The sequence below is a fragment of the Uloborus diversus genome, chromosome 10, assembly GCF_026930045.1.
Source record: "Uloborus diversus isolate 005 chromosome 10, Udiv.v.3.1, whole genome shotgun sequence".
Lineage (NCBI taxonomy): Eukaryota > Metazoa > Arthropoda > Arachnida > Araneae > Uloboridae > Uloborus > Uloborus diversus.
This window is the reverse complement of record NC_072740.1, coordinates 62987350-63056562: the sequence shown is the minus strand read 5'-3', so window position 1 is coordinate 63056562 and position 69213 is coordinate 62987350. Positions and strand designations below refer to the sequence as shown.

Here is a 69213-nt window from a genome sequence, read left to right as displayed (position 1 = left end):
ACACCTTATATTTATATTTTATGCATGCTATGCTTTGTAAATATTACTTGGTGGCTGTTTTCATAGATTGGAAAAAATATTTAATAACCGTAGTTCCAGACTTGGTGTATCTGAAATAGGTTTCAGAACTATAAGAAATAGATTTTAATTACACATTATTCGCAGTAATTAAATGAACATTCAGAAAACAAGATGTGAAATGTTTCATTGGTGTTGAAACCAAGGGGGACAAAAATAGAATTTTTAAGGATGTATGATCTTAAGCAAACATTTCTAAGAAATTCTTATCCTCAACTAATTGTATCATAATACAGGGTGTAAATAGTAAGATTCTCATCAGTTTATTTCCTTAAATTATTACCCCATTGTGGTTTTCTGCTGTGCATCGGCAAGTGGTAGTATCTGCAATAAAAAGACTTTCAGTTATTTGAAGAAACATGTTTTGGATTTCGCACAAACACTAGTACAATTTTGGAATTTGAAGTTATTTTCATGCTTTATTTTCAGCAAAAATCGAATAAGTTCTTTCTGCAATTTAACTGAAGTAAAATACATAACATAATTGCAAAAAAAAAAGTTTGCAGATACTGCCGTTTATCTGCCCAGGGCAGTATTAATTTGAAGAACTAAATTCAGGTGTGCATTGGGCAATCTCATGCCTGTTTGGGAAGAATAAGTCAATTACCATGGGTTGCCTGTGTAGACACTGAAATGGTTTTCAATGGATTTCTGCTGTGCTTGAAAATTACTTCATGTATAAAGTTCTCCACTTTTTAAGAAATTCCTTTTGTAACTCGATGCTCGAAGTGCAGATTGGCTTTCTCAGCATTATGATGTTGATCTGCTTCTTTAGAGAAATGGCAAACCAAGTTTTTTCACTATACATAATAGCAGTTCATGACACTATAGAGAAAACAACCTCTCATTGCATTTTTTGTTGTGTGGAAGTTCCCTCTTTAGTGAACACTATTACACCTACCATCAGTTGTGATACATGTATGTATAACATATAGTAGCACAAAAATATTAAATTCTTCTCTTATTAAACTTTCATGTGAAACAAATCTTAAAGTAATCTATTTATATTTCTGTTTTTGGGTTGTGTTTTTTAACTATATGTTTTCCCTCAAAACAAAAACAGTAACTGGAAAGTAATAAGACAATAACCAATTCATTTAAGTATACTTTCACTGTATTTCTTACAGAAAGTAATTTTAGTTTTTGAGTGTTAATAAGATCAAAATGAAAACAGTTACCATGAAAGTAATATCTTCATATGTGTTATATTCCTGTATGTTACCCATTTGTGAAAAATGCACAACATCAAACTGTGCGTTGAATATAATTTGTTTCTATATTTTTTGCTTCAAACAGCATTAGAATTTCAATTTTTTTCAATTAGTGTTGAAAGTTAAAATTGTGTTTGGAATACTGTTAAATATGAAATATTATAAAAACACTTAAAATTTATGAAAACCATTTGATAATTACACATTACTACATTAAAGATAAAGTCCTGTTTCTCAAAGTGAAAAGAAAAGGTATAGATGAAATGTACTGTATTTATATACGACAGGTGTGTCTGTGTAGACAATTTTAGTTAGATAAGAATTTTGAGAATTTGAAGTGCAATGCCACAACATTTTATGTATCTTACATTTTTAAATATTTAGCATTTCACTATGATAAAACTGTATCTTTTTCACTTTAATGGTACAGTTATTTGTATTATGATTTAAGTCATTGGATATGTGTAATATTTAAAATGTGATAGCATATTTTATTGTAGTTAGTATGTTATGAGGAATATATTTTTCTATTTAAATAATATAACTGACTTGAAGTAAACATAGGGGGAAGCATTTATAGTTGCTACTATAGTTGAAACTATTTTATACTAAAACTATGGCAGTTTTATGCTTTAAATAAGTTTCCATGATCAGGTATTTGTACTTGAATAGACTTCCCTGAAATTAAAAAAATAATCTGTGCAATATTTAATCTACAAAATTTATGCATTTTTGAAAAGTTTAGGTCAGTCTTTTTTTTTTTTTTTTAAGTTCATTTTAATGATTTTGTTGTGACTTTTAGTTATATTTTATAAAATTTTGAAGGATTTTCTTTTGAAAAGCTAGGGCTAAGTATATTTTTATTAAGAAATATTTTAAATCCAGAGCACGAACGATTGTTTACTTGCTCAAATTATTTTATTGCAAACATTTCATTTAGCTGTTTTCTGCATAGACAGTTTTCTGCATGACCAACTTCTTTGGAGTGACTACTCTTTGTTCCTGCAGAGAATGGTCATTAATGAAGGTTGATCTCTCTTCTAGGTCGTTTTCAAATATGCAAGACGCAGTGAGAGCCCAATAGAAATCATTTATATTCTACTTACTGTACATAAAAAAAGAACATTATGATAAGAATATATTTAAAGTAATGAACTAACATTTCTCATTTTGAATCGAATACGAAATAAAATCCAACATTGTTTTCCCTAATCAGAAAAATTCTCAAGACCATCCCAATTTTTTTTTTTTTTTAAACTACTGTGAAACATTTTTGTAAAACTTCTAATGAACTTATAAAATTTCCAAAAAGGATTTGGCAAGAACAGAAAATTTCCTTTTACAGCATATTAAAATTCTGCTCACAACATCGCCGTTTTGAAAAAAATCAGCAAAACACTCTGTTTAAACTGGGCAAAATTTGAAAAGTTTTAACCTATTTAAATTATTTTCTGCAAAAAATAAGAAAACTATCATTCAAACATCATTTTTGAATATTAAGTAGGTTTTATTGATGGTGGGGGGAAAAATATTTTTGTAGTGAAAAAAACAATTGTTATGGATTTTATGTTTTTTTTTTTCACTATAGCATTTTTTTTTTTTTTGCTAAATAGAGATAGCAATCTGAATCCCAAATATGGTAATTTCATAGCATATTTTATTATAACTCCTTGGATTCGTACAGCCTTGAAAATCAGCTCTAAAATTTTTCATTATTTGTGATACTTGAAGTGAGATTACTCTAAAAACCTGTTTTTTTAAACTCTGAAAATTAGCTTATTTGAACACCACAATATCATTCAGATGATTTTAATGTTGAATAAGTTGACATCCACCAAATTGTGTGTTTTTGCTTAAATGTTCTATGATTGTTAAAAGACCTTATCAACATGATGTGCATGTAAAATGATTTTTTGTTTCTAATTTCATTAACTCAACTTCTGACCTAATAGTTACAACAATAGTGTACTATATCAGTAACAGTTAATGTGCCCTTTTTTTTTTTCTGTATTAGTTTATTTTGCTTTATTTCATCTCCAAAGTTATGCATTCACTGTTACGTGGATGCTGCAATGAATCAAAAATGCTGTCTCTCAATTGCAACATGCATTACAATTACGTGATTTTTTTTCGTTATATAACTGAAAAATGCCGCCAAAACATTTTTCAAATAACAGGTTTGAATTAACATTAAAAATTCTACTGGAGCCATAGTAACACAACTGATAAACTTCCTTCGATAAACATCGTGTAGAGCTCAGAAATTTGAAGCCATTAATTTGAACATTGGTTATGTTGCATGTGTTTGTGTTTCCTTCTTTGTTATCATTTTAATCTGTACAATTCTGCATAGAGAGGTTTTTTTTTTTTTTTTTGTCTAATAAGTGAAAATTGTTTTCGTCTGCTTTTTTGTTCCCTTTATGCATAAAAAAGGCTTTTTTTTCCTCGAAACACTGACTCTTATGTGCTTCCACTCTTTCTACATGTAATATTTTATGCAATATGATAGTTCATATAAAGCTTTTGGTGGTTCAAAACAAAAAAGGGGGAGTTTCTAAATGTATATAAATCACACATTTCTGCTCTAAAGTTTTGCAGTTACAATAGTTTCTTTTTTTTTTAATATGAATTATTTTTCAATGCATTATTCACATTGATCAAAGTTCTCCTCAATGTCAGGCTAACTTTGAGCCCAGTCAATAAATTACTTTAAATATTTTTAATAATGATTATTTCTTAAATTTAGATAACTTCACAGTACTGTAGAAGTTTTTCTTTTGTTTTATGCCAATACATGTGACAATGCTATTAAAATAGGCGTGGAGGTAGTTAAAAGTAGAGAAAATGTGGAGTAAAGTTACCCTGAATGACTGTATAGGTCCCTATTTGTTTGGAAAAAATAATTTGAATTTGTAAAATACTTTTGAAATGAGGTCCATTTTAAATCCACTTTGGCTATTTTTTTTTTCCAAAATAGATGCTTTTATGCAGAATTAAATACACTGTAACTGGAGGGGGGGATTTGTAGCAGATTCCTTTTGGGTTGTTTTATAAGTCCTTTAGTTGTTACTCTATTTTTTTCAAAAAAAAATCTCGTCATGTGCCATGCCCTCTCTGATTTGAAATGAAATGGCTCTTAATAGAAACTTATTCTAAATGCATCAATTGTTTCTTGCTTTAATGCATCTTATGAACACTGTAATGAACTAAAAATATAATTTAGTTCAAGGGTCAATTCAATTTTGTGTAAATGATTGTAGAGGGCCTTGCTTTGCTGATTGTGTTCCCCTTTAGTTTTAAATTGTTATTTAAATGAATTTTAAAAATTTACTTTTATTCAACCTTTTTGATGTTATTCAATTTCTTGTTTTTCAATCATGCTATTTTTTGTTGTATTCAAAATAACATATCTATTTCTCAAATTATACTTTCACTATTAATTTACAGGATATCTAAAAAGTCCTTACCACATTTTAAAAATTCATAGAAAAGCATTAAATTGTCGTATGAATGTTCAGTTTGTGGTATAATACTTCACAAGTTCATAAATTTATTTATTATCATTTGTGTCAAATTGTGTAGCATTGCACACATTCAACTCTTTTTGTGAAAAGTATTGCTTTATGTTTAATAGAGTAATTAAATGTCTCACATTACGTTGTGTTTTTTTTTTTTTACTGTGAGGGTACACCTTTAAACACAATTTAGAAGGGTTTTTTTTTTTTTTTTTTTTTTGCCATGTCATAAAAAATGCATGAACCTTTGAAGTATTCTTCTGCAAACCGCATATTCATACAATAATTCGTTGATTTTCTATGAATTTTCTAAATGTGTCGAGGACTTTTTGGACACTGTGTATATTGTTTATAGAATATATTTTTCAAACTTTTATCATATTTATAGAAATACTTTAATTACATATATAATACAATTAATTTGTTCTCTTCTCATGTGAAACAAAATTATGAAGATTAATTTCAAACTAATGCATGGAAAATTTTTGCTATATTTAGACAAAAAAAAAATCGTTTAATAGCATTTTCTTTAGCCAGTAGCGAATGCCTTAGCAAAAGAAGCAAGACATTTGAACACCATCAGAGTTACTCATGGCACTCTCAGCAATATCAATTTTTTGGCTAGGGCAAGACTTAAAAGATAGAGAAATCAAAATCAAACACCAAATTCCAGAAATCAGTACCAATAGAACCCTCACCAGTACATTAACAAGACTCAGGATAGGACACCTCAGGGGGATGAAGATACATAAAGATGGGACAAGGACATACTGTAACTGCAGAAATTGCCCAGGCACAGAACTAATCCTTGAACACCTTTTCAACTGTCCCGCTCTCCAGGCTAAATTATAGCAAATAAGTGACAATTCGTGGGCGGACTTATACAAAGAGAAATTTCTTTGCATCACTGATACTATACACTAGACCTACGGTCCTATTTAATTTTTATCCATGACACAAAACCAATCAACCAACCATCTAATAGCATTTTCAAAATTTATTTTCAATTCAATTGTTGAATGAAGCTCATTACAATAATCTAATAATGGAAAAACAAAACATGTATGAGATATTTTACAAGGAAAATTTTCTAGATTTTTATAATGAGTGCAAATATCTACAATTTTACTTTTTGCATTGTTTTAAAACAATGTTTTTTTTTTACTATTATTGCATTGCAAATGTAGTATAATGCAATACTATATGTTCTTGAGTTGAATACTGTATGCACTGGCAGTAAACACAATCCCAACAACAACAAAAAATGTCAAACAAATGAAATTTATACATAGTGTTTGCATAGTATTTATTTTATGAAGGTTTCAACGTCACCCTGTATGCTGGTCAATCTCACGCCATGTCGACTAAAGAGGGGTAATACAGTTAATTTCACTGTGTGTAAAGTTCAGTAAGTGTAACGTTTATTATTTTTATGCATGGGAAATGGAATATGTAACACAAACTAAGAATTTATTTTCAAATATTTCCTATATTTGCATTAATATTTACTCCATTAATGAACTGGAATATATCATATTAAAATGTATATAATTGTTGTTCAGATTGCTGATAAAACGTAAAAACTAGACTGATATTTTGAATCTACAAATTATAAAATTTTAATTTTTGAAACTACAATTAATTTTAAATGAAAATTAAACACACACTACTTACGCGCGTGCAGACAAACATACCAAATTTATTTCGTAGTTTTAAGTTTTTACCTCTGTTGGCAGTCCCATGACTGCCTATTTTTTTATTATTTTTTTTTTTCAAGGGAAGGGAGTACTTTGTTAGAATTGTATAATGCATATTTAAATTTTTTTCTTTATGGGAGGTGGGAGGAGATTTTTATTTATTTTTTTTAATCTATTTATTTTTCATTTCACATGCATATTTTTGTTTTATTTTTTTCTTTGGAGAAAAGAAGGGGGGGGGGGGTTAAATTCGGTTTTTTCCCCAGCTGTAATACATATTTTAATTAAATTAATTTTTTTCCCGGATCTTGTTTCTTCGAATATTGATAAGCTGTTGCATCTCTGTTTGTCTGGTGTTAAGAATTATTGATTAGTACTGAAAATTGCTAAGATTGCTACTGAAAACTTTAATATGAGAGTGTCACCTCTGCTCCCTAATCTGTATCTCTTATTCAGTGGTGGCGATTCAGTGTGGCAGAGGGGGGCAGCCTCCCCTCCCCCACTTTTTTCGTTAATTTATTTATTTTATTTTCCAATTTACTACCAAAACTAGAAATTCTAAAAAAAGCAGAAACGTCAAAATTTTCAGATCATAATTACAGTGAAACCTCAATAAGTAGTCGACCGGTTAAGTGGTCACTCCGTTTAAGTGGTCGTTTTTCTTCGCTCCCGACGAGGTCTCATTCACAGTAATGTAAAATGACCCTCCTTTACTGGTCACGAAATTTAATTGTACCCGCTTAACTAGTCACTCAAAAGTTGTTTTCTAAAATTCCTTTTCCTTATCAGATCTTAGAAAATAGTGTCAGACTTAGTTAAAAGGCTGTTTAATATTTATTTTCCTTGAAATCTCGATCCTCGGTTCTGGTCATTCAAAGCATAATTCTTGCTGTGACTCTGCCAATGTGCCGAGAATATGAATCTAACTCCTTCCAGCAAGACAGACAAAATCTAATACCTGGAGAAGGTTAGTCAGTATTTAACATCCGTTCACAAGGAACAAAAAACACAAAATTTAAAGCTTGATGTACCTTAGAAGAGATAGTTCTTTTCCGTAAGCAACAACTTCATCAGTCAACATTGAAGGATTGTATTAATGTAAAGTGACTACATTAAAATAAGTTGTTGTTATTAAGTAATGTATAAGTAAGAGAAAACAAAACAAAGTAACTATCATTAGTATTTTTCCTAATTTTTAAAATTTCCATTAATTAATTTTAGAGACATTTCTTACATGAGCTATTGTTTTTCTCACAGAATTCTACTGCTATTCATAAATATTTGTAAGGCTTTTTTTTTTCTTCCTTAATTTCCCACTCCACATAAATAGTCACTCCGCATAAGTGGTCAAAAATTTTTGGTCCCTTGAGTGACGACTTAACGAGGTTTTACTGTACTTGTTTTACTTTGTATATCTGTTTACAAAACATTATTTACCACAAAAAGTAACTTTTAGTTTATGTATTCATTGATTAGGTCTTAGTAAATCAACTGTTTTACTTAAAAGCAACCCATACATGTTAAATGAAATATTACCAAGTGTTTGTGACATCTCAAGATATTTTGGGGTTAAATTATGTAAGTCTAGTTCATGTCTCAGTGTTTCTTCAGTGAAAGTTATTGTGTACAAAATTCATCAAAATCTTAATAAAAATGTGAATTAAGTTACTATATTTACATCTATTACCACTCATCTGCTCTCAAAACCAGCCCTTGCAAAATTTTGTGCTTCTCTCTCTCTCTCTCTCTCTTTTTCTTTCATTCTTTTGCTGCTGCTAAAAATCCTATGGCTTTTAGTTGTCGTTTTTTTTTATTATTTTTTTTTTTTGCCTCCCCCCCCCCCCATCTACTTTTCTGTCAAATACCGCCTCTGCTCTTATTGCAGGTCCATTGTATTTGCATTCCAGAAGTTAGTCTCCAAACCCGTAAAATTCTATTTTGGCAATATCCTAACCAAAATATAGCCCTCCTGGTACAGGACAGAAACAGCTCTTGGAACCCATCTCTATCACGTGTATTAGCTCTTCTCACTGTTTCCTAACAAGTTTTAGCGTGACACCACTGAAGTCACAGACAACAATGTCTCGAAATTAATTTATGATGCAGCTGGCAGTATGACGTGCTGTGGCCACTCTGTGAATATTTATGTCCGTCCTCTCAGTAGTGGCCTGTTCAGGCCAAACTCTGGTCTTCAGACAGCCCTTTCCCATGACTTACTAGCAGTCATGCATTTTCTTTTTTTTTTTTTTCTTGCTTTATATCAAAAGAAAACCAACTTTCTTGTGGCTATATTCGGTGTCTTATTCAAACATAAAAAGCTGCTGATACTGCCTTTCTCAAAAAAAGTTTTGCAAAATTATAAAATCATCTGTGTATCAGGCGATTCATACAATGCTTTGTGTTAAAACATTAAGTTTTACAAATAGATTTAAACCTGTTGAAATGAATTATTTAGAAAAAGATTTTTCAACAGAGAGAGATGATGTACTTTTATAGGCTCTTAATAAATTGGAGGGCGATAATGCTTGAAATTATGTTAAGGGAAATGAAAGTGGGTGAATTAAAATATTTGCTGAAGTTGAACTAGATTGAGTTTTAGGTTCATTTTTGAGTTTATTAAGATTTGTCTATAAACAAACTGATAAGTATTTCACTAATTATCACCATGAAATTCTAAACAGATGTAAAATAAAAGAATAAGTTGCTCTTAATTTAGATGCATTATCTTTTTACAGATAAATTTAATTACACCATTATGTGAGTTTATAAAATTAACACTTTAAAAGATTTGATTTTAATAGCTTGTTACATAAAATTTTGCCATTTTAAACATTTGTTCAATTTTATTGCTTTAATTTGCTCAAAACTAGTTGATAAGACGTTATTCAAATAATGAGATGTACTTCATTCTTTGATGTAAAAAATTACATTAAGTGCAAAAATTGGTATTAAGTGCAATATATGTGTTGAAAATTCATTTCTGAACTTTTTGATTGGAAAATATATTTACATCATTTTCATCAATACTGTGTAACTTAGTCATATGATCGAAAAGTTATACAAGTTTTAAGCAAAATATTGGTAAAGGAATATTAAGGTAATATTTTCAATTTTTTGTTGACATTTCAAGAATTTTCAGTTCTGTTATTGATTAAATTAATGCTACTGTAAATATCTCTCTACAAAAAAGAAGAAAAACAAATGTGATCTCATAATTTTGTGTGCCATTTTATGTACTAACCATTTTATATTGTTAATAAATGTGAAAGGTAGCAGCTGTGCTACTATTATTGTTAAACGCGGATGTATCCTGTGATAAAAAGCGATATAATTTTCAGATTGTGCCAATATGGTATAAATAAAATATTGCTTATTTTTTTGGTATTTCTTCAATTAATTTCTGCCAGAAGGATGAGAAATTACAATCATATAAAGTATGACATTTTCGTATAATTTTATCTTGAGTCACATTTTGTTTATAAGCTATCAAATATAACTGCAGCCCCTCCCCCACACACAAGATAGTTTAAAATTTTCGTTTTAGAATTTTAATTTCGACTAATGCTCTCTGGGAAACCCTTAACCCCTCCACTCTTTTAGCGTCATCGAAGTGTCTAAAATTTCGTGTTTTGAACTTCTAAGAAATTTCTTTACAAATTCCTAGGCAGAGTTTTCGAACCTCATCCCTTCCCTTCATCATCAAAGAAGGCCTTCAACTGCATATTTGGAACATCAATTGCCAAATCATTCTGAGGAAGCACCTCCGATCACCCTTTCCCGTATTATAAAAGATATTTAAAATTTCATCATTAAGACAAATTTCAAAAAATAGAATCTGAACCCTAAATTTTCCATTTTGCGTATTTTGAATTCTTAATTTCTAAACATTTCCCGGGAAGAATCTCGAATCTCATTCCTTCCATTACCTTTATCAAAGTTGCTGAACCTTCCGTTCTGTTAACATCGCCAAAGATTTCTAAAATTGCGGAAATTACTGCTCAGCAAGAATTTTGCTTTCGATTCCAATTTGGCCTATATGCTGCTGTTCCAAATAGGAAAAAAAAATCATGTTTGGGTATCAAACTTCAGCCACAGATACTGTCCGGAAAATAAAAATGACCTGGCCACCTCAGAATCTTACCAAACTGAGAAATTTGGCTCATGTCAGTCACAGATACTGATTTGAAAATAAAAACGACCTGGCCAACCTCAGAATCTTTGCCAAACTGAGAAATTTGGCTCATGTGAGAGCGTTCTTCCGGGAATCTCCACTTAACACTTAAACATGCAACTACCCAAGGATTTTCTGATAAGAATATAAGATGAATCCTTCACAGTGATCTTTACAACGTGAATAACTTTTCTAGCTGAGCAGAATCATGTCTGCCAAGTTGGAGCCGAATGAGAAATTCTTGCTGAATAGTAATTTAAAAAAACATCATTACCAATCTACTCCTCAACAGCATGTGACGATACCCCCCCCCTCACCATTCCATTACTACTCTTGCAAATTGCATGCATACTGATATCTATCTATACAACTGTATCCCCACCACAACTCACACAGTGTCCCCTCCAAAATTCAGGAACTTGATATGCCGGACGTTGTGTTTAAATGAGGAATGAAAGGATTGGAGTTTCATATTTAGTAGGGTTTGGTGTGGGAAAGTGGTCATTAATTAAATAAAGAGCTATATACTCGAAATAAATGAAATAATTAGGGTAATTTTTTATTTTAGATTTTAACAATTATTAATTAAATTCTGAATTCATAGTTTTGAACCTGGCAGTATTTTATTTTGTGAAAAAATTGCTTTTGTGTGCACATGAAACATTTTAAAACCTGAACACCTCTTTTAACTTCTTAGTGAAATTTTATTTATAAAACTTTTTAGCAGATTGGTTGAACACGCAACTTCCTGAATGTCTCAAGAACGTGTCTGCATAAACAGCTAAGCTGGATTCATTTTACAAAATATTTTAGAACAACTTAAATAAGATGGGGGTAAAGAGGTCATAAGTTAAGCTTATATTCTTCATCTAAATCATTTAATCTTCTCTTTTAAGGCAGATATCAGTTAGATATTAAGTTTACTAACCATTTACTGTTTATAAGGTAAACTGAATTAAATACAACTGAGTTTAATTTTGATGTAGCATATCGATTGAATTAAAGCAAGATTGTAATCTAATAATATTTGAAAAAAAAATCATAATTTTTTTTTCTGCAGCCACAGCTTTCAATTTATTCTACTAGAATAATTTATGCCACTCCCCTTCCCCTCTCAAAACAAAATCTTCTGTTAAGTATCAGTATAAAGTAGAAACTTAGAACTAAGAAGTATTTAGCAGACATTGAATGAATAGATAAAACTTGATCATTTTTTCCAGTTTGTATTTTGATTAAGTAATATTTTTTCGGAACTCTGTTTGAATGCAATATTTTCTATTATGTAATTTTGGTAGTTGAGACATTATTCAGACGCTATCTTAAATGTATTCCTAAAGAAATAGAACGTTGCAAATTATCACACCTTTCTTGGTGATACTGATGAATTCCAGTTGTGAAATACGATTAAAATTCTTGGTGAACCAACTTTTGACCATAGGTGACCATCAAAAATTTATTTAAATAAAGTTTGTTTCTTCAAAAGCGTTAGGTGCGTTGAGCATTAAAAAAAATACGGTTGTTTATGATGGTTTTAGATCACCACTTTACCCCACCTCAAGTCATGAACACACATAAAAAAGAAAATGCCATTAAACTATTTAAATCAATTTGTTTCTTCCGACAATTCAGTGCAGCATGTTCTTTATTAATGTAATGTAAAATAACGACAAAAAATTTGAAGTTTTAAAAGAAATTCCTGTATTTATTATTTACCCAAGTTGAAAAACCTGTATTTCATGGCCACTTTACCCCACCAGACCCTACCTTTCAAAATATCAAAATATTGTCAATATACCTTATATAATAAGATATTGAAGAGTGCATTATATTTCAATTATTGAAGTGTGAAGTCCATTTAAGACATGATATCATTCAGTACAACGAGTTCGAATTTTAAAAGTAAAAGAAGTGTTTGAAAAACTTGATTTTTGTGTTTTTATACCATCGCACTCATCGAAACAACCTTCCTATTGAATGTTGGTCATTCTTTTTCACCTTATCTTGCATCAAGTTGAAAGCCTAATTTCATCCGCTGCCGCTAAAGCGTCGTCTTCGACATCAAACACAAGATTTGCATACTGCAAAGTTTGAAAATGATTTTTTTTTTTTTTTTTTACGAAACTTACAATATCCTTTCATTATTTTGAGCAGTGTAGTAAGAAATCCAACTTTAAGTTTAAAAAGTTGCAGCTGCATGGATGCATTAGATTCAAAGGAATTTTCTCTTGCTTTCTAATTGTCTCACACGTGATCCGTGAGAACAAATCCCCCCCCCCCCGCAAAAAAAGGGAGATTTTTTGCTCGTACACAGTTCTGTTTTACAACTGGCATGGCATTTTGGCCAGATCACTTCATATTTTGATTCTGGTGATGCCTTTTAACATTTCTCAATTAACTAAATCAAAACAGGTGCGGATCCACGGGAGGGGAACTGGGGGAACGTTCCCCCTCCAAAATCCCAAGTGTACGTGAAAATTTTCAAAAGAGAGTACGGGAAAATAATTCCGTTTTTCAAAACTTGAACTTCAAGAAAGGCGCCAGAAAAAGTAAGAAGAAAATTTCCTAAAGCGGATCTAAGAAGAGGAACTGCTGGAATGTCCCCCCCCCACACACACACACCTCAAAAAAAAAAAAGTGTGCCTAAAGCTGTTCAAAAAACAGAGTACAGGAAAATGTTTAAGTTTTTTAGAACGTGAACTAAGGCACCAGGAAAAGCAATTAGGCAACAACAGAAGCGGATCCATGGAGGGGAACTGGGGAAACGTTCTCCTTTCCTCAAAAACCCTATATATACCTAAAAATTTTCACAACAGAGTGTAGGAAAACTCTTCTGTTTTATAGAACTTAAACACGAGGAAAATCTTCAGAAAATTCGATCAAACAATAGCAGAGGCGGATCCCTGGAGGGGAACTGGGGGAACGTTCCCCTTCCTCTAAATTCTCATGTGTACTTAAGGATTTGCACAACGTATTACAGCGAAGTTCTCCAGTTATATAGAACTTTAGCTTGAAGAAAGGCGCAAGAAAAAGATAGGAGAGAATTGCAAAAGCGGATCTAAAGAGGAGAACTGGGGATTGTTCCCCTCTTCCCTGCATAAAAATAAATAAATGAAGAATTAAAAAAAATAATAAAGAAAAAAAAACAAGTGATCTTAAAACTGTTCAGAAAAGAGTACAGGAAAAATGTTCCGTTTTTTAGAACTTGACAAAAGGCTCCAGGAAAAGCGATTAGACAAGAGCAAAAGCGGATCCAAGGAGGGGAACTGGAGCAATGTTCTCCTCTCACCAAAAATCCCACGTGTTCCTAAAAATTAATAGAACATAGTGCAGGAAAATTCTTCTGTTTTATAAAAATTGAACTTGAATAAAGGAGCAGGGAAAAGCGAGGGGAGAATCGCAAAAGTGGTTTCAAAGAGAGGAACTTGTGAACGTCCTTCTCCAAAACACAAAATCCCAAGTGATCCTAAAACTGTTCAGAAAACAGAGTACAGGAATATTTTTCCGTTTTTTTTTTTTTTTTGAACTGGACAAAAGGCACCAGAAAAAGCGATGTGACAATAGCGGAAGTGGATCCATGGTGGGGAACCGGGAAAATGTTTCCCTCCCCCCAAAAATCACAAGTGTACCTAAAAATTTTTAGAACAGAGTGCAGGAAAATTCTTCTGTTTTTTAAAAATTGAACTTGAAGAAAGGCGCAGGGAAAAGCGAGGAGAGAATTGCAAAAGCGGACTCAAAGAGGGGAACTGGGGAATGTCTTTCTCCAAAACAAAAAAAATCTTAAGTAAACCTAAAACTGTGCAGAAAACAAGAGTAAGAAAAAACCACCTGTAGCTGACACTGAAAGGATTAATTTTTGTTGTTAGTTAATATAGCTTGGAGGGAACTCATAATAGGGGAAACTTTTAATAAGTTATAACTGCACCAACTAGTCCCCTATTATAAAGCAATTACCTCCAGTTCTAAAAAATCGAAAATCCGGCACTGCAAGAATGTGAAGATAGTTATATTGTAGAAAAATACAAAAATTAAATGCTTTCGTCACAGTTTATAAGTTATGCTATAGACTACGGGAAGTTAACTACATAAAAATTCGAGTTCGGGAACTGAGTAAATATTTTTCATCGTACTTATTTTTTAAGACTCATCGATATGGTATAATACAGCTTTCCAGTCGTAGTTCAATTTATCCACTTTACGGCCATTTTAAGTCTCCCAAATTTCTGTACTTGTATCTGTTTTCCAGTAATCTTTCAAAATAAGCCTTTTTGAACACAAACCTGTTTAAACTGTCTTTTGCATTTATTTGGTGAAGGATTGATCATTATATTTAAAGCTTCTGCAATTCAGTGGCGCTGTCAGAGGTGGAGGCGGGAGGGGGGGGGGGGGGTACACTGGGCGACAGGACCCGTGATCCCCCAGAAGGCCGAGTAGAATGTTTTTGTAAAACATTTCTTATAATTAAAAAATAAAAAATAAAACGTACCTTGGAAACAGTCGCCTTTTTTTAGTCGGTCTAAAAATAAGAAAGTCTTCATAATGTCGGAAGTCCGCTTCATCCGCCAATACCTTTAAAGCGCGCCTCAAATCTTGTTTTCAGGACTTAAATTTTGAAAATTTTAAAGGGGAGAACTACTTAACACCTCGCATTCTAATAACATCGAGAATCGTTTAAGACTGCTTTTTTGGAGCTTCATTTTTGAAAAATTGTCAAACCCCTGATGTTACCAAATATGGTCTACAATCATTTTTTTAAGATGTCGATAACGAAAAATCTGAACATTAAAAAATTAGTTTTGAAAAATTTAATGGGGCGAACGTTTAAATCCTTTATCACCGAATATCGCTTAAAAACTTCGTTTTCTAGACTTCAATTTCGAAACATTTTTTGGGAAAAGCCCCAGAACCCTTCTGCTCGAAGTATTTTCAAAGTTAGTCTGTAACTGCGTTTTTGGAAATTCAATTTCGGAAAATTTAGCGGAGGGATTTTCGATTTAAATCTATTTTACAAAAAATCGGAGGCAGCCCCCCCCCCCCCAAAAAAAAAAATCCCATCTCTTACCCTACCGTCAACAAATATCGCCTATAATCGCGTTTTTAAAACTTTAATTTCCGCAGACGGCCCCCGAACCTTTCTTTTTCGTAACATCACCAGAGGCCGTTTAAAACTGCGTCCTTAAGACTAAAATTTCAACATTTTTTTCCAGTGGAGGGCCCCCGGACCCCCCCCCCCCCCCCCCCCCCCCCCGCCCTATCAGATGGTGAAAATTTTAAAAGTGCCCCCTCTATAAAACTTTTGTGGTTGAGCCACTGGTGCAAATATTATTTCCTTTAAGCACATACAAATAGAAAAATGAACAAACTTTTTAAAATAATTATTTAAGAATGATACTTTTAGAATTTGTAATGAATACATTTTTTTCATAAGAAGCATTAAGAAGCAGTAGATACGTTGTAAAACTCAATATTTATGGTTATTTTTTTAATGCGTAATTTCATATAACTCCCCCCCCCCCCCATAAACATACTTGCTAGAAAAGGTCCCCTCCCAAATCCATAGTCTGGATCCGCCCCTGAATCAAAACGGGTGTTTTCAAATTCTGAACTACGCTGACCAAACAGATCTTTTTTGTTGAATGAAAAACATTGAAAGAAACCAGATTACAAATTTAAAATTTATTTTACCATTTCAACATACTGCACAAATTGGTTTACATTGTAATCTATGATTCGTATAGACAAATTTATCAGTTAACAATTTATAAATTATTCAGCAGCACACAAACCAAATTATACATTGCCAAAGAACGTACAAATAACTTTTATACATCATTTCACATTTTACATTTTCTAACGTTTGACAATATGGAGAGCATTAGATGTTGATTTCAGTTACAGAAAAAATACAGTTTTTATGAACCATTCAATCTCATTTCAGCATTATTATTTAAACTTAGTCTTTTTATTTTTAGAAAAGTTAGCTGCGTTCCTATAGAATTACAACTGAAAAGTTTTAAAATGTCTTGTTTTATTTATTTTATTTATTTATTTAGTCATGTATTTATTTATTTTTTAACCAACCATTTTACTGACTAGATAATTTGGTCTTTTTTGTTTTTAATCATTATTATTGATTATTGTCACATTCTATACTTCGCATCATACAAACTGTAAACAAAAAAGGAACTGAAAATTATTAAATAGATACGTGGAGTATGCGATTCAGACATTGCAGAAATCATAGCGTTGCAGGGTCGAAAAAGTTTTTATAATGAGGTAGCGGATACTATACGGAAGTTCGGAAGAACAAACATTCTCTATTTTAGGGTGTTGCATGCATAAAATGGGCTTGTCTTTAATTCATTCATATTGTAGTGTTTTGTTGTACACTGCACAGATTAGTTATGCAATGAATAGTGATTTGGTTGAATACTGAATATTCGGCTATTCGGGCATCAACTCATTTTTGTCTAAAAACAAAATACAGGTTGCATTGAAGGCATAATTTTGTGTTGAAGAATTCAAAAAACGTTATTAAAGATATGAATAAATTATCTGCAATATTTTTTTTTAAGCTTGACAACATGAATTTGCAGCAACATTTCTTAAAGATCAAAGATTGTATTTAAGCTTTTCACCAAACAATTTCGTTCTACTAGAGGCATTATTTCATAAAACATCTCAAATAAATATTTTTAAAGATTAAATAAACTGAAATGATTCAGCATAGGATTGCATCATGTAAATTTCTGTTTTATATACATTTACCAAAATTAGCAGTAACAACCACATTTTATAAAGTTTAATTTGAAGTTTTTCCGACAGAAAATATAATTATATGAAGATAAATCTCTGTACTTAAATGGTGAAGTTACCATGAAAGGTACTTTTGTACAAAGTTTGATGAAGCAATTCTTATCAATTCAAGAACATGAACTGAACACTATATTGCATTGCAACTGTTTTTGATGCCAAATTCAAATTGCTCTACTTCAACAAATTCACGCAAAAGACATCATAGCATTAAAATAAAAATTAATGGTCCGTTAAAATTATCAACATGAAACCAGCAAAAGAGTCTGAACTAAATATTTCTGGTATAATTGTTCCACTTTCAAACCCACAATTCTTTGAAGGAATATTTTAACGAAATCGCAAATCAACCACATAGTGAAACCTCGTCAGATACCTCAGCTCAAAGTGAAAAAGACATTGGCTGTTATCTTTCCTAGAACCTACCCAATTGGCCAGAAAGTACCTTTCAGAACCAGACGTTCGGTACAAGTACCAATTGTAGTAAACACTTATTTTCAAAATCTGGTAACTTGATATTTAACAAGAAAAAAGAAAAAGAGATCTAGCTTCTAAAAATGCTGAATGTGCATATATATATATATATATATATATATATATTTTTATATATATATATATATATATATATATATATATATATATATATATATATATATATATATATATATATATATATATATATATATATTTCCCTGCATCATAACATGTTTGAACAGCAAAAAACTTTGCCTTATGAGTTACACAGCTGTGAACATTACAAAAAATATTTTTGAAAATGCTATATTGGAAATCAGAAGATCAATGAATATTTTTGTACTTAAAACTTGTCATATTTAATAAGAAGAAAATAAAATAAATTAGGAAAAAAAATCTCATTATTGAATTTTGTATACATTGTTTTGTTCTGTGAGAAAAAAAGCTAACTTTTGCTTCATGTATGATTTATGCTTACATTTTATCTACCGTAAAACCGTACAACTTTAGACCAGTGTTGCAACTTCAGCCCATTGAAGGAATCTGGTAGTATGTGCCACGTAGTGGTCGTTGGAGCACAGCTAAAGTTTTTTTTTAAAATCAGTTGGTTCGTAAGTGTTGTCCAGCGAAGTTCATGTTGTTTACCCCAAGGTCCAGTGTTATCATTCTTGTGTCAAAATTCATTTGTGTTGGGAAGTTTTTTGAAATTTTTGCTTCAGCTCTCTAAGTCTCCTTCAAAAACCTATATTTGCCGATTGAATTCTCCGAAGATAAGTTTATTACTTAGGTATCTAAGATGATCTAGCCATATCGATGATTCCTGTTGTTGCTTTGTTTACTTGTCGTTTCGAAGTAAACAAAATATGGGAATTCAAGTTGCAACTTTAGACCACTCTTTTTTATTGTCGTTTGTCAATATTTCGCGAACCATTTTATATTGTCTTGAGCAGTTTTTTAGTTTTCAGTTTTCCTTTGGTTTTAGACATGAATCCAGGAAAAAGAAAGAAGATAGGCGGCTGTCTTTCCCTCAACTATTCGCCTAAACTGATGGAAAAGGTGATCCAAGAAATTAGGAGCAACCAAACTTCTGCAAGGAAGGCAGAAAAAGGGGTAAATTTTGGTGTTGGCCTCATTCCCCCGATGTCATTTGTCATTTGGTACAAAAAAAAAAAAAAATTATTGCGACAACGAAGAAACCTACCCAATTGAGACAAAATTTGTACTGAGCCCCTGCAAAAAACTAATAAACAAAAATGATCCCGTAAAAAAAAATAAATAAATAAAATCCAGGAGCACGTACTTACTAATTGCTTTTCATACTATCTAACGTTCATATTTATATATCTGAATAAAATATTGTGTTTTTTACAATTGATTTTATTTAAGAAAACCTGAAATTGACTCAAAAAGTATAAAAAAATTTATAAATCGGTAAAAGTAAGTACTTTTTTTTTTTTTTTAATTTTTGCAGTGTACAGAATTGGAACAGAATGATCTATGCATTGTAACTTCAGACTGGAGCGGTTTAGCAATGCATATCAAGAAAAATATGAGGTGGTCTTAAAGTTGTCACCACCATGTGCAAACTTTATACCACTATACAAAAAGTTCCACTCCCTTTGTGTGTAATATAGATTTTGTTTCGAATCGTCACTCAACAGCTATGATGTATGGTAGTGTACGGTTAAATTCTCAACCTTTTTTTGGCAAAAAATAAAGAAAATATGAAGAAAAATACACATAAAGTGGTCTAAAGTTGTACTGTTTTACAGTACTATTTTCTTCATAAGATAAAATAAATATCAACCTTCCTAATGTGCCAGGAAAAAAATATTATTTTTCAGCTTTATTCGAAAATTTTGTATTGATTTATTTTATGTGTTAACAGACAGTCAAGATTGGTAATACAGATATTTTTAGTTGCCATTCATTACTGAATGTCTTTTATCTTGGCAATGCGCCGAAGTAAAACAAGATTTCACTCAAAATGATAAGAATGACTGAAAATGTATAAAACTTTCAATATGTGAAAAAATGATTTTTTCACGATATTCGACCGAGGCTGAATAATAAACTAGACATTCGGCAAATGGGCCGAATAGGCCGAGCATTCGTAGCATCACTACACAAATGTAAGAATGCAAACCTCTTCAGGGTAAAAAAAAAAAAAAAAAACTGGCCTTTTTGGTGACTTCTTAGTATTGTGAGCTCCAAGCCTTTTTCTGCTTTACATAAAGGGGTTTCTTGAACTCCAAAGCACGTGTCTGCAACAACTTTTCAATTTTTGGTTCAACGACGTTGGTTTTAACATCTAAAAATTTGCTATTTGATTGCATATTCTACGTTAAAATAAACTTTCGAATTCCCTCAGAATGGTCCCTATCGCATGAAGAATGCATTTTCCCCCTTTAACACCGTTTGATTCCGAATCATCTAAGTGTACTTAATCGCATCAAGCTTTGTGTAAAGTTCAATAAATACAAAATAAATATGTATCAATACTTTCATGGAAGACATGCCATATTCGTTTTTCGTGTCAAAACTAATTTTTGTAAAGAAAAAAAGTAAAACTCTTTAATAAATGTCATTCACCATTTGGATGAGAAAAAGAAGATACGGCTTGGGGCGAGAGAAATACTTTTAGGCTTTTTATGTTTTGGCAACAAGTATAGAAGAAATAGTTTAGAATTTGTTACATTAGAACTGAAGTGCTGTCAACAAAATCTTCAATAGTTTATGTAAATATTTAATAAATGTCTTAATGAAATCTTTTCCTTCGTTTAAAAATACTTCATCTTTTCATCAACAAAAGTTTTACTGATCTTGATAAACTACTGACAGGATTGGAAACCATGCTAAGTAAATGGTAACGCAATTAAAAATCTTTTTGTTCATTTTAAATGATTTGCATAAGTTTTAGTTGAATTTCAGTTGTTCATTATGTACATATACTTCATGTATCCATTAATGATTATTTTTCTTGTACAACAAGTTGGAAAATGGTGTCATAAAGGACAGTGGGGCAAAACCGTACAGGCGGGTGAAACCGACCCCTCTCCTTTTATACGTAATACGTGCTACCATCTAATTAGGCCATGGTGGCCTGATCAGTAAGGCGTCGGACTTGTAATCAAAAGCTCCCGGATTCAGTTCCAGCCGGTTGAAGATCCTCCGTGTTCATTAATGGTGACTGGGGCACGTTAAATATGTGGTATTCACGAAGTTCTTCAAATGAATCAATGCCTCTGGGTATGCTGCACCAGGGATTGCTCGTCTTCTGCTCTTGATCAAAAAAAAAAACAGCTGTATTCAGGGCCCCATCCAACCGGCTAAACCACAAATAGGTAGGTATGTGGGGGGGGGGGGGGGACCCTAGACTACATTACTATCGTATCTTAGCTAAGGAATAGCAATTATTAACGTAACTGCTATTTAAAAAAAAAGTTCAAGCGATATTTAGTGTGGCTGTCTGCCATTTAGTTTTGAGGTGACCAGTTTTGAATATTTTCAAAACTTTTTGTCTGTTTGTAGGTAATAAAATCCTACTTAATATCAGAAAGAAAAATATTTTTGGATGGAGTTAGTAAATATATCAGTTCACTGTATTTAGTTTTATATTTCAGCTTAGTAATGAAATTCCACATTTTGCATTATAGACCTAGATTTTATAGGTTGACCAAAAAAGATCCATAATAAAATAACTATGCACATCAACTCTTCGAAACTCAGAATGTTGCCTCTCAAATGTAGAAGAAGGTATGCCTACTAATTGTTATCGAAGAAATATCGCTAAATGACTTTTAGTTTCACTCCAAAGCTTAGAGCTAGGGTTTTGCCCCAAACATGCCCTTTCAATTTCCTCAAAACTTTACATCCAAAATTTATGAAAAAAATTTCCATATTACATGGAACATAATGAATTTTAAAAAGTTACATAATAAGGATCTGACTGGAAGTTGAATGGTTCTACAGTTTCGAAACTTTCAAAACTTCACTAAAAACAACTATAAGATTTAAAGATTTTTTTTTTATACAAATGATTCATTTAATTCTCTTTAGACAGTTTCGTATTATAAGATCACAAGAAATCTTATAAAATCACAACTACGAAAACGGTTAACATAATATTTGTCTTGCACAGATGTAAAATAACCTTTTATACAATCGAAACTGATATAATGTCTGTATTAATAGTCAAAAAATGTTTCTTTGTTTTTGAAAATTTGAAAATTTAAATACCATATACAACTTTACTTTTAAAAAATGTCTTCGTCTACAACGTTTTGCTTGCTTTTGTATAAGAGCTGCATGAAAAATAATTGTTCTTCTTTTTTTTTTGGTTATTTACAACAAAATAGACATTTATAGCTTTTCACTGAATTTTATCAAGCATCATGGAGAGGATTTTAATATTTATGAAAAATAGTCTGTTATCATTTACTTTTGTGTACAAATATGATTGTTCATATTAGAGAGAAAGTTTACTCGCTGTAATAATAAATAATTAACACCTCTGGAGAAAGAGAAAAATACTCATTCTAAAAGAAAATAATTCAAACACCCAGGAACTATGTAAAGTTTTGTAAGTTATTAATGAATATTAAACAAGAAGAAATTAGTGTAAAAAGTACACAAATTAAACTCATAATATCCGGCATTTGGTATCAAAATCAGCTCAATCCATGAATTTTCAAAAGTATTTTTTTTTCTCGTAATTTGTTACTACTCAGTGGATAACATCGCGCTACAAAGCAATTTGTAGCTCCGCTTGCTCAGTCAGGTCAAAAGCTGCTGTCACATTGGTTTTCGGTGAAAAAAATCTTATTCGGGAATGTTTTTCGCCTCTCCTGTAAAATTTAAAAAAAAATGGATTGATCTAGTTTTAATACTGAAAGCCTGACATACTTTGAAAATTAATAAATTTCCCTTCTGAAAAGGTTTTCATGTAAGCCGTTCAAAATCTCAATCACAAATAACGTTCAAACTTATCAATACAAATTAAAACATTGCAAAATGGAATCAACTCTCAATACATTTTTTCGCTGACAGTGAATGTTTTCATGTAGGTAAGTTTTGATGTAATATATCAGTAATTTTAAATTATGGATAATTTAAGAGTAGAGGTGCGACATCGATGGAAAAACATCGACACATTCAAAATTAAAATATAGATGGTCGTCGATCAAAAAACATCGATATTTTGAAACATGGAATGTTCAAAAATTATATTCATACACAATGAACTCTAGGAAATATTTTTAAGGGTAAACTGAATTTACAACAAGTATTTATTGTGTTTATAACCAATATTTTTATACTGCGAAACAAAGCTTAGTAATGTTAACAATAAGTTAATAATACTTCAAATTAAGTAATGAAAAGAAATAAGTTACTCATGCATTGTCTTTTAAAATACAAAACATTTAAACATCAACACCAAGTAATTGGAATAATTTCGCTACATCATTTTTTTACCCGAGTAATACAAATACTAAAAATGAAATGAATTATTTAATGAATAATGCGAATGAATTAGAAACATTTAATATTTTTCAAACATAACACGAAAAAAAAAGGAAAGAAAACAAAGTATAAAAATAAATAGTTGTTCTAGTACATATTTTCTACGGAGTTATTCGAAAGCGCAGTCAGAATTTTCGTCCTGAGAGAAGGGGGTCAAAACGAGCTAAACCATACTAGGATGGGCAATATGACAAAGATTTTGTTTGAGAAAATATTAATAGCGATTTGAAATATGTACTAGTTACAGTATGGTAAATATTTAAAGTAAAATTAAAATGTAAGTACTTAAATCAACGATTTATTGGGGGAAAACAATAATAATCATATGTGTATACTCTGAGAAAACTATAATATAATCTCACAATCACAAGTATATGTGAGAAAGGAAAAACTAGAGTAGCGCTTAATGTTCAATAGTTAGCAGTGTATTGGAAAAAGCGTTGTAAACTTTTTTTCTGATACTGTAAAGTGTGTACTTCTTTAAACAACTAACTATAGAAACATTTTCAATGGAGTAGATTTCACAATCACTAAATAATGATGTGGATTTTATCATAATTATTTTTGTAAACGTAATCGTTATTCTTTTTCTTTTTTTTTCCTATGATATTTTTGGGCTCAATTATAAAACATCGACATCGAAAAAACATAGAAACCAAAACAGAGATGTTAGGAAAAAAATTCACCCTAACATTGATGTCGCACTCCTACTTTAGAGGTGATCAATAACGAAAACTGATAACACATTTATTGTTAGTGATTAATCTACAGAGTATGCCCGATTACATTGCACTAACTCTGTAACATAGGCAAATCGATACATAATTTTTTTCGAAAAAAATAATGAAAATACGACATTTTTATTTTGCGAAAAATACCGTGTTTTCTGCCATGCACGTTGGTTGGTACATATTGGATAGTAGGTATAAACAAATCAGCTAAAACGTTGCACACATTTTCCTAAAACATGACGACCATTCCACAGACAGACAATAACACAAAACTTAATATGCAAAATAAAATTAAGTGAAAAATAATCATATAAGTTTTGTGTTAAAATGTGATGAACATGAAAAACTAACGTAAATAAAGCACAAATTAATCAAGAAAGTATAGCTTATAATATTTCAAGGCTCGTGCGAAAATGCTTAAGACACAAGAAAATCGCGAGAGAACACGACTCTCTCTCTAGATGCTTCTCACGGCTTTTTTGTTGTGTGTTGAGCATTTTTGAGTTGATGAAGAGGCTTCATTGTAACTTTGAAATAGCTATAAGCTATATTTTCTTGATAGTTAGTGCTTAGTCACGTTGGGTTTTCGTTCCAACCATAAAATTAGTGAAGCTGATGTGTTTCAACTCACAAATACATGGACACCCTTTAGATACATTAATTAGCCCTCGACACTTATTGAAATATTGACTTTTCTCATCAGCGGCAGATATGTTATTGTGGAAGGCTGTGGCAAATTTGAATACTTCATTAAATTCTCTTTTTGAAAAATTATATAAATGCTTTTCTGTCGGATGTCTTTTCATATACCCCGAAATAATAAAGAAATTTTCAGGGTTTTATTTATCTTAATATATAAAAATCAATGTCCTGAGATTATATATATATATATATATATATATATATATATATATATATATATATATATATATATATCAACGCACAGCCGATACCGCTGAAGCCTTAAACTTGAAATTTGGCAGGCATGTCCACATGATTACGAAAGTATCCACTAAGAAAGCATTTTTCGAAATATCAATTAGTTCAGGAGAAATTAATTAAAATCCCTTAATTTCTGTGAAATTAAAACCTGTCATTGAAATTTAAATCCCTTATTTTCGGAGGCTTTCCTCCATTCAAATCATTATTCAGTACTTCATCTCAACTTTTGGTCGATAGCGAATTTTAAATTTGATATTGTTTTTGTTTCTTACGTGATTCTTCGAGGCTTTTCTCAAGTCAAATAATAATGTTTCTGTCTTTTACTTTCATTTTTTCAAAACTAGAAACTAAGTTTTTAAGAACATCACCACATGCGGACTTTTGAATTTAGAAGAGTGCAGTTTCCTGTAAAAGTTTGCTTTGCAATAACCATTAATAAGTCACACGGACAGACATTAAAAGTAGCAGGGATCGATTTAAGGGAAGACTTTTTTTTTCTCACGGCCAATTTTATGTAGCTTGCTCCAAAGTCAGTTCATCAAGCAGTTTAATAATTTTAGCATCAGAAAAAAACTAAAAATGCTGTATACAAAGAAGTTCTTGCTTAAACATATGTATAAAAATAAAATGTGGAAGATCGATTAAGGACAAAGGCATATGTATATAAAGAGTCCAAGGGCCCCGGGATCCTCCCAAAATTAGAAAAAATTATAGTTAATAAGTAACTATTATAGGGGATTTTCGAAACTAAGTGCACCAAGCACTGTTAAGCCCTGCTAATTCCATTAGCCGAGCAATGCCGGGTACGGGAATGCTAGTTACATATAAACACTTTCTTTTGGAACAGGTAATAGCTATTAGTCGGGGGAAATATTAATATGCACGTTTTCAAAAGTAGCATTTTTATTTATTTCAGCGTAAGTAGTTGATAATTTGAAAATGATATTTTAGAGATAGCTCTTAAACAAGATATTTTTTAAAGAGTACTTTCGATTTAGATGTATATCGCAGAAAAATGAGTTTCGGGACACATGTTTCAATTAGCTTTAAACTTTATGGATGAGTAAATACTGTTTCATTTTTAGTTTGTGAATAAAATTACAGTAGATGAAATCTCTACTGATAATCAGACACTCACATTTTAATAAAACGAGACTGGATTGTAAATTTAACTAATGCTGCAAAAGAAACAAAATTTCTTTCAGAACTATTTATTGTCAAAATATGATGGATTTTATATGCTAATGTATATTTAAGAAATAAAGTCTATACCTCAAAATGCAGTTTAAAATGCACTTGAGAATTTGTGTTTTCCTTCACATTATCGCAAAAGAAAATTTGGTGCTATAATATTTTATTTTAGAAAATACGAAGAAGATATAAAAGCTATCAATATTTCTGAAGTTAACAGACAACCATGGCTCACTTATGGAATTACGAAGTTGTTAACTCAGAATGTTCATAATAAATTAAGTTTAAATACGTATTCACTATAAATAATGCCAAAAAATGACTCTTTATGTAGTTTATTATTGCGAAATGACAGCACGCCGGCAATTTTAACTAACCTAGTTGATTGCTAACTATAGAAATGATTAAAAAATAATAATAATAAATTTCGTTGTAATAATAATAAATAATAGTTGAATACTTTTTAATGCATAAAACTGAAAATTGGAAATTTCTGCTCACTTAAAACTTTCCTTTCAAAACATGGGAAATCTTTCTGTTTAGTGTCTGCACATAATTTCTTTTTCCTCCTTCATACTCGCATTAAAAAAAAAAAAAAAATCATCTTTGGTACAACGTTTGGCATTTCAATCAAGGATCTCTTTTAACCTGTTAGGAATAATTGTTTTTCGGAAATGAAACATACGGAAGCTCCATTGACCATGCACTCATCCACTGGTACATGTTTTACAATGCATCTGTATTATCTTTGCTTTAAATAAAACATAACATTACTATGCAATCAATGTACTTCCAGACAGAGTATAAAACAATGACTTCCTATATACGTATACATTGAAACAAATTCATGTTCATTATGTTACTATTTATGAATAACCTAAAACAATGTGCATTGTCTTTAAGAAATGGTCTGTCGAATAGATACAAAAATGCATCGCTAAAAAATAAATTATAATATTTCACATTTACGATGGGATAAATATTGTATTTTGATGTTTAGACAATTATTTAGAGAAGTTTATAATATTTATTACTTATAATAACAGTAAGTGTTGTGAAACAACTTTTGTATCAAATTTTCATTCATTTTCATAGAAATGTAGTTTTAATATCCCTGCAAAGACACATTGACTGGTGCGGTTCGTCTCATCACTTTTCTCCAAAGTTTCTAGCTGCTTGTGAAAAAAAATTGATGCCCCTTCATTTCAGTCAGAAATTTCAGGGACGTAATGAATAAATGATTTTTGAAATTTTATTCAAAAATTTTCATCTTTCACGTGAAACCACCAAAAAGATATTGCCTATCATGGAACTGCTTTGTGGGCTCTCACCAGCATTAGCAAACCCTGCGTAAAAGACACCTGTAGCAATCTATAAAAAAATAGGTCATTCTTAAAAATCTTACATGGCATACATACACTTAAGTACAACTACATTTTATGCTTTGAAAAGATGCATAACATTTCTATGAGTTGACTCACAAACTGAAACTTATTGAGTTGCATATACTAAGGAGCCGTCTACAAATGGTGCCACTATTTGTGGGAGGAGAGGGAGGGTCGTAAAATTGTGAGAGTTTAATACAAGTGGAAGAGGGGCAAGAAGTGTGACAATACACATTTTGGTTACAATAAAAAGACATTTGGAATCAGCAGATTTTTATTTTTGTCCCTCGTATGTTTATTTTTAAAAGATAGAAAAGTTATTTTCTTCTGGTGATTTTGTTTATATTCTCACGGGTTTTATTTTGTGTCGAAAAACATCGATGCTGATTAAGGTTTAAATTAAGTTCAAATTGAAAAGTTAAAGAAAAAAAAACTTGAGCTTTTACACTTTTGATTTAAAAAAAATCGTGAAAGGTCATTTTCACAAAAAAAGGGGGGGGGGAGGTTTAGTACAAAGTACAAATCATAACAAAATAACGCAGCTGAACAGAACCAAAAGTAAACAGTTCATCTCTGATGTCGTATAGCCGTACTCTGATCAAATCGACATAGACATGTACAGAATGGCGGTGAGAGAGATTCTTCCTTTTTTTTTTTTTTGGTGGGGGGGAGAGTAAAACTCTTTTATCCCCCGTACCATTTTGACGTAGGCGATAAGGGTAGGTATGATCGATAACGTAGTGATTTGTTTCAGAGCTAATGAAACAGTGTGACAAAGGAAAGGAGAAGTCAAAAACAATGTAAAAAAAATTTCATGTCATTATGGACAGCCCCCAATTGAATTGCAGTAACCCATCGTTATATCTCGCTTTTCCTTTGTCTCCCGAAAAATTATATTTATATAAAAAAAAAGTCACTTCACAGAAAAAAAAATATCCCTCAGCAAGATAATTTTCTCTTTCTTAAATCAATGAACAAAACTGGTATGTCTTCCATACATCTAAATTCTTTACAGTTTAAGCTTCAACTTTCGATATGTGTATTCCACCATGAATCAACCGAAATGTTTTGAACTATTTTCTTTATGTTAAAAGAACAATTGAAGCAGTGAGAAGCAAAGGGATGTAAGTGGACATTTTCAAGTTTTGAGTAAAACGCGTTTAAAGATAACATTCTAGGAAGGCTTTCGTTGAATTTGTTTTCTAAATCTTGCTGTATAGGAGCAACTACCAGGGCTACTATTACCATCTCTTGCCCCAAGACAGAGGAGAGGTTCACCTACCATGTGTGTACTGGTTATCTCAAAATTTTTAATTTAGCTACTTACATCCCTTTGCTTCTCACTGCCTCAATTAGCAAACAAATTTTCTTTTGTTTTTGTTAAGATTGCACATGTCGTTAACTTTGTGCGTCGATGGAATCCTTACTTTTTATAAACTCGGTTATATCGCGCTTTTTTGTTGTCTCCCGACTAGCGCGATATAACGAGGGGTCACTGTTTAAAAGGTACATTCATGTTTATGTACGAAACATATTACAGGGTCAATCCACTGTATTTGTCTGTGGAATGCCCCGTACGTAACACTAAATCTCGAAATATTTATATTTTTTTTTATTGTAAAAATACAAATGAAGGGGAAAACAACAGAAAACTTTGTTATCGGCATTTGTACAGTGAAAAAAATCTAATCTAATTGATCTAAAAAAATCTAAATTGAAATTTAGCGTTAAGCACGGGACATTTCACAGTCAAATACTGTAGAATGACGGCAGAATAAAGTAAGATCTTGTCTATGAATAATTTTTAAACACTTACGCTAATTACCCAGGCATCCAGTTAAGCCATCATAAGCCTCTTTTCGTTAAATCTACAATGAAAAAGTATCATGTTATAAAAATTCGTTTTTTAAAATTGTTTGGAAAGATGAAACACGAGGGTTGGAACTTTAATAGTGGCAACTATTTATTTACATCTTATACAAAAGTGATACTTGTAATTATTATTGATTTTTAAAACAGAATATATTTATCCCTTTCATTGATGTTGGAAAATTAAAAGAAATTATATATTTTTTTTACGTAAAAATACCCTACTAGAGCTCCTACAATTTTTGGAGAAAAAAAATTAAGCCGCTATGGCCCCTGAATACCAGGAGTGGAAAGTGGTATAAGCCAGGAAACGCAGTGTTTCACAACTCAATGAATATTGATCGCACTAATGTCTTTATTATTATTATTCTTGTTGTTGTTTTTTTTTTATACTTTTGATTTTTCTAAATGTAACTGTAGGGATCCGTGGGCCATATAAAAAGTCAGAATTCGTATTTTTTCACGAAATTTTTTTAACGCTTCAAACTTTTAATATCTTGGCTCTGCGACTGATTTTGACCATTTTTGCTATTGGAATATGTATCTAAGACTAACTGTTAGGAAAATTGAGGTCTTGCAAGTTAAACTGAGACACGCTGCATTTTTATTTTTAGCCTTAAATATCGCCTTTTGTTAACTTGCTTTCCTAATATAAACTATTATATATTCGTTAATGCTTGCATTTTTCTTATTGCATTGAAAAAAAATTACTCACCTTTCAATGTAATCTGTTATATAGTAAAACTGGAGACCTGAATAACTATAATACGCTGTCTAAATGTTCAGTCGTAGACAAATCGATGGTTTTACAATCGTAACATTTTTTTCACCAAATATGGATGCATTTTTTTTCTTTCTTTTTCAGTCCCTTTTCCCCTCTTTTCCCACATTAATGAAGTTATATGTACGCTTTATTATTATTATTTTTTAAGTACTGATCATGATGACTGTTTTTTATTTATTTTTTTATTGAAAATGAGCAATGGGATCCTGCTGATATGAAACTCTGACTCCGTTTTTAAAAATATTAAAAAATAGCATTTAAGTAGAGTTGACATAAAACTGCTTTGTTTTTGAATTTCTACAGACAGAATAAACAAAATGCGATGTATTAGACTTACTCTTTAACTTTATCGGGAATACAAACATGGTCCATAGGAATAAGTTCTTCCAGCTCTTGAAGGTTGTTCACAAATCGCAGTTTACGACTGAATTTTGAACTAAAATTAATAAAAAAAATCAATCACATGACTTTGTTTAACATAAGCTGCATAAAATCTATTTTAATATTTTACTTTACTGTGAAAATGCTTCTAAATAAAGTAAACTTGATAGAATTAGATGCAAGATCAATTCAGTTTTATTTTACTTTCAGGGTTGACTTCTGCTTCGAAAGCTGTAGGAATTTGTGACAATATTAAATACAAAATGTTTCGTTTTATTTCAAAACTTCTAGTATCACACTAAAACTCATTTCTTTGAAAAAAAAAAAAAAGACCTAAGTATTTTTTCGCTTCAAATTAGATTTGTGTATTATATTGTTTATTATTCAGTAAGTTACCGCCCTATACTCAGGGCTAACGCAGAAATACATGACATACGCCGCCAGCTCAGTCAATTCCAGCCGAGGACTGCAGTTTCGTGCTTATTAGCACTCATCAGCCCGGCATAGGAGTGACTGAGCTGGAGGTGGAAAACCTCAAGATACAAAACAACCAAAACCAAAATGTGCAAAACCTCTGAGCTGGAGGTTTTCTACCTCCAGCTCAGTCACTCCTATGCCGGGCTGATGAGTGCTAATAAGCACGAAAGTGCAGTCCTCGGCAGGAATTGACTGAGCTGGAGGTGCATTTCATGTATTGTTTATTATGTTTTGATGCAGCGGTAAGAGGCATTTAAAAAAAAAAAATAGCTTCCAAAAAACTGATGCTATAAGCAAAAAAAAAAACTTCATTTTTTAACTCGGCTTTTTTAATATTTTGTCCTACAGTTTTTTTTTTTTTTTTTTTTCCTTTTTGAAAAAGAAAAGAAGACGTTTTCCTCTCAAAAATTTCTGATCAAGATATTAATAACTTACACTATTTTCAATATCTAGCTTTTGGCAAAACATCCATTATCATAATGGTACAACATAATGACTAATTAAATGTCATCAGTTCTGCGCCAGTTTTAAATGCAGGGTACCTAGTATTTTTGAGCAAAATTTGATCACAATCTAAGGTGAAGATTTGTATAAAATAGCATCCTGGGGAAAAAAAGACCGAAATGCTTATTTTTCGTTAAAATGCTTTTTGGAATAGAGATGTAAAAAATATGTAGATTTATCAGGAATAACATGTTGCACTGTAAAAACGCCACTTTTTATCCAATTTGTGGCTATGGAAGTTTTTTTTTTTTTTAGTTAATTTATTTAATTTTTAAACATATGCACTGCAAAAAAATTCTGAAACGTCACTGATTGTTTCCGTGGAACGTTTCGGGATTACACTGGTTTTCAACTATTTCCCGTAAAATCAAGTGTTTTTGCAAAAAAGTAACCTGAATTTGCTACAAGTTCCACGAATGCAGACTAAATTTTTCAGATTGATTCGAGGATAATTTGAGGAAGGTTACTGACTTTTAGCGGAAAACGTTCCTGGTTTTTACAAGATATGTTTCTGGAAGAAATTAGGCGCATTAGCTGCCCATTATTTTAAAAGAACGTTTCTGAATCGCTTTTGCAGAGTGAAACTACAAACCAACCAAACAATAAAAACTTTTTAATTTGTTGAAAATATTAATTTTATTTTTGTTATGTTTTGTGAAGTTAATATTTGGGGAAAATAATTGATCTGAAACGGTATAATGATTCGAAGTAAAAATATTCTTTAAGAACTTTAATATAAATGTCAACAATTTTAGCTGAAAATGTTGAATAGCTTTTGCTATGCTCAAAAATAGATTTTGAGGCCGTTTTAGTGCTTAATTTATGTACATGTACAACCTCTTTAGAAGGAATAAGGAAATCTTACCAGAGCCACATAATTTCGTAATGAGTTACTTAAAACTTATATATGTTAATGAACATAACGTTCCTTATGTCTTTCAAATGCCTTATTGTGTTTTCATCAAGTTGTGAACCATGAAATGTAAAACTAACATGTTTTAAGTAATGGTGGTTAGTCTTTTTGTGAATAACTTCTGTTCTAATGGTCCGAATGTAATTTAATTTAGAATTTATACTAGTTAGAGCACTCTAAATTTACTTTTGTTGGGCATTTCAATTTAAATCTTGAAGTTAATATCCTTTTTATAATGAATATGTTTCTCGATTAAAATTTCATTGCAATAATTTAAAAGAAGGCTTTAATCAATAAGGAAAGACATTCATCATAGGAATTTAAAAAAAAAGCCTTTAATAAATGACGTCTATCATCTTCCTTATTATCTTAGTGCCCATGATCGCTGAATAATTAATAACTTATGTTTTGTTTTTCCCCAGGACTGTATACTTACAGGCATTTACTACACAGCTATAGTCTCTCTAATTTACAGAGATTTTCATGCTTACCTGATAAATGGTTTAGTCATTATTACAATAGTCTTCAACCAGAATGTAGGATGCACGAGGTAAAGTCCTTTGAGATTTTTCCTTAACCTGTTAAAAAAAAACAGAGTTTATATGATAGTATGAGAAATATTATTTATGTGTAATTATTTGCATACAAAATATGAAAAAGATTATTTTCCATGCGAGTTTTTTAAAATACAATATTCAAAATTTTATTTCTATAAGTATCTTTTATACAAAATGAAAATATTTTCTATGTAATTCTGAAACAGAAATACGGTTTAAAGAAAAAGTTCTATAAAAATGTTTTTGTAGATGGAAATGTCTGCGCTTGCATGCTTGGGATATTTATTAAGACAGAAAGTTGACTGAATCAAGTTGATAATAAGATGTTTAATCATATTTCAACACTCAAAAAATATTGCATTTACTCATGATATTATACATTTAAATTGTAATCGAAATGTTCAGAATAAAAGCTTATTAAACATACTTGTTCATTTTCAACGATTGATTTACTTTTTGTTTTTCCCTTATAAACTTAAAATTCTGTTTTGCAATTCATTTACACATTTTAAGGGTTAACACTTTGCCTAGAAATATAAGTGCTTGTTACACACATATTCGCTTGTTTACACATATTTTAAAGAATTTTATTATTACTCTATTAGATTTTTTTGCCTGAGACTATAAAGTCATCTACTACATGAGCAACAACAGTGAAATTAGAAACAAAGCGATTACCTTTGAACAAGTACACGAAAAGAAAAAAAAAAGTGTTATCAAAGCTGAAGTTTTGCAAAATGATTGCATACACGTGGTTCAGGAATACAAGAAGTCCTTTTTCACAGCTGAAAAAGCTATGAACTTCTTACGCTAAACATCAGTAACAAAGAGAACCATAATCCTAACAGGATTTTTCCTAAAGCATTTAAAATAATATACAATTGTTAAATGTTTAATTTTCAATTGAAATTCTATTAATTTCCAAAATTTTAGTTTTAAAGGGATGATAATATCTCTTTACAACTAAAAATCTATCGGCGTTTGTCTGTGTGTGTCTGTAACCTCATTCACTGAAGAATGGTGATGAACTGAGGTTCGGAATCAAAAAATTTATAATTTTCTGGGAAACTCAACCACTCGGCCTCTTCTTTGTACGACTTTAATTAGCGGAGAAATTAACTAAAACGCCTTTTTGTGTGCTGCCGAAATCACAACAAGCAGCTGATCTCTTGCAAATAATTCTTCTGGTTTGAGCAAAAATGGATTCAGTTAAAGGCGAAGCAGTTGACCACATGACACTATTTTTGATTGGAGTTAAAGTGAATCAAGCGAGAGGGGTCAGAGCCCCCGAAGTACTTCAGCCCGCCGTAAGCGGTTAGTCTATATTATTAAAATCTGCGAACGTCTATCTGTCACTCTGTCTCTCCGGTCATGGGGTCATGTCTTCCGAACTGTCTGTCTGTCGGGAGACACTTTAGGTCCTGGAAGATTTAGAACACACAGAGGAAACCATTCCACCCAGTTTCATTTCATTTAATGTGATACTGCTAGCCTTTTAAATGCCTGGAGTTATTAATAAAACCAAAACCTTTAGAATCTGTTCGTATGTCATTCGGACCTCCCATGAGATGACATCCGGGATCAAATTTAGCCATTCATTAAATTTGGCGAAATCTCGCCAAGCTTTCATTGAATCCATTACTAAATACCAATCAATCTGCCGAAGCGAGCAAAATGCGGAGCCCACTGGAGGTAGGGTTTGCCAAACTCGTATGCAAAATGCAAAAAAAAAAAAAAAAAAAACGAAGACAGCCGCTTAGCGTTTGACGAACGAAACAGGCAATATCGAGGCCTTCTAGTGTCTATTATTAGAATCCATGCGAGTTGAGATATTAAGTAAAATCTATGTTAATAAAATCTGTCCGTATGGCATTCGTAACGTCTATGGACTAACATGTGAATCAGCGCCCAATTTAGCAATATATCGTCAAGTCTGTCTCCGAATGACAGGCTGACACAAACATGGAGGTTTTCGAGCGAAGCAAGCATGGGCGGCGCCCTTAGTCTATACTATTAAAAAAGGCGCGTCTGTCTGTCCGGATAGCTCCTCTGGATTTCCTGTTATTCTGAGGTCGAGAGAGATACCGTGGGATTAAGAAAATTCAGGAGAAGCCAATTTATCTATTTCTATCCAAATCTCTCTTTAAATGCCAAAAATGAAAATCCATAATATTGAAATCTGTGCTAGCATGTCATTCGAAAGTTTTAAGGGCTGATATTTCAGATGGCACCAAATTTGATGAAATATTGCCAAGTTGCAGCCAAGTCTATCGCCAACTGGGAACCCCTTGCTAAGTCATTACCAAAAGACAAGTGAGATGATGAGTGAAGCGAGTAGAGGACGAAGCCTTCTGTTTGATGCTGTATTGCTTATTAATGTTTCAACTCTGATCATACTCACTGTTTAATCTAAAGATTATCATATTCTCACCTTTTTTTTTTCTTATTGGCAAAGACTCTATGCTCATTAAATTGATGTGAAAGAATGATTTTGTATTTGCTGTTTTATTTTTCAGTCAAAATAGGAATCTTATGTACTAAATCAATCATGGCTAAACAGTCATGGCACATGCTTTTAAGTGCCTTTTGAAATAGAGATTTCGATTTAAATTTATTCCTAAAAATTAAATTACCCAAGTATTTCAAAGATACTAACTGTACTATGTGTAAATGCGAAGCAGTCCTTATGTTCACATAAATTCTAATGCCAACAACAATGAAGGATTTTGTTTTTAATATTTTACTAGCTGCGTGCCCGGCGTTGCACGGGCTACTTAAAAAATGAAAGAGATGTCCAATTGATGTTTTTGTATTACTCTGACATCAGTTTCTAAAGCGCTAAGGAGTAAATAAATACGCGTAATGCAAGGTTTGCAAACACCAGTAGAGCATATTTTTCGCAAAAATCTCTTTAAAGTTAATCATAGTTATCAATAATGCAAGTTATGAGTATTTTCAATTCGCACAAAAGATGAAAATATATGCATTATCAATTATAATCTGTGCTCACTTTAAACTGAATTAAATCTGATAGACTATACCTAAAACATTTGTATGTACAATTACGATCCGCTTTTTACATAAAATGACACATACTTTTTGGTTGCTTACGTGAAACTAAAGCACCAAGACTTAATAAATACCAATCAGCATTAATTTAATACCAAGTCATCAGATTCGAATTAAGCTTTAGTTAAAATCCTTAAAAACAGTATTTTTGTTCAACTCTGTTTCACTTAAAGAAATCCAAACAATCTTAATTTAACATGTTCTTTTAACAATACAAACTATATTTCAAAAATAGAAACAGGAAGGAAAAAGAGAGTTATTACAATTCGAAAATTCACAGATGTGACGAGAAAAAGTCCAACAAAATAAACATAATTAGTCGCACATCCCAAATGTACCAAAATATGAGGCCGGTGAATGATAAACTTACACTACAATCAATAAACATAGCTAAAGAAACAACTTTCATATGCTGAAAGGAGTTAAGAACGTTGAATGTAAAAAATAAAAAAAGGACAGACGATAAAATAAAGGCTATATCCGAATAGAGCAACCAATTTTAAACTAATTTAAAATGAAATTCTAGATGGAAACGTTGTTTTAAGATTTGGACAGCAGCCAAAAAAATCTCTTTTAAAACAATTATTAGAATTTTACTTGCTCACGCAAATTCAAAATGGCAACAGGAAAGAAATAAAATTCCCGAATAACGTTATGTTAATTAACGTTTTATTTAATATCTCCGCTAATTAAAGTCGCACATTTACAAGATTGGTCCTGTTGTTTTCTTTGGGAAATTTCGAATTGATCGGTATCTCGTTTGACTCCCGATTCGCAGCGGTTCTCGAGAAGATAGATCTTCAGACAGACAGACAGACGCGAACAGATTTTAATATTATAGTGGATGGATGGATAAACTTTCAATACCTTCTGTCGATCATTTGATAACATCTCTTAAGCCATCCAAAACTAGGCATACAACTGCGAGAAGTTGCACCGTGCAAATAGACTAGAACATAATCTTCAGCAACCAGCTGAGCAAGAGTTGTCAGAACATACCTATAAAATGATGTGTATTAAAATAATTGTATTATACAATTCGTTGCAAGCACTTAAATTACAAACATTTGAAATTAAAATTCAAATCACTCAAATATGATTTATCTCTTCATCGCCTGGATGAGGATTTTGCCATGATTAGGACTTTGCCAAGATTAAAACTAGAAGTTAATTTCTGCCAGGAAGGTGGAATTGGAAAAAATTCTCAAAAACGCTAGATCCCCAAAGGAGCTGCCGTATCAATGCTGATGATGATGATTTCTGATTTTATCAGCATACGTGAAAAGCCATGCAAACCACCATACGGGTAAGCCTTATTTCTCTAGTTTAAAAAGTGCGTTATGAAAAAAAGCAATTTTTTATAGTGTTGAATTTATAGCGCTATCGGTGAAATTTTTATCAAGTGATTGAAAAGATTTAGATTTCAATTGGGGATGAATGTTGGTGACCTAGAAGCTTCATCCTAATATCGTTATATGCATCTTTTTGATCACTAAGTTTTTAAAAAATGCTTGTTTAGTTATGATAATTTATAAAATTATGAATTTTTCGCAACCCCAACTCGCCAAAATGTTTAACATCAAGCACGTGTTTTTTTTTTAATTTGTTTTTTATGTATTTACGTAAAGGCAGAACTCTAAATTCAAAATTTTTTTTGGAAGCAAGTAGCCAGAAACACTTTTAATTCAGTCATGTAGCGAAACAAGTTTGTAATGTACACACGTATCAAAAACTACTTACAAAAACAAATTATCCATAACGTAATCATAATCTAGCCGACTACGATCTGGAAGATAGCACGCGCTGAATACGATGATGGCAAGGTTGGTCGATCCAATGTAACCTGAAATATGAAGAGAATAAATTCACTGGGCCAAAAGAAAAAAAAAGTGCCTTTTTGAGGGGTGGGGGTTCGCTTTTTTATAATTAGATCCTTACGAAACCAATAGTGCAATGAAATATTACTATAATCCAATGTAAATTAAAAGCTTGAAAGAGATTATGAAAGTAAATTAACTTATGCACGAGACATCCAAGTTTGCTTAAAGACATGGCGTTATCCAAAATGTTTTTTTTTTTTTTTTTTGCCAATATATTTTTTCTTTTGAAAATGGATATGAAATAGGAGTAAAATTGTCACTTGAAATCGGGAAAAAGGTTTTAAAGAGACTGTCGATATTTCAATAAAAGAGTATTGAATCATTATAATATGAGAGTGGAGCAAAACCGAAAACGGGATATTGGTCATAATTTGATGTGTGTGTGTGTGTGTGAGCGTGCCCAAACTGTGTTTTGAAGTATGTGTCCTTGATAAGCACGCACGACCAAGTTGTATGAACTGGAGGTCGACTAGTAGTGTCGTCTGACAGGCGATCAGTCAGTCAGCGTCAGGTTTTGCGACTAATGAAAAGCAACGTAGTGCTATTCGTTTTTTTTAGCAGCAGATGTTGGAGTTCATGGGATGCATCGAAAAATGAAAAAACAGAGCACCATCTGTCAATGACTCGTGTGCAGGATTGGCACAGGTGTTTCTGCAAAGGACGGGAGTCAAGTTCAAAAGTTCTTAAGATTTTGTATTAATATTTTCTTTTATGGTTTTAACGATGCTAATGATCCTTTTCCCCGATGATATAAATAAAATCAGTATTAGTTAGTATTAGTTCAAGACGAAATATTTTCGTGATTAATTGTATTTTTAAAGTATTAGTTCAAGACGAAATATTTTCGTGATTAATTGTATTTTTTCTGCTGTAACAATTAATGATTAGGATATTGAAAATTCAAATTATTTTAAACTTTCTGCGCTGAGAAGCAATCGTTTTTAAAAATTTAAGAGCCGATTGGAAAATTCGTGGTTAAGAGAATTTCATGGTACTAATATACACGCTATAACAAGAAAAAAAAATCGACGCACCAAGAAGAAACTTAATGAAACGAATTTTTTTTATACCAAAGGATAACTTTGATATAAGAATGAGAAGATAAAATGAAAACAAAATGATCATTTATTACTTAAAAAATTCCTAATGAATGGAGATTTTAGTTTCCTGCTGGGGAAATTTCAAACGTGAAAGTACGGCACGATACAGGCAAGCATAGAGATATAACAATATCGTATGATGTTCTACATCATCTCGTTCGACATTTGATGTAAAGGCACCAATAATTCGACATAATTCATAGAGCGTCTAACTTACCGTGCAAAGTGATTCCAGATATGATCTATCTGTGGAAATGGATCAAGGAGACTAGAGAAGGTGATAATGTGAAAGACAGAGTCAGCTGACACCCTGGCTGTGTGTGACGGACCATTGTCCTGTTATAAAATGGCCGTAATGCCAATACATGTGACTATAGCACGACACAAACGCACTGTTACGCTATCATGATGTTGTGGATTAATACTAGGGATGACCATTTATCATATGCCATGTCACCCGATAGTATCACACCAACTAATTGTGGCGTGCGTTTAAAGTAAAGGCAGAAATAGGGCTTTCACACTCTCGCCTCTATCGGGAGTAGTGTCTCGTTTGATAAAAATTAAACTACAACCGAATAGATCCAGATCGTCTTTAGCGATGAATCCAAATTGAATTTAGGTAATGATGACATTTTTGTACGCTTATTGAAAACCTGTTGGGAACTCCCAAATTGTACCTTTACTTTACAGCGGCACACCGCATCCACAGCTGGGGTGAAGTTATAGGATGCTATCATATACGTAATATGGTCATCCATAATATTGATCCAAAGCACCATGGATAATGTTCGGTCACAAACAGTAAGGGTGTCAGGGGACTTCCTCTTCCACGCTATCACCTTCTCTGTATTGCTCGACCCCTGATTTGTCACAGATCGAGCATATCTGGAATCACTTTGGACGGTAAATTGTACTGTGTACGGGCTTGATCGAATTGGTGGCGTCGTTACAGCAAGTGTGGAACAAAATGACATAGGATGTCGTACGATCCTTTTAAGTCTCAATCTTCGCCAGCATCGCCTCATGTATTCATGCTTTAGGTGGCCTAACGAAATACTAAAACCTTCCTTCATTTGAGATTTTTAATATAATAAATGATCATTTTGCTTTAATTTCGTAATCACTTTCTTTTACCAATGTTGTTCTCACTTGTGCGAAATTTCGTTTCATTCTGACAATTCCTTCTTAGTGCGTCGATATTTTTAGAATTTACATGCAAAATGATAATAATAATAGTAATAATAAATTTAATAAATTAAATGGAATAATGAATTGGACTGAAAAGGCATGGTTTTTTAATAAACGTACCGCTCCATTTCACCATTTTCGGCCATTCTGACGTCACATGCGTTGCATGTGTTCCAGAAACATTACTGTATTTGGAACATGCGCGCGATAGAAAGTGGCGTCAGGGAAGATGGTGAGGTTGTGCGGAACCTTAATAACGAAGTCTTTATGACCTTTGATATCATTATTAACTAGAACCTTGCTCTTGCCACTTCTGTGCCATATTTCGATGTCTTTTAAATATTAAAATGCCTTAAGTGAAAAATATTATTACTTTACCTCCGTGAGAAAGCACCTTCTTGTAAGGCTCAATCACTTTCATGTCTATTCTTCGCTCTTCACCGCCAACAACGCAAGTTTTCCAATGAGTGCTGTCTCTTGTCTCATCCCGTATCTCTTCAGTAGCTAAATGAGAAAATTTTAAGCGTATTTTGAATCATTTGATTGCATTGTAATCTAAACTTCAATATTACTTATTTATACACCTAAAATTGAAAAAATGGCGTTGTATTTTTCGTATGACATGCGTCTTTGTCAAAATATGTTAGTGGTTTATTTCAGTACTGATAGGCCTATTTTAGCACTGTTTACTATGAACTACGAAGGACAAAAGTTTTCAAATTATGATTTTTCCCTCGTCTCTTTAGAATGTTTTTTTTTTTTTTCTTTTATGTGTAATTTTATGTATATACACTGAAAAAAGACAAAACAAAGAAAGAAGTTACATAATTAATCAATCAATTGAACTACTCCAAGCACTTAACAGTGTTTGGAAAATTTTCTTCGTTATCAATAAAATTTATCTGGGTCGATTTCCAAAACGATTGACAGTTTCGTGTCCTGACTTTATCCGTTCATTTTATGTTGATAAAATTATTTTTTTAATACTGCAAAAGCATGTAGTAAGGCAGATTTAAACTTAATTCATTGCATTCAGCGCTCATTTTTTTTTTTTTTCATGATTGTAGATCAATAAGCCTTTTCTATTACATTAGTTAGCTAGTAATGGAAATTTCCTTGTCGTGACTAGAAAATTCACATTTCTTAAATATTTTTTGTACGCTTTCAAGCAGCTTTTTAACTTTTTGTGCATTGAAGAAGGAAGTAATATTTGTTAGTTATAAACAGAGGAAATAGATTTTACTGAACTGCTCATCTAACAGTTTAAAATTTCAATAAAGTTCGTGTCCTTAAGTGCAACTCATGAGTGTTACCCTAAGAAATTGAATGTTTTTTACGCGCAAAATATTTCTTTATCGAAGTTATCAGCAGTGTTGGAGAAGCCATATTTGTTTGTTCCTAGAGTGTGTATGTCTAAAACAGAAATATTCATTCCTTGTATGTTGTATACTGAAATGTAAAAATTTAATGTGAAGAGTATTTTAATCATCTCTCATGAGTGTTACCCATTTATTATGTAATATTTTTTTAAGTAAAGAGATGTACAATTAGGTAGTAATGTATTTTTTATTTAGGAAACAAGAGACTTAATTAAATTTTCAAAAACACCAATAGAATTTATTCCAGCGAAGCATTCGTCTATAAATCTCATGAGTGTTACTTCTCAGGAGTGTTACCTTTAAAATTTAAGAGTGAACACTGACACAAAACTAATGCTTGCAAAAATGAAATTTGTGTCCGTTGTTTAGGAAAGACTAATTCTCAAAATACGGTATTCTAATAACTACATATTTTAGAAGAATTACTGCCAGAACTATACAATAAAAATTTTAATGAGTCCATCTCTCCTGAGTGTTTCTATAGCTAAAACTTAGCATTTGTATTGATCAACTTTTTCTTGAATCTTTAAAAATTGGTTTCAATATTGAAATTTTTTATCTATTCATGGTAATTGTAATGAAAACATTGAATGTTTAAAATTCAATATGTTTTTATCTTAAACTTTACCCTTATTTAGGAAACAAAGTAGCACTCACATGAGAAAAACGTCTTTACAAATACTTAAAATTTCTTAAATAAATAAATATTTATACCATTTTGACTTAAAACTGAGTATTTAAGATATTTTAATCAAGATTTGTTGGATTATTTATTTTTAGAAAAGAAATCACAGAATGGTTTATAAAGGTAATACTTATGAGAAAAACGGTGATTTGCCAAGATTTTTTTTTGGAATTTCAAATATCTAAGCAAATTAACTCACAAATATTTACCTGGTTCGAAAGCTGCAAATTGTAAGGAATTTATACCTAGGAAAGTTTTAATGTTTATAACAACAAAATTTTTCAAATTGTGTCGAACTTAGTGTGTCAATGCATTTGAAAATCACCCATCTAATAATTTTTTTTTCTTTATCGGCGGAACGTAGCTACTGTTTTACATTTTGCTGAAATTTACTAGTTTGCATCTTACTGGTATTTAGTTTTAGTCGACTGGGTGGTGTGGTGGTAAGGCGTTGGCCTTCTGCGCCGTCGTCACGGGTTCTGACCCGAAGCGGCCAGTCGGTGGATTTTCGAGATGCAGAAAATCGTCAGCGCCCATGCCGCATGATTATGCGACATGTAAAAGATCCCTTGAGTATTCGTTTGGCTTTGAATTCTCTCGGCAAAATTAAATCCCTAGTGTTGGTTCGCATCAAAGAGAGCCCAGGTGCCTACATCTGGTGGAAAATGAGCGTCAAAATTATCCGTGCCATTGACATCTGCACCTTAATGGTGGCACATGAAAGACTGGATGCCGTATTGGGGGATCGCACTAGGTCTGCTAAAGGCTAAATAGTCTGACGCAGCCCCATTAGAAATAATAATAAAAAAAGTTTTATGACGATAAGAAAAATAGTATTAATAGGTTGTAATAGTAATAGTATATGGAAGCTCAAGTGAAATGGCTTAAGCTATTGTGATAAACATAAAATGAATAAAAATAGTTTCTCGAAAACTTCTTAACAAAAAGTTTACAGATGCATTGGAACAGTAAGCTTTTAAATTTTTTAAATTTAAAAGTTTTCTCCGTTTAGCAGAGTGAATTCTATGTTGGGGGTTATAGAAAATATGTGAACGTACGCAACCTATTAAATATTTTAATTGGTTAGAATTAATTAATTATTATTATCAAAGAAATAATATATAAAAGAATAAATAATAGAATAAATATGTGCTACTCGAATATAAAGCATATTTAAAGATAGTACTAAAAAGTACTGTTATTAGTACTTATTATTGAAAGTACTAGTACTATGAAGAAGAAATTTCTAACAATACCGAGGAGTCGGAGTGCGAGCGTTTTATTATTCCTCCCACTTACTCGAGGTGCAGTACAAGGTGTTCTAAAAATAACGATCCATTTCCATGAAAGCTCTAATGTATTGATTTCTTTCACGGGTGTTTTAAGAAATGCTCTCCTTAGAAGAAAGAATAACCATCGCTTCCTGGGAAAATGGGTGGTAAAATATATGAAGAGGTACTTCAGTTGTACCCACTGATCTGTGGTTGTACCAGCGGAAATGGGAAAGACATAGAAAATACGACACCTTGTTGACGATCAGGATATTCGCCAAAAAATCTGTACCTCAGAGCCACAATAACGTAAGTCACATACTCCCAAACCTGTTTTTGTGCGGGGTTTTCTTTTTTTTCTTTCTTTCTTCCTTTTTTTTTTTTCGTGAGGTATGAAAATTTTAATCAGATTGGGACACAATTGTATTTATAAAACGAACAAAGTTATCTTTAAAACGAAGGATTTATTTATGCGATTTTTTTTCTATGCGGTTCCTATCCACCGCACAAAAACAGGTTTGGGTGTAATCGCAACTGTAGTGGGAGAGGAAAAACTTTTGTCTGGCGCATGCAAAAGATTCGATGCGAGCTCTTCCAATGGCAAATAATAATAATATAGGTTTTTTTTTTTTTTTTTTTTTTAAGAATTGCGTTCATATGGCTCGATGCGGAATAGGATTCTACATACAATGCACTAATGTACAGAAAATCGCAATTTTTGGACTTACGCCAGTGCCAGTTTGGCTCTGTCTGAGGTACAGAAATTCTGATGAACCGGTAGCCCAGGGTGGTCGTCCAGGACGTTTATCATCCGCCACGCTACCGGTTCGTTTCAATTTGCTCACAAATAGCCTGATATTGGTCCTTGAAAGTTGCTTTCGTATTTTCGATGGTGCAGCTGACGCACCCTTCTATCTGTTTTACCACCTAGTTTCAAGGAAACGTTAGCTATTCTTTCTTCTAAGGCAAGCACAAGTGAAAGAAAGCAATAGTGCTTTCAAGGAAATATATCGTTAATTTTAGAATTCCATGTATAGCAAATTCAAATTGCAAAAATTTACTGTGTTTTGCTCGCAAACCTATTAAATTTAAAGAAGAACAATTAGAAAAACCATGCAAATTACGTTTGAAAAGCATTGCTCGTTAAATAATGTTTCATGATTGAATTTTCAGTAAAAGATAAAGCTGCCAACTCACTATCAAAAAGATCATCATCAAGGTCGTCGGGGGTATCGATGTCATCAGGAGTGGTGAGTCCATCTAGAGGGGAGAGAACGTCGCTCTTGTTGCTAAGTGAGTCTAGGCTCTTCTGATCGTCGTCCACATCACGCAGCATGTCCGAGTTCAACACATCAGGGTTTACAGTGATCTTTCGTCGTGAATCCGCATTTCGTACATTTGACGTATTTAAGGTTTTGGGGCGCTCTGCAAATTAAGGAATTTCATTAAAGTAAAGCTTTTGCAATAATGGTGAACTTATTGGATAGTATCCTATAACAAGAATTTCAATGTCTGATGCAAACATCCAGTGCTTCAAAAGAATTTTTTTTTTTTTTTTTTTTTGCTGATCATCAGCAGTACATTATCTCCTGGTCCATGGAAACTTGCATATAGTTACATAACATACGATAATATGAGGCATCTAGATACAATGATTTCAAGACAACTAGTACAAATGGTAGAAGAAACTTTCAACTGTTTTGGGGCAACATGTTACTAGTGTCCCTAGTAGGTGCTACTATACAGCATAATTGAGAAAAGAAGTTCGATGAAAGCCTACGTTGGGTTTTTTGCACGCGTTTTGCTCAAAACTTGAACAATCCGCTACATCCCTTTGCTTCTCACTGCCTCATATAGCTAGCAGAGAAGGGAAAAAAAATCAACGAAAGTTAAATGACAACGCAAAATTTTGTTTTTGGGTATTACTTTGATCTTTCGAACGAAAACTATAGGAGGAAGTTAGAAGTAAGATTCACGTGTGTTTTAGTAATTTCAAAGCTACCAAAGTACATACGTGAGTCTCATGTCATGTAGTACAATTAGAATGTGCAAAGTGACGAGACAGTCTTGTTATCAGACTCATGCGTGCTTAATCTACATCTTTCATTGGTGTTGGAATATTAATTGCTTAAATAAATCGTCAAAATATATGTCTGTTACCGCTAAAGTACATGATGCAGTTATTTTATAGAATACATAGTTATTCCTTGAAATTACTGATCGTGTGTGTTTAAGTGTGTAATATGTTATTAATTTGACACTTTAACTTGTTATTCTATGAAATAACTAGGTATTCTATAAAGTAACTAATGAGAGACAGTTAAAGTGTAAAATAAACAATTTTCTATAATGAAATAACTAGGTATTCTATAAATAAACTAATGTTAGACAATTTAAATGAAAAAGAAGCAATTTATCTAATTTATGCAGAGTATAAATGGTATTTATGGAAACGTACCATAAAATCATTTGTTACTACAAGGATTACTAAAATGACACTTGGAATTACAAAGAACATTATTTCTAAACAAAAACTGGCGCCAACGTTCTAAACAAGTTCTCTCCCTATGACCTGGACTAGTTCATAAATGCAGTAGAGGTGGAAGGCAAATGTATTTGTCGTGCAACATATATGATATAGATTATTTTACACTTTAACGGGCTGCAGATCGTCATTCTATGAAATAACTAGTTAAACCATGAAATACAAGAGAGTTTTACACTTTAACGGACACGATCAGTTATTCCATGAAATAACTAGGTATTCTATAAAATAACGGATTTCATACTTTAACGGTAACATATCTACCGCATCTGCGGTTCAAATTTTATTTACAGATATAGACTCATTATAACTTATATTATTTCTATTTTTCCTTAGCACCTAGCCAAAAATATTCTTCTCAGATCACACTTTTTTTATAATGTTGCCAATTCTCTGGTTAATATTGTCAAACGCGGACAAGTAATAGTTCACTAAATTCCTATCCCTTATAATTGCTTTCATGCTGCCATCTAGAAAGATATTGTTGCTCCCTCTTGCGTAAGATTTATCTTATCTCATCAAGTGTTTTTCTCCATATGAATTTCTATAATAGTTTTCTCAGTATTTTTCAAACTTTCATGCATTAAAAGTTACGTAGCGACTTTTGATGCAGCTGTTAAACAACGAAAAGAAAGCAAAATCGTATAAAATATTAAAGACACATTTTTCAAAAGAAAAGAAATTTTTTACTTAAATTTCAGTAAAAGTACAAAACGAATCTAACCTTTTCTGGATTTGTTGGAATGATGATTTCCTTTTCCCATGATCGAAAATGTAGTTGATTCTTCCTCATCATCATCCTCAGTATCAAGACCCTAAAAGAACTTTTCATGGAATAAAAATACATAGTGAAAATTTAAAACATAAATTTTAACCTAAACAAATGCTGCATTATTACTCTAAAAAAAAGAACAAGAATGTTGTAAAAATTCTGTCTTTACTTTCATAGAGATTTTAAGAAGATAGAATTTGCGCTTATATGAATATCCGTTACGCAAGTGGCATTTGCACGGCGAGTAGTATTTTTTATGTTCAGTAGGAATATTCGAATCAAGTACTACCCGGTCAGTCCATTCAGTTCTTTTATCTTTCGTTAAATTTGTTTCTAACTTCTTTACGCAAAGTGTAGCCTTTTTAACTATCGCAATTCAGTTATGTTGCATTTTTATACGACTAAAAAAAAAAAAAATCTGAAAAACTGAAACACAACTACGGCAAAAAAACACTAAAAGGTAAGAAACAAGGTAGGTGATGTTTGATATCATCGTCTTTATTGAGTAAAACAAGTCATTTGATATGTCAGATATTCCTATTTATTTAGTTCTATTGAAATCTTCTGTCACTTTCACATTAATAACATTATAATTCAATTCAAATGCCGTAGTCGTTCGTTGATTAAAAAAAAAAAAAAAGCTCTAGTTGACAACGCACGACAATGGCATTTGAATTGAATTATGATTTTAGTAATGTGAAAGTGACAGAAGATTCGAACTAAATACTTGATTTTTAGGTTGCGTAGACCTCTCAGACAGCAGGAGTATCCTTGGAGGTTATGGGCACCCGCGCAATCAGTCAACATAACTATTTTTATCAACAAGTTGCATGGTGAGACAAGTTAATCCTTTCATGTTTATGCCGTAGTAGCAGGGGCGTAGCTAAGGGGGGGGGTTTTGGGGACAAACCCCCCCCCCGAAAAGTTAGTCTCAAAAAAAAAAGAGAAAAAGAAGAGAGAAGAGAAAGAAAAAAAAAGAAGAAAAGGGAAACATTCCAAGCGATTATACATATATATATATATATATATATATATATATATAAGAAGTAACCCCCCCCCCCCCGAAAGTCGGGTCTAGCTACGCCACTGCGTAGTAGTCTCGGTCTACAAAAATGTAACAGGTGCATGCGTAACCCAAGTCCACTAACTCTTCGCGTTTATTAAGTAAGACTAGAGGGCTCCGCCCTGATCGCTTCGCTCACTAATCCCCGTTTGTCACCTAAGGCGGCTTGATGCCGCCTGCGGTTGGTGACAATTGATAATTTTAATGCTTTTTCCCTGGTTATCCTGTAGACATTCTGGATGTCTTGTATTTATCAATTCATATCTCCGGCTTCTGAAGGTTTACAGGGTGAGTCAAGGTGGAATGACTTCCCCTGGATATCCTGTTCCCAACAGTACCAGTATTAACCTGATAGACATTGACTGTCTGGATCAGATAGGGTCAACGACACACCCACAAACAGACTCGCACGTGTCTTAATAGTACAGATTAGGCGGCTCCGCCCCATGCTCGTTTCGTTTGCCAACCCGATGTCTTACATTACAATATATATTATGATATATAGTGCACGTACATAATATAAGTAGCAATAACCAAGGTAGACTCGACATACATGTATGTGGTAAATATGAATTTTGAAATGTCATCAAATTCCGCTCGGTTGCAATAAGCCGTTAATAATAAAATTGTATGTTATGTAACTTTCAAATATAATAGGGGAAAATATAGTGTTAATTCAGAGTAGCGTTGAGATTTGCAAAACGGATTTTAAAAAATCTTTAGCCACAGATATATTGCCCTCTAAAGCTTCGGGCCCAAGGTCCATGCCCCACGTGCCTGTGCTTTGACCTGGCTCTGCCTACATATTTGACTTAATGGACTTCTTAATCAGAAAAACTTAACTGATGTGATTTAACACTTCTGCTTCGATAGTAAAAAGCAAATTTATTTTGTCTTACTTTGATATCATTCAATTGAATTTGAACACACTTTTTGAGATGAAACGCAATAATTTTTGCAAGGACTCTTTACCTGCGCCTCTCTACTTCTCTTCTTGAGGAGTTTCAAGTGTAGGGGGCTATCTGGAAAATCGACTGTTTCTGCAAAATACACTCCTCGATCTCGACAATCTTCTTCGAGATCGGAGCACTCTCCACCAACACTCTGCAAAGGATCTGAGAACTGGGCTTGCTCTAGGGGTTCGTCTTTTTCTGTGCCGCTGTCAAAAGAATTATCATAACTAAAACGGAGAAAATGAATGAATCCATTTCATTTTTTTAAAAAATCGGCGCGTCTTGACTGGTTTATACATCATTCTGAATTAACAGAAAGAAACATCAGATTGATAAAACTCAAAAAAAAAAAGAAAGAAACATGGCTCTCTCAGATAATAATATTAATAATAATAATAATAAATAATAATAACAATAAATAATAATAACAATAAATAATAATAACAATAATAATAATAAATAATAATAACAATAATAACAATAAATAATAATAACAATAATATTAATAAATAATAATAATAACAATAATAGTAATAAATAATAGTAATCTAGGAAACTTCAAAGAAAATGTTCTTGTTCAGTTTATAACGCTTTAAAGGACATCAGATATAGATAGTTCTTTGTACAGATATCAACCACTTTCTGAACTTACTTGGTAATTGAATTGCTAAATTTAATTACCAAGTAAGTTCAGAAGTTACTCCAAGTAAGTTCTTCAATCCTAAATTAAATTGCAATATTATAACTTATTTCATTTTCTTACAATAGTTTGAATACATAGTCTGGCTAATAATATGTTGTTTTGAAGAAAATTAGAAAATGATTGCAAATAAAGTTTTGCTAGTGTAAATATTACTTTGCTTGTAAAATATCACTTTACTAGTAATAATTTTAAAGACAAAGCAAAATGAAAATGCACTATAATAAAAATTATATTCGTAAAGGATTTTTCCTTCTCTTTTTCTAATATATATATATATATATATATATACATGAGTGTGTATGTTTGTGCTTGTGCAATTATTCTAATTATCTAATTATTTGAAGTTTAAATTGACTGAATGAATTTTTCAAACATTGAATAACAGTTAAACGTTTGAGTCTAAAGTATGAAGTTTCTAATCAAAGCAACATGTGAACCACACACGATACCATTGAGAAGAGATAAAATGGAGGGAGTGAAGACTTTCATTCGTGAAGGAAAGACCCCAAGTCACGGGATAGATTTTAAAGAGGAGCATTGGAAGAAATCAGATTTCTTTCTCTAGTTTCACGCAAAACGTGTCAACCATTCTACGTTCTTGAGTCACGTGACTTGAGCTCTTTGCTCAAGCTTTTGCTTAGCCAATGATTGAACTTGCTCCCTCCATTTCAATTCCTGCCCTGAGCATGGTACGCAAACAATGGTTGCAATCATTGATGAATGCAACCATCTCTTTAGTACTCAAGGTAAGTTGAGCCGTTATGAAGAAATTGACGTGTTTATAATCATTTTGAAAATAATAACATTAAAGGTTTAATTTTGATGACACGTCAAACTGTAAATACAAATAAACTTTTTCACTCTGTGATTGAATAGAAAAAAAGTATTTACCAATCCTTAGAAGTTTCGCAGCTGTCTGGTGATGCTTTTCCGCTGGCTATATCTGCATCACAGTCCTTAGGCTTTGATAAACGGTTGTTTTTCAACACAACACTGGGTGTCAGGTCATCTGTCATCCTAATGATTAAAAAAAAAATAAATAAATAAAATGGATAAAGATGAAGGAAACAAACCCCTTTATGTACGTTCTCTTATTCTGAAACCGCACATTTTAATTGCTGAGAAAAATTACTTAAAGTGTCACTACATCTGCAACTGCGACATAACGCCAGTGTGAAGAAACACAAAACTTTACAAAAAGAAATGTTAATAACGCACAAAACATTTTGAATAATCGCTACATTATCGATACTGGTGGGTTAGTAAGTCGTATTGACTTTGTTTACTCTACATTCCAAACTTTATTTTCGTCATTACACATTCTTCAATCTAAATATTCGTTTTAAACAATCAACCTAATGGGAAAGAATTCATTATAGATTTAGATTAAATGCGATAACTGTATCATTTTTAAAGTATGTGAAAACCGATAGTGTATTTTTTTTTTCAAAGGGAGGCACCGAGAAAACAAGTCGGCTAAATTTCAAAACATTTGAGCATATAAAGTTTGTAGTGCCTACAATAAATCAAAATAATAATAATAATAATAATACTAGTATTAATAATAATAATAATAATAAATAAATAAAAGTAAGAATCAAATAAACTCTTAAAACTTAAATCGTAAAATAGTTTTTCTCCATTAGGAAGACAGACTCCCTGCTTTAAAATCAGATCTAGCTCCTTATCTTGTTAAACGCCGGTTTTCATTAAGAAGCAGAAGCATGATGAAACATCGTTTTACAAAATCACTTCTAAGTGCATTTTTGTTCTGGTACTTTTTTTTAATCAAATAAATTATTTTATCAAATAAATTATTTACTAAAATAAACCAACTAAGAGCAATCTGGAATTTAAACATTCAAAAATGAAATCAAGATTTGTTTAATGTTATAATACACAGCTGTATTTTCTCAGTACCACAAAATAAGAAATAAATAAGTAAATAAATAAAATAATAGGGATGCTTTAGTCAATTCCTTTTTATTGTGAAATAAATTAAATGACTTACATTTAAGCTTTATGTTTAAGAAGTATAGAAACTTTGCAACATACGGCAATATGGATGAAGGTTTTACAAAAGTTATGTTCTTCAAAAACTTAAAGTTAATATTCTCCGGAGGTCTTTCTTCTATAACATTCATAACACATAAGTGTACAATAAAGTAAATCCATACTGTTGAAGTTTGATACCTTGAAGTATTTTTCCTAATTTACAATCAGAAAAATAAAAAGCTTGAAATACCTTTGGAAAAGAATGCCAACATTGAGACGGATTTTCTTCTACTGAAAACATATTGCTAAGTATGCATAAATAAAAATAAAATGAAGCGAAATCAGAAATCGAAACAAGATGAATTACAATATTCATCAGATCCACTACATATTAGTTTAGTTTAAATTATTTTCACGTAAATGAGACATAGAGACGGTTTTCTTATTAACCAAGTAAACTTCTTATTAACTGAAGTCATTTAATTCGCAGCAAACTGCCTTTCTTTAAAACTAGAGCAATTAAGTTGCAAAGCGGAAAACAGTTTTATGATGGCAGAGGCTCTAAATATCATAAAAAAACATCACCCTACCTGACATTTATAATTAATATGCAGGCATTTTCTCATAAAACTGCGTGGCTCTAACAGCCAAGCCAATATTCTCAAGAACATTCCTCGAGGTCATATTGCAGCAAAAACAGAAAGTTAGAACTTTCGTAATTTCTTGCCTCCACCCGATTACTGAATCGAAAAGCACTCTACCACCTCGGACTTAGCAACGGCTGGGCTACATAACACCATTGATTTCCATGGTAACGTCCCTATTTTCGCATTGGAGCTCGGGGACAGAGGGCGCTTACAGACGCTTGGATTGGAGTTTGGAAGGCACATCTTAATTCAGTGCTTCTCACGATCGTATTCCCCAAGCAGGGGCGCAACCAGGGCCGCAGAGAGCCTAGGCGGGTCCCTTGTCAGTTATGTCGCCGGGCCCCTCCCGCCCCCCAAAAAAGTAAAAAGATGAAAAAAAAAGAAAAGAAAAGAGGGAAAAGAAGAAAAAAATAGGGAAAAGAAGAAAAAGTGGGAAAAGAAAAAAATGGGGGGGGGGGAATAAAACCAAAACTGCTTATTGGAAAACAGTTAACTTTTTTTTAAGTGCCACAACAGAAAATAGCAAAAGGGTAAATTTTACTTAATCTTGACGTTTTCTCTTATTCGGAGTTTTCCCCCCTTTTTCTTTCTTCCTTTCTTATTTCTTTCTTCCCTTATTTTCTGTCTTTCTTTCTTTTTCTTGCGCCAGTGTCACCGCACCCCCCCCCCTAAGGCCCGGGCCCCTAGTTTCCAACTAAGCTGACATGGCCTCTCGTCGGGCCTAGCCGCAACCAGAGTGTTTTCCTGGGGGGGGGGGGTAGACGGCATAGAGGGGTGCACCGAACTTAAATATTTTGGGAAGGCGGAAAGTCTCAATTTGCCGAATAGAAATCCAAATTTTGCCGAATAATGATAATATTGCCGAATTGAACCCCAAATTTCGCCAAATAGAACTCTAAATTCTACCGAATGATAATAATTTTGCCGAATTGTCAGAAAAGATTTGCCGAAAAAGAAAACTTTTGGGAAGTCACAGTCACCTCCCTTAACTTCCCATCGGGGTGCCCCAGGAGGCATATAATACTTTTAAACTATCCTTATGAATTAGTAAGGTTTAAGGTTATGAACTACAAACGGTTAGCCATAAACCCTATCCAGCGCCCCTTCTCATTTTCAGTACTCTATAATAGCTATTAGTATTTGATTTTAGAAGATGAAACGGGGTTAGAACCAAATCTATATATCCTAACAAACAGTACTGCAGTGATAAAAAATTAGCTATATTATAATCATTTGAACAAATAAAAAGGTATATAAAGCAATAAATAATTTGCAAAGCAAAGATCAGAAATATTAAATAAAAAAAAAAGTTAGCTCCACGTTTTTTGCTCAGAAAACCAAGTTGATTTAATCCTCATGACATCCAGTCTTTTTATTTAATCCTGAATTCCGGCAAGGAGATTTCTTTTTTTTTTTTTATTTACTAGGGGGGCTCTGCCCCCTTCTCGCTAACGCTTACCAACCCCCGAAGATTGCCTCGCAATCTTATTTGATTCGCAAAGATTTAAACCGTCAATTAAAAAGAAACAGAGTAGAAACGCATTATGAGCTTCCTTTTCTATCAAAAAGCATCCCTTCCCCGGGTTTCAAAATAACTTGTACCAACCTGCAGACGTAGGGTGGATCGAAAAAAATGAAATTTCGAATCTTAATTTGGAATACCCACCAAAAGCTGTGCATGTGTAAGAACAATACACATGTGAAATATTATCAAGTTTGAACAACTCCTTGAGGGTCCTACCAAGGCTTGAATTTCTCCAAAGATAGGAAAAAAGGACGATTTTCCAAAATTTTTATGAAAATAAAGAGGTTCAAAATTTTTGTTCTAATACCATTTTAATGGTATTAGAACAAATCCTTTTCCTTTTAACAAATGTTTCCTTTTAACACGCTTTTCATGTATCGCCAAAATTATTTACATTCTTTGCAGTATTAGGTTCACACACAAGTTCGTAAAATTTCGTGAAATTTCTTGGAGACAAATTTGGGGGATTTTTTTTTTTAATTTGGTTTTGATTTGGCCACTGTTGGTGATATTTAGAGAGTAAACTATTGAATCACATTAAAATTGCCAATAATGGGAAAATGACATTAAATTGGAGTAAAAGGAAGTCATGTGATGCACACATCAGCTCGTTTTTTTTTTTTTGCAATGACTGTGCAGAATGCAATTTTAAATGGAAATGAAATTATACATTATTATATTAACAGCCCAGCACCTACGACAAGGAGCGCAATTTCTTCAAATTGGACCAGTGGTAAATTGTCGCACCTGTCTAGCAATTTACCTATTGTTCCTGCAAAAATTCACATGGACCAGCAGTTTCACCATCAAGTAATGTGAACAGGTGACGCAAAGGCTGCTCGTATGCAGTTCGCAGATTAACCATGGGACAGGATGTCCAATTTTATTCTCTATGGCCGCAATTGCACCGTTCTTTTTTCTGGTATATTCGTCGCCGTGCCATCACAGCCAAAAGCTTAAAGATCCATAAGGCTTAAAGAAATTTTCAGTTCAAAATCACATTGCTGTCGCGACATGTTTTCCCGTTCCAGAAGTTGGCGTCACATGACCCAAATAAAGAGAATTGGAATTTTCAACCATGTATTCCTCGCTTATGGTTCTTGGTTGGTATCTGTCTCCAACCATTTCTTTTTCGGCTATCGAAAAATGTACTTTTCAAACCCTTTCACTTCTAGGTTGCAGGTTACGTACTTCGTCTGTGACACCTGTGACACTTCTGTCGCTGTCTTCGAATTTTATTCCTATCAACGACTTTAGAGCGACAATTATTTGACACTACCAAAATCCTGTAATGTTTCTGAAGCAATTGCTGCAGCACATCGCACATCTGTCAGAAATGCCGTACTGGTAGCACACTCTTGATAACGTTGGCTGAGAAAGCCTCATTTGCTCCACTTTTGAAGTGTCATCAACACCAAAAAATGTTGATGACTCTGTTGGCGGGAGTATAGTCGTTGCAAATTTTCTTCTTCTGGAATTGAAACAAAACTTTTGCTATTCCTCATCAATGTTATTACAGCATCTCGTTACATAAGTGAAAATCTAAAAAAATCATTGATCCTGTCATTCAACGAAATGCCTATTTTTGCCATCCGGAAAATATTCTCTTAACAGTGATCACTGATGGACAAAGTACATCAGAGAACTGGCTTTGCGAAGATTTTGAAGGCCAGACAAGTGGCTTCTGTTCATGAAGAAATAAGAGAATTCCATTATTCAAGTATTAACTTTAATGCATCAGAGTACTCTGATGTTATCAACCGGTAAGAATGTGCAATAACTGCCCCCCCCCCTCCCTCTCTCCTATTTTAGCTGGCATATCTAATGAAAGTCTTCAACAATAGATTGAAAACACCAACTCTAATTTTGCGTACGTTTAGTTCTGTCACACTCAGGTGGTGGAACGCTGTGCTAATGTGGTGACAGAAGCTTCTTTGTTTGTGATTAGTCAATCGGCAAGAGATGGTTTCATAAGAGCAAAAATCAAATCTCGAAGTATCATGTCATCGTTTGAATCAAAAAATGATTTCAAAGAGGTTTCATGAATGGATGTGACGAACTGACTATTTTCTGTGTCTTTAACTAACTGATACTTTTCAAGTCCCTCATTTTGTGAAATATTGATGCTTATATGTCAGAGCGACTGTGTGTGAGTAAATATACATTCTTTGTAACCAATGGCACTTCTCTCTATGTTTTTTAGTTAATACAACTAAATCATTTTGATAGTTTATATCTAATGTAAAATGAGTAATAAATTTATACTTAATACACTTGGGTCGGCAGATGGAAAAAGTAGAATGGAACTCGAAATGCAGCCATTTGTTTTTAGTGGATGCTGGACTGTTAATGTAATAAAGTTTAACTTCACTTCCGTTTAAAACTGCATTCTGTACAGGCGTTTTAAAAAAGAAAATTGGACTTTAAAAGAAGAAATATTGCAATGTGCAAAAAAGCTTTAAAAAAGTCAGTTTTTGGTTAATTTCGCAAAACTTAACGGCTTATGTGCGAACTTAATGTTGCAAAGACTGTAAATAATTGTGAAGATACATGAAAAGAGTGTTCAAAGCAAGCATTTTAACCGTATTATAACAAAAATTTTAAACACTAGTATTTTCATAAAAAATTTGGAAAATTGAACTTTTTTTCTATTTTTGGAGAAATTCAAGCCTTGGTAGGACCTTCAAAGAGTTGTTCAAACTTGATAATATTTTACATGTGTGTTGTACTTACACATGCACAGCTTTTGGCAGGTATTCCAAATTAAGATTCGAAATTTCGTTTTTTTCGATCCACCGCAGAGCCGTAAGGGCTAAGAGGCTCCTGAGCATTGCAAAACTGCAGTTTTGTACGTTTGAAAAGCCGCTTTCATATCCGTGGTCTCGAGTAATATATTTTGCTCTTTTAGCTCGGGGCTTGAACCCTTAAAGTTTGTGAATAAGAAAGAAGAAACATGCGAATCGCGCGAAAAGACGTAACTATGGCAACGCCAAATAAAACATCAATAATTTTAATGGAGATGATAGTATTCGAACTTTATTTTTAATCTTGTAACTTTTTTATTCCTTTGGAAATATAAACTTACTTTTTCGACCATAGGTCTAGTTAGATTTGGAGTAAAAAAAGCCACTCTTTCTAGTGGTGTCAGAAAGAAAACTGTGGGACAATTCCTTCGTTTTTTACTGATAGATTTAATGAAGATAGTAGTTCCTCAATTTTAGCTAAGCCTTTAAAAGTTCGAGCTAAAAACGCAAATAACTCCCGTGGAATTTAAGTTGGAGCATTGAAACAAATTGCGTAGAACGCGGAACATTTTACCTTTTCCAACGATATATAATATTAATATGTGCAAGTAATTTTCACCCCTTTAATAGGCAATAATAAGCAATTTAGGCGAAATTTGAGCTTAAAAAGTTGTTTACAAAAAAAAACTAATTCGAATTTTAAAAAATAGAACCCCAGGTGCATACCCCCGGTGCTTGAAGTAATTTTGTACAAAAGTTCAAGGCTGTAGGTGCTATGGGGTCTCCTGGGCGCAGGTCCGTCACAGACTTCCTTCCAGAATTTCTTTAAAACCTTACTTTTATTTATTATAAAGAGATACTTCTTGTACAGTATAAACAAATATTTTTGGCTTATTTTTTGGAAATGACTAAACCAAGAATACTTTTGTGCATAAAAAGTAAAATATAAAATAACAACGTCAAATAGCAAAAATTGTAGATTACTGCAGACACGTGTTTCGACGTTACAAAGGACACCTTTTTCAATGCAAAAGAAATGAGCGTATGGATGGAAAGAAATCGGATGTCTTTTCAGACTTACATATGTATAGTTACATATGTGTATGTAGCTTGGCACCATCCTGATTTGACAGGAAGACAACTAAAGCATTTTAGCAAATATGACCAAAGCTAATGCAGAATCAGGGACGGACTGGTCCACCGGCCAAGCCAGTGCGACCTCAAACGCCCTCTGTGCGCCTTCTTTTTTTTTTTTTTTTTTTTCGGCGCCCTTAAACTTTTTTTTTTTTTTTTTTTTGTTTTTCGCGCCCTCGAACCTGTTTTGTTATTTTATTTGTACCCTCAAACGTGTGCTGTTTTATTTATTTATTTATTCGCCATCGAACCTGTGCGACTTTGTTCCTTTTTGCTCCCTCAAACCAGTAAGCCTTTTTTTTTTCTTTTTTTTTTTTAACCCTTTGGGAGTCAAGGTTGGCTCTCTCTTGGGAAACCCAGTCCGCCCCAGCGCAGAATTGCAGGCAAACAGTGGCGTAGCAACATTAAAACTGGGTGTGGGAGACTGAATTTTGAGAAGGCACTTAATTATAACTAAAATTTACATTTGAAACAAATAAAAACTGGTATCGCATTTACTGGTACACGAAATCCATATAAAATCAACTAATCAGCTAGGGGTATAGACTTCGAAAGCATCTTTCAGTAGTTTTATTCATTTTTTATGTTTTACGCTAACACAGGAAATGTTAAAGCTTGTAAGTGCTTAAAAAAAACTTAAGGGTTCAATGTTGATACATGATGGACATCTGTCTATGCATTCTTAAAAAACTCTAAAGCAAAAGTAGTTTTCTTAAGATCCATTCAACACACATTTTTTTTAAAAAATGTCAAAGATGACGCTTTTTTTTTTTTTTACCTAAGTATTTTATTTGGAGCAATTGGTTTTTCACATCATGTTGAAATGTAGACGCCTTTAAATGAAACCTGAGAAACCATTTTAATATTATAGTTGTAACAAAGTTATAAAAGATTACATCGGGGGTAACACTACGCAAATTTTGGAAATCACCATCATTTTTAAACGGCGCAAAAAAAAAAAAAAAAAAAAAGTTTCGATTAACTGCGAGCCAAACAACTATGACGCCAGGGCTCAAAAGTTATTTTATTGGTTGATTTAATTGTCGCGGAAAGCTGGGAGCAGAAAAAACTATAATGTGCAATTTTATTTCTAATTTTATCACTTAATCAAACATAAACGATGCACTTTTACTCTCAATTGGACATTTAGTTTAAAGTATTTTTTAAACCTTATCTGATTTGGGATTTTCTGAAACACCTCTTCATCCGTGTTTTGATTGAAGATAACCTTCACTATGTGTTTCTCACGATTATGGAATATTTATTGATTGAAAAAAAAAATTATAAGTAACAAAGGGAGAAACTAATATTTGATGCCAATACAAAACTTTTCCCATCACAGGCACTTTCGATTTGAAAACAAAAGTTAAAATCGACCCACCATAATATACACTCCCCAACAATGTAACACACCAATAGAATCATCAACCACATCATAGAAGTTCATTTAAAAGGAGGTGACAAGAACTATGATTCTTGATTTCAAAAGTTAAAGGACGGAGTATTGTGCTCTGAAAATGCTCAAACACAAAATCAAGAAATGAAAAAAACGCAATTTCAGGTAATTATTACTGCAGTTTTACGTATAAAAGTTTGACAATTAGCAGTGGCGTAGCAACATCAAAACTGGGCGAGAGCAACTGAATTTTTCGAGGCCCCTGATTATAATTTAATATTACATTTGAAGCAAACAAAAACTGATATTGCATTTATTGGAGTAGGAAATCCATATAAAGTAGAGGTGGGCAATGTCGTTCTTTTTAATGATCCGTTCATTTAACTCGTTCATTTGAACGACTTCGTTCATTTAAAAAGTTAGAAGTTATCTCCCTGCACGACATACTCACGTACATTCAAAATGTTTCATTAGATCAGCAATATTATAAATATTGCTATATAAGGATATATATATATGGAAAAATAACTAAAATCATCTAAAAGTAGTAAAATATTGCTATAAAAAATGAATCAAAAAAACTTTATTCAGGTTTAGATATATAACGCAATTAAAGTTCATTTTGTAAGATATTTCTATGTTGCCGAATCGTAAGATATGTTTTCCATTCCAAAAATCGCAGGTTCCATTTCAGCACGTCACAAAATTAAGTTATTATATTTTACTATATAAAAAAATAAACTGTTTGTTACGGTAGAAAATATGCAAAATTGAGCTTACGTGAAGTAGTGCACTAATTCTAAATAGAAATATCATATCTCCAAGCGTAGTATGGTCACAGGTGAAAATAAAACAAAAAATAATTTTTAATCTGTATTTTAGGTTACATTTTTTCAAAACTATAAATCACGAAATAAATAGCAGAAAGAACTAAAAAAAAGAAAAGAAAAGAAAAAAAAACAGGCAACAATATTAATCACGAGAATAAAGAAATATTTATTAAAACTATGTATCTTAAATAACATAAACTTAACAAAAGTATTATAATAATAAAACGTCTGCTTTTTACATAAAAACTGGCGTAAGTTGTCGAAACTAACCTTTTTTGACCCCAAAACAAACATCTGTCAACCATGGCATCTACCCAAAAGAAACACTGTTAAAAATGGGTATTCAAAAATAATGAAAATTTACTCATTTTTGAATACTTTCATTACTCAATATAGCTCCGAATCAATAAGGTTCAATTTTGAGAAACACATGTACTCATTTCATGACTCGTATTTCTCGTAAGTTTGTATTTGATGCCACATTTACTCATTTTTGAATCAATTGTATTCAAAAAAAAATGAATACATTCAGAGTTTCATTTTTGAATACATTTTTTTTTTTTAACAGTGAAGAGGTGTGGTTCTTCAATTTTTTTTCCAGCTACACTACTGTATACATGCATAGAGTATTACCAATAGGTATAACGAAAAAAGGTAACAACAAATAAATTGGTAACTCAGCCGGAGTACCGGATAATTTAATTTAAAAAAAGACACCTAACTATTAGGGAGCTTCAAAATTATTCCAGAGTACCAATGAGAACAGAAAAAGAAAAAAACACAGTCGCAATTGGCATGCCTGTCCCCCCCCCCCCGTCCGATCCCCGGTATTATTGCACCCCCATTCTAGCCTAAATCCGCCTATGGTCAGGTTTGAAGTACAGTGAAGCACCGTTTATACGTTTCTCTTTTATATGTTTTTATCAATTATACGTTTTTTAAATTGGTCCCTGCAGAGTCTTATATACATTATTCTATACCTATCATACTTTTTTTCATTTGTACACTTTTTTTTTCATACAGTCCCTTCAAAAATGTATAAACGGTGCTTCACTATATCTATATGCGTTCCTTTAGGGTACCACAGGAAGAGTTGATGAAAATCACCGTCAAATACGAAGGTAACACCTCTCATAATTTTGTCTGAAACATTTTAGTCTTTTAGGGTTCTATCTACTCCTTCTATATCATACGGGATCATACGGGGTCGTTCTAGAGGAGATATTAAAAGCGATTTGATATTAAATGTGGAATCGCAGTTTATTGACCACCAAGTAAAGTTCCAGCTATTCCGTAAAACGCCATCGCAAAAGCCAGTCTACCTGTTGATCGCATTTTGGCTAGGGTAACGGCACCAGTAACAAGTATGCTTAAGACATCGCTCTCAGGGTAACTCAATTTTCTGAGCATTTTAATGCATTTAGACTTTTTGAACTATTTTTCTCTCATGTTATTACATCTCATCTAACGTTTCGCTTCTTCTGGATCCTCTGAATTAGTTAATTCTATTTTTATAAGCTAAATTTCGAAAAAAGATCCGACACCCTGTAACAGACACCGAAAAATCTTCTGATACCCAGTAACAGATAGGAGGAGGAAAGGATGAGTAAAGGACAAAATTCCCTTTTTCTGTTCAAAATGTCCAAAATTGCTTTATTTTTAGAAATAAAGCTTTATTAAATTTAAATGAACATGAAACACCAGCTAATCTCGAGGTAGCTGTTCATAACCTTCCATCACTGCCTTGTAAGTATCAACTGACCATAAAATTCACTACTATAACACTAGATAGTTGCACCGTATTCATGTGCCACCACAACATCAGGTTTACCCACCTAAAATTCTTATTTTTTAAATCCAAACTTATGATTGTCTGTTACTGAACCCTTGTCTGTTACTGGTGCCGTTTCCTTAGTGTTGAATTTATAAAGTTTTTCCAGTTCCACCGGGTATGCCGAAAAACATCTATTTTCGTGTAGTTGCTATATCCTATGGTTTTTCAACGCAATTAACTACTGTGTCAGAGGGGAGTCTCTAATTAGGTACGAAATTGCGTATGTGATTAGAAAAGTATTCATTCAGTATTTTGCAATCATGCACCAATCTTGTTTTTAATTGTTTTCGTTAATTTTCTGCAGCGATACAAACAAAAGTAACCTGTTAAGTTTTCGCTTCTTGGCAAATTTTGACTTTTATTTAAGTTAGACTTTAGTTTATGTCGTTTGACATTGACCGACAATCAGTTTTTCTGCTGATGCTCTACTTGCAATATGTCGTCACAGAGATCTTTTTAAAAATATTTGCCATAAAGCAATAGGATCTAAAAGTTGACGTAAAAGTTAAAATTGTTACAAACAATTCTCTGAGTTAAGGAGCGGAGTCAAAAAGTTGCATGCGTCAAATAAGGATTTTTTTTTTTCAATAAGTTTTAAGGTTTGTCGTTCTTTATAAGACCGAGTTCAATTAACACTGCTTGATAGGTTAGCAGGACCTGTTCATTAACGGTCAAATGACTTTGGAAAGATGTTAGACCACGAAAATGCTCTCAATGTATTCTTTCCTGACTCGGCAAGTAGGATGAATATTGTACATTCTATACCAACAGGTGAGTCTTTCTCAGTCCTGGGATGCCTTTTAACCTCTTGTACTCGTTTTCTTAGGAGAAAACTTGCTTTTTTTCATATTCTACTCTTTTTTTAGCAATTTCTTTCTGATAGGACATTTGTAAGCTATTTTTTTTCTTTTGAAATAATTAAATAATCATGCAGAAAATTTCTCCAATTTTTCCCCCCTCTTTGGTTGCATTTTTTTTTTTTTTTTTTTTTTGTATCGAATATTCTTTGTTTGTTATTGTTTTAACTCTTAACTTTAAATGCACGGTAATTATGTGCAATCATTCATTAACTTAAGAATTTTTTAAACTATATACAACTTAAGTGAATTCTTAAGCAGATATTTTTTATTTTGATTTTAGTATGAATAAAAAACCTTAGCTCGAAATGTATACAAAATTACATCTTTTAGAAACGCGGAGTAGTATCATCTGGCTGCACTACTTGAATTCAAAAACTAATTTGCCCGAAGCAAATTTCAGTTATATATATATATATATATATATATATATATATATATATATATATATATATATATATATATATATATATATATATATATAAATGTTGAAGCATAAACATTCTGTGACTCTGAATGTTTTGCAATGTCCTTAGGCTAATAAATATACTGTATACCTTATCATCTGCAGACCGAAATACCTGTATTGTTTTAGGCGTTTTTTATGCTAATATTGTGAGTTTTTTCTCTTTCACGTTCTTTTGTTTCCATTCCTCAGCATTCTGTGCGAAGAGAACCTTGAACCATTCTGTCATTGCAAACACGTGATCATCGGGATTTGCTTTTACGTATATAAGAACAAAAGAGTACGAAACATAAACTGGTAGCGAAGACAAGCTATTATTTTTAAAAAATAGTATAAATCCATATAGGGTAAAAGCACCAGTAGTCGGCCATTTAAGAGATCAGTTAACCTATAAATTTGAGCAATCAAAACAACAACAAAAACATTGTAAAACTTTAGGCTATACCTTTCAGATAATAATCCACTAATTAATTTCTGGAAAAAAAACATTTTTATTTTAAAAACCAATTTATTGTTAATACGAGAAAATCCTCCAGTAGTCGGCCATAGAATTCCAGTTCTCGGCCATGTATGAGCCTAGTAGTCGGCTGTTTCATTTTCATTACTCTTATGGGGTGTGAGTGAATAAATTTAAATATAATTGAATGCGAAACTTACAGCACAACAATGTACTTCCAAAATTAATTGTTCCAGTAGCCACGAAAGAATTCTGCATTCTTGACGTCTTCGGAACGTTTTGCTACTTCTTAACTTCAAAACTGCAACCAGTTTGAATATGCATCATATGGAATATTTTTTTTTACGTTATTTATCTTCAACTTTAGCGGTTCTCAACCTATGGAGAGGCACGGAGGGACTCTAGGAGTTTGTAGGAAAATATCATGGGGGGGGGGGGGTAAGGGTATATCAAATAAAATAAAAAATAAAACAAACAATGACATTCGATTTTATGGTCACATGTGAATATTAAGTTACAGTGTCAGCGCTATCATTAATATTGTGAAAGTGACTACGCAGGCCAACCTCAACTAGATCCTAAATTACCTCAAAAATTGTATTTACTTCTTTTCATCTTGTATTTCATATGTTCTAGTAATAAGCTGTTCAAAACAAAGTTTTGAATAGTTTAGTTACTTTTTTTTTTGTGTGAAACTATCTGGATTTTTCCTTATTTACCAGTTTTCAGCTCTCCATATCATCTGCTTGTATTAAGCACGTATGGGAGGGGGGCGTGACCTCATGTCAGTCTTCAAAGGGGGGTGCAGAGCCTGGAAGTTTGAGACTCCCTTGTTCCACATCACTAACTAAAATGACATCATATACTGCGAAATTAGAAATTTGATAAATACAAAAGATTTTTTTTTCGGAAAAGGAATTTTTAAAAACTTGAAAATTTGAGCCCCTCCCCCTCTGAGGCGTAGAAAGGTTTCTGTATTAACTGTTTATGTTAACATATAGACTGAGAAAAAGATTTGATATAACTTATGACCGATAATGAAAAATTATTGATCGATATGATTGACACTTGACTGGTCTTTATGTTCATTCGAACGAAATTTCAATGCTCGGAACATAAAATTAAAATTGTAGTTTTGGAAATAATTTCACCCCCCCCCCCCAAAAAAATGCAAGTAAAAATCCGTTTGCGTAAAATATTAGCATCAAAATCACATCAAAAACAAAATGTTTCATAAAAAACGATGCCACTTCGTCATGATCGAACTGGAGTAAGCTGATTTATGTAGACTCGTACGTATTTGCAAAGTTTTTCGGGGGGGGGGGGGGCAAAGGGTATGAATTCAGTGCATTTTATAGGATAAAAAAATCGAAATACAAGCAACAAAATGTATAATTGCATTATGTTTTGAAAATCCATAGGGGTCAACTGCCTCCGCCCTCCCCCGATTGCACAAATGACGGGTCTGTATGTAGCTAAATTGAAATTGAGAAATGGGGGGTGTCATAAAGATAATCTTATAGCTTTAAACAAGGATATTAGTAAACGATGAATAAACTAAAATGGAATTTGTAGCTACGTAAAGCAATTTTGTTGCAAAGTCAGCATTATTTTAAACAAGAAATTAATTTTGATTTCCGAGAGAAGAAAACCCAAGGAATTAAATATTTGGTTATAGGAAAAAAAAAAAACAGTAATAAGAAGTGGTACCAACATTTGAAATAATTCGCCTTAATAAAATACAGGATTCTTGAACCTTTCGTGAAGCAAATAGTTTAGCAAATCTATTTAACGATCTTAAAGCCATTCCGTATTTTTCTGCAGCGTGGCATCCATTCATTATTTGGTAGTCTTTTTTCGCCCTCTTCTTTAATCTCTTATTATTTATTTTTTTTCGTGGTTCTTTAATGTCTTTTTTTTTTTTTGGTACTTTTTTCTGTCTTTACGTTTCCATTCCATGTTTTATTTTGTACTTGTTTAACTTTTTGTTGTTTTCCAACTTATTTCTGTTTTTCTGAATTACGTTTATTCTTCTTTTCGCTAAATGTGGCAGTTGATTCGTAGCAAAGTTTTTTCGGACATAAATTTATTGCTAATTTATTACTAAGCGGTTTCATTTTTACAGCAAAATGTATTTAATGGGTCTTTTTACTGAAATTTATTGCTTAACGGTTTTCTCTGGGAGGGAATCATGCAATAAATTTTGACTTTGAGTTACATTTTGTTTTGTTTTGCTTTTGTTAATTGCTTATTTTAATATTTAAGCTGTCTGCTGTTTATTTTCATTGCTTTTACTGGGTGTCTTTACATCTAGAAGCTCACTCCTTTGAATTGAAAAAGAGGTTCATTGAAACCCCGAAACACGTGTATTCTGTAATCTGTTCATTTGTGCTAAACAACGTTGGGTATTTCCTGTCAATAACCACATGTTTGACTTATTAAAATAACTTGAGCTAACGTAACTATTGAAGTATCACATCTTAAGTCCTTATAGTTAGAATGTTTATTTTTTGCCGAATGAATACCAATTGAAATCAAATCCTTTGTTTTATCAATTTCATCAACGTAGGATGGTTTGGAGGAGTAAAACGATAAATCATCATTTGGTAATGACATGTTGAGTATTAGAAAGCAATGATGAACTGAATTTACAACGCCTGTTTTCGAGAATTCTAAATTAAAATCAGTATTAGAAGCAATAAAATGACAAAATGATTTTTTTGCCGAAAAAGTTAAGGCTGCAAAATTTAAACATTTTCTTTAGAAGAAATAACGTGAGAAAGGGAATTTTTACGCAACACAGCTAAGTTGTCGCTGTATTTCGATACTTTAATTTAACTACTATTTGATGAACATTAGAAACTCCATATTAAGAACGCGGCCGACTCCTTGGTCGATCAACTAAACAGCATAAAACCAGTGGTCGAACTGCCATGACCGACTACTGGAAGTGCAATAGAATTTCATATGCAATGATCGGCCACCCCTTTAAAAACAATTCTATCACTCATGTGTAATTTAATTAAGAAGTCAGAATAGAAAAATAACATTCTTAACCTTAAACATAATTCTGGACCTAGGTTAGAGGCTTTGTGTAAGAAAAACTATTTTCAATGCATTACTTAGAAAATAAGATTATATGGTCAAAAATAAGTTAAATTTGGTAAAGATAAATAAGAAATGTTGCAGTAGAACAATTCCATTTATTTTATTTATTTGTTCACACGAATCTTTCAGAAAGAGATCTGTCGGCTGGGCTTGAGCAAGATTAGAGTAGAGATTTTTTTTTAGAGTTCAAAACCCCTCTGAAATTTTTCAAAAATATTTTTAAAAAAATGGAAAGATTGCTATTATTATTTTCAACTTCATTCGAAAAATGAAACTATTGCTGTATATGTATCTTCATTTTGAGAAATGGTCAGTTTTATCAGCCCTCACTGTGAACTAGGGAAACTTTTTCAATAAGTAAATAATGAAATTAACAACACAAAGTAGATAATAAAGAAGTAAATGGCAAAATTATAGAAAATAACTTTAAAAAACGTTTTTAAATTTTCGAACTTTAAGTCGCTTGAGAAAGCTGAAAATATTAAATAAGTGACAAGAAAAAAGTTACGCTATTTTCCAATCTATTTTGAGAATAAGAAAAATACTTAAAATTTGTCAATATAATCTTTAAAAAATGTCCTTACACAAGCTGATGTTATTAGGAAAATAAATAAATGAGTAAATAATAAGAATATTTATAACATTTACAACATTAGTAATAATAATAGTAGTAGTAGTTTTAATAATAACGTGCTGAAAATATTTTTAAGTTTCTGTTAAGAGTCTCGTTTATACATATTATATGTATCGACAGATATATATGTAGTTGGATAGATATTTAGATTGATAAGTAGATTGATCAATGGTAATAACTATTTATAGGGCTTGCTCGTGCATTCAATAGATAGACAAAAAATGTTATCAGCAGAATAACTCTTATAACAACTTTTTTTTTACTGAGCGACTGAGATGAAAAACGTGAGCGCAAACTGCGCTAATTAGTTTCGTTACTTATTTAAACAATATTTTTAAAATGTATCAAATTGTACAGCAATAATCTAATTCGTTTGTTATTTTGTTGAAAATGGTATAGGACATGCATAATTATTTCTAAAAATAAAATTTTTTACTTAACTTAAACTTATATTTAAAAAAAAATTGTGAGAAATTTAAAATTTTCAATAGAATTTTCGGAAGTTATTTATCCATTTTCTGTTTATTTATTTATGTGGTTAAACATAAATGAAAATAACAATATGTACTCATATAAAGTTTATATATCACGCAAGTCTTTCTTCGTTTTTCTTCTTCTTGATATATAAGTCAAATTAAACAATTTATAATCTTTTAGTGGCTCACAAAAAAAATTCCAAATCAAGTCAATCAATCAAGTATCAAAAACAATCTCGCCAAGTATCATAATTCTAATCTTTGGCTTGCTAGCATAAATTATAACACAAACGGGATTTCTTAAAATATTATGTAATTCATTTAAAATATCATTCGGAAACTCAGATTCATCACAAAAAAAGTATTTCGAAGAAAATCTTCGTTCCACTGACGAAAGCTTCAGAAACGAATTGAGCTAATCGTTTGTGATGAACTTCGACTTGAAAACACGTAATAGATTATCGAGTTTTTGTACACTCACCTCATATCAGTCTTTTTAGGGACTATAAATTCCAATTGCAGAGGGTCATCATCAAAAGAAGGCATTCTAATTAATTGGACGATTTTTCAGATGCGATGATCTTCTATGTCCAAGGATGCTTCCGAGATCCTCTAGTGAAGCTGAAGAGCCATGGCGCATGCGCACCACCTTGATCAATACGATGCCGCACACACTCCTTTCGCAAAAGGAGCAAAAATGAAATTTAGCATAGAGAAGATTGCAAGAAAATGTTCTCTCTCCAGTTCTTTGATTGCTTCATGCTTCAAAAGTAATTTAGATTACATACCTCAGTTGTCAAAAGACGCTCATCTAAGATACTTCCAAAATTGTTTAATTGATTTTAATTGTTAAGCTCATGTAGCAGTTTGGTTTTAAACCACTCTCTTCAGGATCAGTCCTGCAACCTTTTCATCAAGTGCCAAACTTTCACATTTTTAAGTCTTTCCAAGTTTCAATAGTTGAAGATATATACGGAAAAGAGGGGGGCACAAATGTGAACATTTTTTTTTCCAAAATTATTATCAATTTCTCAGGGCAAAAATGTCTCCTTGATTTAATAATATAGTGTCATGGAACTTTTTGAGATTTTTTTAAAATTATTTTTTTATTTTATGGTATTTAAAAAAATGCCTTCTATGGTTCACATGTGCCTCTATAATAGGGGCACATGTGAACACGATTAAAAAATGCAGGACAAGCATCATATTTCAACGAAAAACTCTTTACTATGAAACATACACGTATATGTCTATTACATTGAAAGGTTTGTAACATATAATGAGTC

The 69213-nt window shown here is 32.2% G+C and overlaps 1 protein-coding gene across 1 annotated transcript; it reads right to left on the bottom strand.

Moving 5' to 3' along the window:
- Positions 1–29554: 29554 nt before the first annotated feature.
- LOC129231577 (protein prune homolog 2-like) lies at positions 29555–68534 on the bottom strand. Its single transcript, XM_054865935.1, has 11 exons — positions 68409–68534; positions 50716–50841; positions 49141–49327; positions 47058–47148; positions 44986–45213; positions 40832–40957; positions 38023–38125; positions 37150–37281; positions 33148–33234; positions 30719–30817; positions 29555–29596 (listed from the first exon to the last, which is right to left on the bottom strand). Exons 1-11 carry the CDS (start codon positions 68471–68473, stop codon positions 29566–29568), a joined length of 1275 nt encoding a protein of 424 aa, XP_054721910.1. The 5' UTR covers positions 68474–68534; the 3' UTR covers positions 29555–29565.
- Positions 68535–69213: the final 679 nt, after the last annotated feature.

What these genes read in the sequence shown, in the direction of transcription:
- LOC129231577 (XM_054865935.1), bottom strand. Translation starts at nt 68,473, where the DNA reads ATGCCTTCTTTTGATGATGACCCTCTGCAATTGGAATTTATAGTCCCT. An exon ending in AGAGAAGTAGAGAGGCGCAG is followed by an intron (nt 47,149 to 49,140) that starts GTAAAGAGTCCT and finishes AAGTTCTTTTAG; the next exon opens with GGTCTTGATACTGAGGATGA. An exon ending in GAAGGTGCTTTCTCACGGAG is followed by an intron (nt 38,126 to 40,831) that starts GTAAAGTAATAA and finishes TTCATATTTCAG; the next exon opens with GTTACATTGGATCGACCAAC.